Source organism: Rosa chinensis, chromosome 3 (assembly GCF_002994745.2).
Source record: "Rosa chinensis cultivar Old Blush chromosome 3, RchiOBHm-V2, whole genome shotgun sequence".
Lineage (NCBI taxonomy): Eukaryota > Viridiplantae > Streptophyta > Magnoliopsida > Rosales > Rosaceae > Rosa > Rosa chinensis.
Genome location: NC_037090.1, coordinates 39,136,661 through 39,208,749, shown reverse-complemented (window position 1 = coordinate 39,208,749; position 72,089 = coordinate 39,136,661). Strand labels below are relative to the sequence as shown.

Below are 72,089 nucleotides of genomic sequence, written 5' to 3'. Positions count from 1 at the left end.
TGTCCTAATCACCGATGCCATAGCCATAATTCTTCAACTTGATTAGTAACCCCAGTCGAAATCAAAGCTGCTTGGACTGCCTTCTCAGGCGAACATGTAATCCAGATGAAATAGTCGACCCCTTAGATAACCCCTGCCGATTATTTCCCCCGTGAGGAGGTCCTGAAAAATCACATACAACAGAAAAAATGTTACAGAACACCGAGATTGAGTATTAAGCTGAGGCACAGATATAAGATGATGAGAGAGATCAGGGACATAAAGAACATCATGTAGTGTCAAAGAAGGGGTGAGACGAATACACCCTATTCCTAAAACAGGAAAAGAATCACCATTGGCATTGACAACAGAGGAAATAGAGGGTGGATTGAGAAAAAGAAAGAAACTACGATCATAGGTCATATGGTCAGATGCTCCAGAATCAATTATCCAAGTATTGCCACCAGTAAAGCTAGAAAATTTTAAAGCAGCTCCAACCTTACCATTACCACCGTGACTTACGGATGCGGTATCCTTACCAGCAAAGTTGGTGTGATCTGGTTTTGTCACCGCAGAGTAATCTTGGTCTTGAACAAGATGAACAACAGCCTTTCCCTTGGGTTTGTTGTCCTGACGTCGGGGCCTATCAAAGTAGCCTGCTGGAAAACCAACCAACCTGTAACAATTTTCTTTGATGTGGCCTGGATTCTTGCAGTAGTTGCAAGTCAGATTTGAGGAGAACCTGGTGATCTTTCACCATGGTGAATACGCAACGGAAGGAAAAAAAACAACAAACTACTTGGAAATATAAGAAGGCAACGGTGATGAAAGGATCAAAGGACAAGGAACAAATTCAAGCACAAAGAACAAGGGTCAAGGATCAAAGAACAATGAGTCAGAGTCCAGGACCGGATCTCTGCTCTGATACCAAGTCAAATATAATGAAAAGCAAGAGATAATTTTGACTGAATAACTCATATATCTCATTCACCTTACAAGAAGGAATTATATACAAATTACAATTGCGCCTAATAAGACAAGTACTGCTCCTAAGGTAAGTAGTAAACTTAATAATACTACAGATATTACATAATATTACAGATCACGGAATATTACATAATATCTACATAAATAAGGTAAGTATGACTCACGCCAACACCTGCTACATAATCCTACTTGGTAATGGTTTCTATGTCTATTGGGAATAGGTTTCCAATGTCTTATAGGTTCGGGTTAGATATCTGTAAATAGGGGCATAGGTTGTAATAGTAGATCAAGTCTTGAAGCATTAAATAGAGAGAGCAAGTGAGGTCTTGAGAAGTTGGTGAGAACTTGTTGTGAGAGATTCTTGAATTCTTGTTTGTGTATTCTTCTTCTTCTATAATGAAACCCAAGCAGCTCGAGAACGTAGGCAAAGTTCTTTGTTGAACCTCGTTAACAAGTTCGTGTGTTCGTATTTGTTTTCTCGATCATTTATCTATATTGTTTTGCACTTGTCTGCTTCCACAAGAGGAATTCTAGGTTGAATTCCTAACAATAATAAGTGGTCTGTTTGTTCATGTTCTGCAGATATCAGGAACAGTGTGCTATCAAAATTTGCTAGTATTTTGAATTCAGATACAAATGTTTAGCTGATGTTGTTAATGAAATTTAAAGAGTGGTGCTGAGTATTATTGAATGAGTTTGTTCATAGAATTGCAAGTATTAATCTTTATGTAAATAAACCTTAGTTTTATGCGAAGTTCATATCATTCTTAATAGTATTCAGTTTATTGTTGATTTGGCCAAAAGTCGAAATTATTACATTGTTAGGTTGGAGAAGGGGTTAATTAACAAGTTGTTTTTAGTCTGTTTCTTCATATCTCAAATTGAACTAATGCTATGAGTTGCTAAGGATTTTGTGATTGCAGTTTGTTTATTTTTTTTCTCTTCTTGATTTATTTTTCTGTCTTTGCTAATGGAATAAGTGTTTTTTTTCAGTTTAAATTTGATAATTGTTTTTCAGTGGAGCTGAATAGATGTTATGCTTGATTGTAAATAGATGCTTTATTTAGGCACTGTTGTTTTCCATATTGATTGGATAATGCAATGCATGTGTTTGGCACTTTGATTTACAAATTATCATTATCAAGGATAACTAATGATCTAAAATTTTAACTGGATTATATATTTGAATACAGTGATGGCACCAAAAACTATGACGAGAGGAACAGAAAGATTGTTAAAACAGTGTGCTGCTGAAAGAAGAGAGAATTGAGCAAAGAAGAACTAAATCTAATCGTGTTTTTTTTCTGTGGAGATGAATATGATCAAGTTAAAATGTTAAATCAGAGAGATGGAAAACAAGTGGGTATATTTATGTGCTCTGAAACGTTGATCTATGTAAATAGTCTTGGCAAAAATTGTTGTTTGTTTACAAATATAAACTAATTGATATTGTTTGATTTTTGGTTATAGTGTCTCATCCACAAATCGCTGAAGCATCAAATCAATGTCAGAATGTCAATGGATTTGAACAAGAAATGATTTAGAGGCGACAACCAAAATACTGCTCCAGTTGTAAATGAAGATCCCTTTTTTTTTTCATTTTTTTTTTTCAAAAGGGGCAATTAGCCCGGAAAGAAAACAACAAAAAGGAAACTAGCTCTAGGAGCTCCAACAATATCATCAAGGAGAGCTTCATTGACTAAAGCAGGAGGATCATGGAGGGTGCAGACCCCTTTAGCATGAAGAGTGCCGTTCTTAGCTAAGAGATCAGCAACTGAATTGCGCTCACAATGATGGATAGGCTTGACCTGAATTTAGACAAATTCATTCATTAGATTCTTGCAGTTCATGATTAGGGTCCCCAGAGGATGTAAATCAACATTGTCCTTTTGAATGAGGTTGATCAAAATTGCAGAGTCCGATTCGACTTCCAACTTGGATATTTTTAAGCTCAAAGCAAGATGTAGACCATGGAATAGACCCCAGGCTTCAGCTTGGAGAACTTCACCAACACCAATATTAATCATAAAACCACCACACTAGCAACCAGTATTGTCCCTTATAACACCCCCTGCTCCAATAGAACCATTGGTTGTTCTTGACCCATCAATATTGAGTTTATGGACTCCAACCGCAGGCTTAATCCAAGAAAGCAGCTCAACATGGCTTCTTTTCTTCAAACTAGCCTTATCACTGGCCCTAGTCCACTTATCCGCATAGTTAAACACTACATCAGTAGGATTGTGAGGATAGCGGAATTTAGGATCAAAGACGCATTTACATCTCCATTTCCATAAGAACCAACAGCAAAAGATAAAGAAGATGTTCCAATTCAGGTTCCTCATATAATAGCCTTTCTGTAGGAGATTGGCCAAAATCCAATCATTCCAGCATAAACTAAATGTAGTCAACATATTTGGAGGGATATTAAAACATTGCCACACCTGTTTCGCTTTGGGGCAGCCCTAAACATCAGACCCTTTCTTAGCAGATTAGCACCATACACAACACCAGTCCAAGTACTAGAACAATTGGGAGGTTTCCTATAGTTCTCATGGAGCAAGGATTCCGAGTGAAGATATTTTGCCTTATAAATTTTGCTTCACAATCCCTGGTCATTCTGAGACATTCTCCAGCCAGCCTTTGCAAGCATTTCTTTGTTCATATCAGTTGTCTTTTTAATCCCCAGACCACCATTACATTTAGGTCTGCAAACAAGATCCCAGCTAGAAAGATAGACCTTCCTCTTCTGTTCAGTATCACCCCATAAGAAATCCCTATTTAATTTGTCAAGCTTGTCACATAATTGCATAGGAAGCTTAGCAGTCTGCATAGCATATATAGGAATAGAAGAATTTACAAATTGAATGAGGGTCAACGTCCAGCCATGTTTAAAGCCTTTCCTTTCCAGCTAGCCAGTCTAGAATGAACTTTATCAACAAGGCCAGCATAGGTATTTTTTGTGACTCGAGTGAATCAAAGGCATACCAAGATAGACACCCAAGTCCTCAATGAGGGGAGAGCCACAGATCATGCTGATTGCTTTCGCATGATCCCTTTACGATTACAGAAAGAAGATTTTTTTAATTAATTTAATATACAAACTTAATTTTACCAATAGTTTTGTTATATTGTATCTGAGATCAATATTGGCTGTTCCTGCCCTTCACTTTCGCTATATTAATAGGTTTATATTTACTTCAATTTTGTTCTCAAATCAATCAAGTAACTAACTATTTATTGACTCCATCCCTTGGGTACTCTGCTTTCTAATTGTAAGATTATGCTTACCTCTTTTAAATCTAATTCTATTCAACATATTCATCGTGAGCAAAATATGGTTGTGGATGGTTTAGCCAAGAGAAGTACTGATGAGGAGTTGGGGCTTTGCAGATGTCCTTCCATTCCTCCCTTTGTCTATCAAGCTGTGATGGATGATATTGATGGCATTCCTAGGCCTAGAACCTTTAGAGCATCTTTAGCAGACTCTCTATTTTAACTTCTTAGCTATTTTGGAAAGTATGTTTAGCTTTTTATCTATTTTAATAGCTGCAGTGCCTCTCTATTATAACTTTTAGCTATCTCGCTCCTAAATATAGAGAGCGAGATGAGACTCTATAATTTAATACATTCATTTTAAGTTATTTTATGTAATTTATAAATACATTTAAACTATTTAATCTTCATTTAAAAAATAATATAAATTCAAAACAAGCTAAAATAAAGAGCACTAATGCAGAGACGTATTTCTAAAGTAGCTAACTAAAATGACTTTTTAGGTACTTTGGCTAAAATTTGACTCAAAAATAACTAACATTGCTAAAGATGCTCTTATGTCTTCTAAGATAAACTAGTTTTTTTTTTTTTTTCTGTTTTCTGTTTTCTTCCTTGCTTCTGGGCCTAGTGCCCCCATTGTACCCAAAAAAAAAAACTAACTATTTATTGAAAACTAGATGACGCAAATAGGAAGGAAGATGAATGGTACTGCAAAATATGCTGCTTTTGGGACTCCAAAATTTTTCGAGGACAAATGTGCCAAAGCAGATGAGAAAAAAGCTTAAATCTGAGGAACCGCAAAACCAATCTCAATGAGTAACAAAAATCACTTCTCAGAAAATAATTGCTTTGAAATGAGTTCCAACATGATTAACAAAAACTACAATCCTCAAATTGGAAGAGTATTCCAAGTAACCATTCAACTCATTCTCCCCCTTTTAGCTGTTTCTTCCTCTTTCTGCGGTCATCTCTCAACCCTGGCAGGAATAACAATATCAACAACTATGCACTTCTCCAAAACAATTCATAGGAAGCATAACACCCCCACCCCAAAGAGAAATAAAGATAAATAAAAACAAAGGAATGAAAAGCATACGTTTTTTCTCCTCTTTTCTTTTCCTCCTTAGGTTCTCCATATTCCTTCGTTTTTGTGCCGCCTCTTTCACATCTATGTGCACCTGCAAGAGAGAGTATGAACTATGAGAACTTCAAGATTCTACATTGAAAACGATCAACAAGATAAGTTCTTCTAAAAAGGAAGTAAGATTCTCTCGGTTTCATGGTTTTTAACATTGCAATTGCGAAAAAGATGAGTTGTTCAGCAGTACCATTCTACTATTATTGTCAGAAAAAGACTGAGTTGTACAGCATTACCATTCTACAATATTTCACCAAATACAAACCGTTTTACTATTATGAAAAATCTCTGAAACACTTGAAGAATAGGATTATCTGAATGGTTATATAAAGATACTTGCAAGTTTAACCATACAGCACAGAAGTATCAGGATCTTGATTCATGCATTCTTCTTGTTTTAGGTGTTGCTTATAGGCAAGTGAAAAGTTGAGACTGAAAACATAGGGAAAGGGTAGAGCTTAATACTACCTCATGCCCAGAACTCCGAAGTGCTTGGAGTGGTTCCACACAATTCTGACCAATAACTAACAATTTACTTCTTTTTCCTGAGTTGCTGCTATCGCCTAGTTTTTGCTTAGCCAATTCTTCAAATTGATGTTGCACCAGAGGTGTGATACCAGACTGAAAAAACAATAACAGAAATGAGTCACGCAGTAATGTCAGTAATGTGAATAGGGCATATAACATGCCTAACATTGCTGGAGCCTCTTACAAAGTAACATTTCCATCAAATGAAATAAAAGGAAAAGTAAAAAAATAAAGAGTGAAACATTATTCTACCATGAAATACCGAACAAAACATGCTCCAAAGTATCCAACTTACAAGCCATAGTTCGTTATTATTTGTTGAAAACTTATAAGCATGATATGCCTATTGAAATTGTTTTCCTCTAAGTTAACTAATGTGGCTTCTAGAAAGAATATCAATGAGAAGAAGACTGTGAAATGATTACCCCAGTCAAGTAACGATGTGAAAATGACTTTGGTTGTAATGGATGTGAAAGCAACATCTTCAGTTCCTGGTTTTCAACACAAAGTTAGATCAACTCATAAATGCATATCTGCCAATCATAAGATGCACTTCACCATTAAGAGAAAGAATATCCAACCTGCTGCAAGCTTTTTAAATTCATGGAGCTGGCTTTCTTTTGCTTATAATTCTTAACTCTATCCTCTTCATCCTCATCACTGTCCACAACCAATTCAACCAATTCTGCATTTCTTTCATACCAGCTTTTCTTTGCTTTGTCCTGCAAAAGGAAAGAAAACCATGCATACTTCTACAGTAAAAAAAATATATATGCAAGTTTACAAAAGGAAAGTGAAATATACTCCAGCTCATCATTTGAAAACCTTATAAGACACAAGTGAGGAATCAATGAATCACCACAACAAACCTACTAATATATGCATGTCTTATACACTAGTAAGGTGTAAATCAAGTATAATTTAGGAGGCAAAAAGAGACTTGTAATATGAAACACCATAATTTTATTTCATAATCAAAGATATAAGAAAATATAAGAAGAGATTAAGAACTTCCCATTGAAGTTAGAATTATAGAAAAAGAAAATAAAAACAACACACATATAGCAAACTCTAATGAGTTACAATGAAACTCAAGACTTTCTGCCATTAACACAACTAATGAACAAGATCTAACATTTTAGAAGGGGTAACTCAAGAGCCCACAGAGTTCATTTGGATAGAGCAATCGGTGCACTTGATTTGCATAAATAAGGTCTATTTGCGGAAGGCCCCCAAATAGACCTATCCAAACGCACAGACTCATATCTATATAATGTAGAATATTCAATTATATAACTGAATAATATGATGAATAACTAAGCACATTTAGTTATATTTTATAATGAAGATAGGGCCAAGCTAGCTCAATTCCAGGCCTAGGGCTCATTTCAATTCTTTGGGTCCTATCTGGATGAGGCAATCTCAACAACCAAAATGAAATCAAGCCTAATTGGGCCTCAGCTGGTCTGGTCTAGCCTTCAAAACATCAGGTGAAGTAAGCTCTGGTCCTTTTCATTTCACAGCCCTACGGTTTACCCACTTTATGCACCACTAGCATTGCACTCTAATATTCTAAATTGATTGAATACCTGGGAATCCTTCCGCAGAATCTTGTCTATTTGGCGCGCAAGAGATAATCGTCTCATAACCTCTGGGAAGTATGAGTTCTCCAAAGGAAATCGTTGAAAACTTACCTAAAGTATGAAAGCGAGACAAATTATTAAGGACAAAGTGTGAGCACCAGAACTGAAAATATTTTAAGTTCTGCAGTTGAAATATTCAAAGTATGACCACAATCTCAAAGTAGCGTTTAAAAGAAAGCTTTTTTTATGACTGTGACCTTAGAAAATGATTTGCACAAAGAAGCAAATTTGGATGTCTCATTTGGCGCAATTAGTGCAATGCTACACCCATCAGCAGTGGCTCTAGCAGTTCTACCACTTCTGTGAACATAAACCTAGTAAAAAGAGATAAAACATGTTAGGTCGGAAAAGGTCATGGCCTCAGAACAAAACATGATAATAGAATCCAAATGTTTACTTCTGCTGAATGGGGAAGCTGGTAGTGAATAACTGTTCGAACACCAGGAATATCCAGGCCTCTTGCTGCAACATCAGTAGCCACAAGTTTACCATGTTCACTCCCCCTAAAACGGTCAATTGCCTACATACAGTACAATGAAGATGGTAAGGATAATAAAAAAGTAATTAAAACATATGTATAACATATACATACACAAACACACACAAATACAACCAAAAGTCGAAAGGACTTTTTTTTTTCTAGGACGAAAACTTCCAAAGGAATAACAAATAGATTGTGGAGAAGAAGTGCTCTATTATCCATCTAATACATCCAAGTTAACAACCAGGGATCTGGAGGTAGTAACTGTTACAATAACGTAACCATATCTGCACCTCTCTGGGACCGCAAGCACAGTACACAAATAGAAAGCTGCGCAATCCTAAGCCTATCAGAATTTCATCCTCTTAATCAAACCTTTCCATCAAGATAGGCCAATACATTCAAGCCAACACACACTCAGACAGAACTTGTGGTTCCAAGACATGTTAAGGTACCATTCTATAAAAATTTCAGACTGAACTTAAGGCACAAACTTTAAAGAGCTTGCAAAAAGAGAAAGTGCTACTAAAAAGAAAAAGAAAACAGCAAGAGACACCTTTTCATTCCACATCATTGGTATCATAATTCTCTTGAAATATGTTTTTTTTTTTTTTTTTTTACTTCAATTGCTCTCTTATATGATACACTTGCTCCCCTCAGGTCAACCAAATTTTAATAGAAAGGTGGATTTTAACTCTTCTTTGCGAATAACCTTTCAACTATTACTGAATAAAAATTCACCTCAGCAAAATATTACACTTCAAATATCATTGTGTCAATGCTTCATATAAAATGAATTAGGTATAACAGAATATATGAGGTTTAGTCATAACTGACTTCTGTAGGCATGCAATACAATTACAACTTATAGATTGTTTGCTTTAATTGGAAAATGAAAAGCAAACCTTCAAACGGGCTCGCTGATGCATCTGAGCATGAAGTGTCAAAACATCTGTGCCAAGGATGCGCAAGAGTGATGTTATATGTCGCAAAGCTGCAATGGACGTACAGAATATGATTGTGCGACCTTGCCCATGAACACTTAATATATAATACAAATAGGCATCTTTGTCTTCTTCCCTGCATCTGCAAACCTACCATGATTAAGCATTTCATTGGAAAGAGCATTACCGTAATATGAGTTATGTACAGCGAGATGACTCAACAACATTAGAGTACAAGTAATTTGGAATGATTCATACAGCTGAACGCATTTATGTTTTCAGTTACACAACTTGAAAGGGTTGACTGTAGTAAAAAGAAAAAAAGAAAAAAAACAGACTAACAGACAGTTCACTCTAACTTCAATTCAAAGCAGATTGACCTTCTCATGAATCCTACCAGTCACTGAACAAAAAGATATTACTTATGTAAGGCCTAATAAGTGACCCTTGAGTAAGAGAGTTGGGATCTCAAGCATCAGGCCAGCCAAGGAAAAGTATTACTTGGGCATGTTTCAAACTTCAAAATTGCATGCTTAAAGAAGATGAGGACACAACCAAAATATAGATCCAGATAACTCAAAATTTTCAGATGCACGGTGGGATAAGTATGTAACATCTATACTGAATCTATATGTATGTCAGGTTATTCCTGCATACACTCAAAACACCTAAAACTAATACATATGTCAGGTTATTTCACGTGATCTAAGTCTAAATAGCCACTATTCCTTAACTTGGTTTCTTATTAAATAGCCATTAAACGTATCTATGTCTGTCTCACACACACAAACACACACACACACACACACACAGAGTTCGGTACTCGCAACTAAATGGGGAATTTTAAAACTCAAGACAGGTCAAGTTGGTAAAGTGAATTGAATCCTCATGAAAAAAAAATGTTTCAAATGCCAGATAATAGATTAATAGAGGAAAAGCACGTACTCAATAAATGACTCTTCGAGCTTATTCGCCAAAATGGATGTATTTGTCAGATCAATGATGGCAACATTGTCTCTCATCCCTGCTCGCTCAGAAAGAGCTTCTATAGAATTCACCCCATCAGACGTTGAATGCTTTGGTTTTAGAGAACTACGCTTCAGCTTTTTCCGGAAATCAGCAGAAAGTGCTATTGTTGCAGATAAAACAAATGTTTGTCTCTTCTTCCTCTGGAAGTTGGTCATGGTAACAGAATCTTGTGCATTTCCGGAATGTACAGCAGAACTATTCCTTAAAGGAAGCATGTCAATAATAGACTGCAATTCATGGAAATGGCCGTTTTCTATCATTCGATCAGCCTCATCCAGCACAAAGAAAGACAATGAATGCAACTGCAAAAGCAGAGAGGGAGTCCAAGAATAAAGGTCAAGCACCTTGCATAGTATTTGTTGCATGTGAAAATAAGCCTAAAATCTCACACTTGGGACCAAGATCACCACCATATTTCTTATGTTTGGCCCACTTACACGGGAATAACAGGGACACCCTCTGCCAAGGAAGACAACTACTTTCATACATATAAGAATACATATATGGCATGCCCTGTTAGCATCGCAAAATGAAACAAATGAAAGTTCAAGTTGTGCAGGCTTTGATGGAGTGAGTATTCCATTCTGATTATTGGCTTGTCTCTAATTAACTTTCCTCCGAATCTTTGGTAGTGACAAAATTATAAGCACATAAACTCTGGTCTAGACCTTATCATATGCAGAATAAAATAAGCATGCACATGTGAACTTAGGTAGCTAACTAGGAACTACTACATCTAACATTTAAGAGTCCAACTCATAATGAAAAGCCATCTACTAATCCAACATAAAAAGGCAGTTACTCCACAGGCATCATTATACAACAACAGCAAAGAAGAATATAAAGTGCACTGCACAAAATCTACATCAATGAAAGCAAATCTGATGGCATGCATATAGAAATGGAGAGAAAACAATATCGAAAAGCGAAATTTCTTATTATAAGTAGTCTCAGGTTATCCAATCTCCATCTACTAGTACTGAGTACTGACCTCAACTAGATGCTTTTCTCCTCCAGACATAAGTTCCCATAATCTTCCTGGGGTTCCAACAACAATCTCGGGTCTTGATCTAAGAAGTCTCTCCTGCTTGTCCGTTGACATGCCTCCAACTATTGGAACCACTCTAATATCAGTATCCTTAGCAACTGCCTTAAGATGATCAGAGACCTGAAAAAGGAAAAATTGAAATCCCGACAAGATCTGGAATCAGACAAGTGTTACAAAAGAAGTGTAGAATCCACATGCCCTCCTTATTCAAAAAGAAGTTCAGCCATTTATGTTGAGATACATGGCAAGAAATCAGTAAACTGTTGGTTCATGATAAATGCAATAGTATACATGAGAAATTTCTTGAGATCTTTTAGAAACTCGTTGGAACCTGATAATACTGCCCTAACCATGCACAGCTGTAATTATATTGTGTTCAAGCTCATATAATAAATGTACACATGTGACGAACATATGCAACTGAGAACTGCCTGAATAGAAGCAACTCAGAATGCTATTAAATTACCTGAAGTGAAAGTTCTCTTGTAGGAGTAATAACAAGGGCCCGTAAAAAGCCTTTTGAAGTGACTTTTTCTGCTTCCTCTCCCTTTTCTTCAAACATCTTCGCAGCCTTTTCTCTTTCGTCCAACAGGCGTTGCAAAATCGGCAGACCAAAAGCTAACGTTTTGCCAGATCCTGTTTCCGCAGCACCAACAACATCCTGTCACGTAAATGAATTAATTAACAATCAAACAGAATATTTGTCACCTGTCCAATACTTTATACAATAACCTTAACCAACCTTCCCTTGATGAGCAGCAGCAGGAATACAAGCTTTCTGGATGGCCGTTGGTTCTTTGAACCCAAGCCTGTATATCGATCTCATAATCAGGGGATGAAGTCTCAACTCATTCCATGCATAGTATTCATCCTCATCAACTTGCTCTTCTACTTCATCCTTCTCATCTATAATAATATGCACCCATGCAGAAAGTTACATTAATTTTTTTATATATGATCCTAGATATATGTATTGGAATGAGTTCACTCTAACACAAGTCCAGAGAACTAAGAGAAATATGCGTATCATAAGCATCACCAGTAGTAAGAGTGTAACCTACTTGACTACACCAGTGCAGAAACAAAATTGAGAAATTAGATAAATCAGGGACTGAAACTGAAAATAAAATACGAACCAACTGTGGATTCCTCATTTTTCTGGCTTTCCTCGGCCACCTTCTTCTTCTTCTTCTTTGAACCGACATCCCCATCATTGTCTTTCTCTTCAACTTCACTGCCACCATTATCATCACTGTCCCCAATTTTCTGAGGTTCCTCCAGCTTCTTCTTCTTCTTCGTTTTCTCCTTCTTAGTCATGTGTTTCTCATCCTTGTCCAATCTCTCTTCAGCAATAACCTCCTCAACCAAGGTATCACTTGCATCAAGTAGGTCATGCTTTCGTTTCTTGGACTTTTTAGTTGGCTTAGACCTATCGTTTCGATTTCTATTTTCTACTTCTAGTGCAGGAATTTCTAAGCCATAATCAGCCTCATCAATCTCTTCAAGCATAAGAAAACCTGCAGTGATTGAAACTAAAATAAACTCTTATAGCAAACTACAAACCCTAAGAGCATGCACTGAAAATTCATCATATTAATTTCAAAGTAGAAGAAATAAGAGATAAAAATGAATGGGAATAGAGTTGGGAACCTCCTTCGAGGCCATTGACATGGGAGAAAGGGTCAGCATCGTCATTGTCATTAGGGAGAGGGACAGAGGAGGGGTTCCATGGGAGAGAATCCAAACGCTCCAGCTCTGCGTGTTGCTGTTGAATTTGTTTCTTCTTCGCTTTCCTCGTCGCTCCACGTGACAGAGGCGGTGGCAACGGCGTCGCCGTCATTGCGATTTTCGGTGGGCACCTAATTTGAGTTGGAACTTGTTTCTGGGCTTAGCTACACTAGAACCAAGGATGAAACCGAAAACGTATATCTGAGACAGAGAGTCTGAGGGAGGCGCGCCGTTGGTAAAGACGCTTTTCCTTCTTTTTTTTTGGTGTAAAAAAACCAAGACGCTTCTCTTTACTGTAGGAGGAGAAGCGAAAATTGATAACTCATTCGCCCGCTTACAATTTTTTTTTTCTTTCTTTTCTTTCTATGATCGCATACAACTTAATTTTTTGGTTGAATATTAATTTTTTTTTTTTTTTGGAGTTAAAATCATTTTACCACCCTGAACTTTACACTTGAAATCGCTCATGTGGAGTCATTTTTGTTGGGTTATTTGTTGAAAAACTTTTTATCAGAAATCGCTCTTCACATGCGACCCGGAGTTTATCGGTTTCGTTTTAGAGCGAGTCGTACTGGCTCCAGGTGAGTAAAGCGAAGCGAACACCGTCTCTGACTGTGAGGAAAGGCACGCTAGAGCCAGGGAAGGCTTCGACGCCGGCGAGGCTGGATCAAAGCGAGAATTCCGGGCCGATGGAGCAATACCGGTGGTCGGAGAGGTTAAGATTGGACACTTGTATGACCAGGGGCTTGGATTGTACGATGGAGAGGAAGAAAGTGAATGGATCTAGCTCCAATGTGGTTAGGGAATTGCCGGCAACGGAAGGGAGATGAAGGCGGAGATTGTGGCCGTGTGGGAAGAGATGAGTGCCCAAATCGATTTTTATTTTTAAGTAATGGGACAGAAGGAAAGAAAAAAAAGTTTTTAATGTCTATTGGGTTATAGAGGTCTATTGGAGTGCAATAAACGTTTTAAAATTGATATAATCTCTTCATTTTTTCTTTAATCAAAGTTTTATTTGTCTTGAAACGTCTATTAGAGGGCAATAGAGGTCTATTGTCCTTCTATTGGGGGGCAATAGACATCTATTAGGGGGCAATAAATGTCTATTGGTTGGAAATAGACCTCTACTGCCCCTTTATTAGGGGCAATAGAGATTTTCAGAAAAATCCGGTGGGCGGCAGCCGGTGACTGAATTTCTACGAAAGTTGGGAATCCGGCGACCGGTGATGAGCTCTAGCGAATTCTCCTATGGTTTCTCTCTCTTCCAATTTCTCTCTCTATCTCTAAATAACAAAGGAGTGAGGGTAAAATGGTATTAAAAACACAAAAAAAAAAACTTAATGGAGTATTAGGGAAGACTTCTTTAGAGTGTTTTGGGTAAGAGAGAATTAAAAAAACTTAATGGGGTAAGTGGGAAAAAAAAATCTAAAAATGGGGCAAATAGACAAAAACCATTTTAATTGATAGATTTCTAAAAGTGGGACCCACTCCTAAGCTGACTATATGTGGAACCCACATCATAAAACATAAGCTTATATGAGCCACGTTAGCAAGTTAACGGACTCACTTAATGGAAAACTAACTGATTGGACCTATTAGATCAAAATTAAGAGTGCAGGAATGTTTTTGATGAAATTAGAAGTTCAGGGACTGAACTAATTTTAGACTCAAACTATAGGGTAGTAATCAGTATTTAGCCGTTTGATTTATCTTATTGATTACCAGTTCCAGAAAAATTGTTTTTCATGAATTTTTTATTAAAATTTTTTCTACTAAATTGATTTGCATGCCTCGTTTTTAATGAAAGAACAATTTGGGAAAGCATTAAGTTTCATTTTTATTTTCTCTTAATGCATTTTTTTGTGTGCAAGTTGCAAATTATTTGACGTAAAGACTCAAGCGTTCCAGGAGTCGACTCATAGTCGTCTTTATCTCTGTCTTTTAATTGTACGGATTTATGTTTATCTTACTGTTGTACTATTTGTATAACTTCAGTTGAACTACTACATTTGCTTTGGTAACCAACCTCTTCTTTATTGTATTTCTTTAAAGGGAAAATGATCCATACGGTACTTGACATTTTGCTCCTTATAAATTTTGGTACCTCACGTTTTGAAAATATCAATACTGTACCTAAGGTTCTCAACCCGACCAAAAATAGGTACCTAGAGCCGTTAGCTCCGTTAATGAGGCTGCCAGCTGACATATTTTGATCATAAAATGACCAATTTACTCTCTCTCTCTTTTTTCCCTCAGTTCTTCTTCCTTAGTTGCTCTGTTGAGGCTTTGATTAATTTGAGAATCTAAGATGAGATTGACAAGAATGAGCTCACATCTCTTGACAAATTCCTAACAGAGATGGTCCTTCAAACCAAACCTCCTTGTCAGGTAATTAAGAAATGAGATTGGGGACACCGGATTCATCTATCCTCCACCTAATCGAATCGGGAAACAAACCCAAATTGATTTACCAACCACAGCACGACGATCTCTGGTTGTTTGGAGAACAATAACAGTTTCAACACATTGATGAAATCCCCAAGATTGTTGAGGTTGATACCTGAATTAAATGGTGAGCACTCAGTCTTTCAAGGCCAAGTTTAGGTCTCACAGTGCTCCAAGACAGAGGCCGGAGCCGGGGATGAAGAAGAGGAGAGTTGAGAATGGAAGTGAGGAAAATGCCAACACAAATCACAGAGAGTCATTCGTTGTGGCGTTTCAACAACACTCAATGTATTCCTCAACAACTTCATATGTTTCTTCTTCTTCATCTTCTTCCTTTTCATTTAGTTCAAGTGGGTTCTCACAGTCACAATTTCTCAAAAGGAGTATCAGTGCAAATTCTGAGATTGAGAGCTTGATTTTAGGAGCCATTGCTCACTGTAAACAGTTACAATAGATTGTGGGTGTGAAGAGACCGTTTGTGGGGGGTCAAGAGACACCAGAATTTGCCCGATGCCACATCCAAAGCCATGCGGGAAACACACATAATTGCACTATAGGATTGAGGACTTGGGATGATTCCCACTACCATGTTTCATACTTAATTTTTGAATTTGGGCTTCATTTAGTGAAATATGATGTACATGCAGTACTCTTAACTAAAATCTTCAATCATTAGAGGATGTACAGTTCAAAATAGAGAGTCTAAACCCTCTTTCTCTGGTTTTAGATTTTGTAGCTATTTGAGTTTCAATCAAGTTCTTCTCCCCATAAGCATCTTGTAATACCCCGGATATTCATTATTATTTTTCGACGATTTTTCGGAATTAATTCAGTGATTGTTGGCATAAGTACATAGTTCGAGGACAAGGTGGAACTAGTTTGGGTGAATAATTACTTGAAACGTTTTATTTTCGGGGGGTCAAAGGGTTGACTTTTATTCATTGAGTTTCTCTGAAAACTTCCCTCACGAAAGTCATAGAGAGCATTGAAATGAGTTCGTGCATATGCGGAACACAAAAATAAGAGTTCGTATGAAGAAGTTATGGCTTTTGGAAAAAGTTTCTATTTTTGAATAAGGACGGAATTTTGCAAAAATTGCAGAGGACAGATTTCCAATTTTGGAAATCCGTCCCTCTTTCTCTCTCCCCGATCCAGAATCGGCCCCCTCCCTTTGTCCGGCGATTTCTTCACCGTCAAGCCACCGTTGGCCATGCCACCAGTCGCAATCTCTTCGTCTCTCCTCCCTCAACAAGTCTGTGGTACGATTGTAGCATGAATTAAGCTGTGGAGGGTACATCAAGGTTAGGAAGCTCCGTGACCGCGCTGCATTGGGGGTTTGATGAAACTCTCAACTCCGGCCACCATAGGCAACGTTTCTTTAGGGCTTTTGGAGCCCAAATGACATAGATGTTTTTCCTCAAAGTGGCTTACAATGATTCAAAGCGTGGAGATCGAATTTTGGAATTGAAATTCTAGTGTTTCAATCGGCCCTCTTCCTTCCAAGGTAAATTCCGGCCAATTGGCTTACAATTTGACTTCAGTGTAGTTGTGAAAGTTGTTGTACATGTTGTGAGGAAGATTTTGGCATAGGTATTGTGGCCCAATTTTGAAGTTGGCCAGCGGCAGCGCCGCTGACTGTGGCTGTGCTTGGCGGCGGTTCTAGACATGTCAGGGGCAGTTTCTATTTCTGTATACGTTTTATTTGTCGATACGAGCATTTCGATATACAATACATAATTTTTGGAGATTGTATGAATTTGTTAGGATTTTTACCATTTTCGATTGTCTCGATTTTCAATCCGTGAGGATCCAGCCATCCGATCAACTTGTAGTTTTGATATATAGAGCGTAGAAGTATTCTGGAGACTTTGGGTGGTCTGGGATGAAGTTCCGCCTCGATTGGCGTTACTTTCAGGGTTTTAGTTCAAACAGGGGTTCGAACTTTAATCGCTTTGTGTTTCGTGTACTGAGTTGGGACCATATGTGATTAGGTACCTGACGAAGTTGTCTTGGACGAGTATTTTGTGATTGTGTTATCTCGGTTCTGTACAGAAGATGCAACAAGATTCTAAGGTGAGTAAATCTCGCGTGGTTCATTTACATTTACGAACGGAGCTACTTTATTTATTCGGAAGTAATTGATAAATTGTGAAATCGTTTTCGGAAATGAATATTTGTTTTAAATTATATGAACTTGATCGACTACAGTTCATGGGTAAATAAAATGAGATTTGAAGTATAAAATGATTTTCTCGAATTTTGCGACTGTGAACTATAGTTTGTATTAGTGGCATTCTTGAGTGGATAACTGCGTGTGTGTGTGTGTAAATATATATATATTTACATGAAATATTTATCTAGATGGTGTGGCGTTGGGTGAAGTAATAATTGTGATATTATGTGGATTATTATTTCAAGCATTCACTCTTTGCGGGAATACAACATGTCATGTAATTGTTGATGTTATTGTGTGAAAGAGTATTTGAGTTTTTGGTAACATTTGGAGTCATGTGTGACTTCTAAATGTTTCGGTCTAGTGTCACAGTAATGACAGAGACAAGTATATTGGCTGCCATAACCCTGGTCGGGTGACAGACTACGACTAAGGCAAGGATATCGGATGTCATAAACTTGGTCGGGTGATCGACGGGCTACGATTCAGTTAGAGCTCTAGTCTGTCTGCCAACATGTCCAGGTTGAACCGGATTTTCATATTGATTTGTTATGTTAACATTTCCTATGATTTTGTCACAGGGTGACTTGTAATTGTCTTTTTGGGAAAAGGTGTTGAGTTTTGGAAGGATTTATTAGCGTGAGTTGTTGATTTCTTTAATTAATTTCCTTTTTCATTTATATTATCTGATTTCCTTATTTATCTTTCATTTTCATTTTTATTGTTTGATTTCTTTATTTATCTTTCTTTTTCCACTTCTATTGTTGATTTTTAAGTAATCTTCTTAACTAAGCTATATGCAGGGATTATTATAATTTCTATTTATTGATTTTAATTTAGTCTCCTGAACTAAACTATATACAGGGGTTACTATGATTTCTATTTTGAATTGTGTGCTTTTGGGGTGATCTCCTGAACTAAATTTCTATGCCGGGATAACTCGTATTTATTTGGATTGATTTGTAAGTGCAGTTGTGGTCGAGACTCTAGTGGGTTGAGTAATGTTTTATCATGTCGTTGTGGTGATAAAGCTTCATTCGAGAGGAAAGAAAAGTGATTTCTTGGTTTGTTGTTGAAATTTCAAATGATTTGATTTGTCGCGGTGGTGACATGTGTTTTCCTTAATAAGAAAGGATTTGATGTTAGAATTAATCATTATGTTGATTTGTTATCCTTGGGTTGGAAATATGTTTTAGTGGTTTTCTAGGTTTACTCATACGAGCTTGCAAAAGCTTACCGAGTTTGTTGGTTCAACCCGGTGCACTATTTCATGGTATAGGGGTTATATTGTGCAGGTTAGAATATCGAGTGATCGTCGTCGAAGCTGAGGTGTACATTCGGTAGCGTAGACGTCGAAGGGTACTCTTAGTTTTGATCTTCCGCTATGTAGTGAGAGTGGTGGATGTGTTTACTTATTAAATTGTTATTTAGTTTAATTTGTAAACTTTTTGTAATGTAATATGTGACTTTAAAGAACGAGTCGGTATTGACATTGGTGAGCTTGGTTTATGTGTTACTTAGTTTAAATGAAAAATCTTCTAAGTGTTTTTTTGTGTTTGTTAAGTTTTCGCGTTTCGGATTTGAATTTATTTATTCAAAATTCGGGTCGTGACACATCTTCACACAACCACAGACATACAAAACAAACAGAGAGAGAGATGCTTAGAGAAAAAAAAAAAGTTTAAAATATGAAAGGACGAAAATACCCTTAAAAAATTGTCAGATGGAAACTTCCTTTATAGAGCTACCGGTTCTAGGTACCAAAATTTATAAGGTGCAAAAGGTCAAGTATCGTACGGCCCATTTTATCTTCTTTAAATTTAGAAACTTCACCTTATGGATTAGAGATCATCTTATTATTGAAGATTTGTGGTACGTAATTTTGTAGATTTATCTAAATTAGATTGACTTTGATATATGTGGTACCTAATTTTGTAGATTTGCTTGTGGTTTATTTATATGGACCATTTGAAGTTGAAATTCATGATGTTAGAGATGAAATGGAAGCGAAAATCGGTAAAGGAAGAAGAAGAAGGGAAGAATACGAAAGGGAAGAGGTCTGGAATTACTGAGTTTCTCATATTTGGGTTTGGGTATGGGCACAGATAAGAGAATTGCTACTGTGGGCTAGAAGTTTGGGTCCAACTGGATTTTTTTTTTTTTTTTTAATCCAGAACCGAGATCGAATCGGTATGAGCCTGTTTGAACCCCAACCAAGCCGTTTTGATTAAAAAAAAAAGTAAAAGAAACCCACACCAAATCGATCGATCTGGGCAGGTTTTTGGGCTCCCTCCCTCCCCCCTGGTTTTCTCATCCAAACACACCGTTATCATTCATAAAATCAAACGGATATTTACTATTCCCAATAGAGCAACGCCTCCAGAAGCATATATAAATGTGACTTAATTATCTTAGTTTCTTATATTTATTTTTAGTTTTTTATTTTCCGAGTAGTTTACTTGATTTTATGTTTTATAGGTTCTACGGTGCAAAGAAGAGAAAAAGAGATAAGATTGAGAAAAATGCGCAATTTTCGAGAAATTTTCAGGACATAAGGATTGCTACACAACTAGCAATCCCAAATGCGAAATCTTGAAGTGTCATGAGTAGGAAACCTTAACAGTCAGTTCGATTCCAATTCTTTTATGTTTTTTGGTTTTCCCAAATTCAGGAAGACTTCTTGCTTTTCAATCACGATGTGTAACTAAATTCTATAGTTATTATTACTTTTTCTTAATGACACATTTACTTACTTGGAATAAAAAAAAGTCATCAATCGGAGACAACTGGAATGGATTAAGTCATGAATTGGAGACAACTAGAATGGGAGAAGAAAAGAATTGGTATGGGAATGATTCCTATACCCATGTCCCCCCCTGGTTATCAAACTCCCCCATATTTAGAAATCAATTCCTGATAATGAAGTGGGTCGACCCACACCCATTCTAATACCTATATATATGTTAGTAAACGCAGGGATTCATATATTGGAATCATTCTCAGACTTATATATATTTGTAAACGTAGGAAATCTCATGCACCGAAATCATTTCCTTCATTTTCATTCCCATTATAGGTAAGTAAACGTTCCATAAATTTCATTTGTTTTGACGAAAGTTTGGTTTACTTTTTCTTTTATATGATTTCTATGAGCGCATGCATAAGGGTATGTATTAGGGTTTAACGTCTTAAATAAGTAGATGACCACCTAATCATTGCATGTTTTAGAAAGGCAACCAAATAATGTGAAACTTACTTGTGTCAACCAACTTTTAGATGACATAGTATAGACACCCGTATTTTTTCTTATTTATTTTATTTTGTCGTACAACGTATGGGACTACGTATTCATAAGGTACAAAAGTATTTGTGCTTAGGTAAGACTATGAGGCTATTTTAAAGGATTAAGAATTTAGAGAAAATCCTATTTTAGTCTGGGAAACTTTTTTTGAAGTACCGAGGCTTAGGAAAAGCCCGGAAATTTTTCTCGAAAAGATTCGGTGAAGTATCAGAGAAATAAGGATGTTTGGAGTGGTATTTTTGAAGTGGGCTTAAGAGAAATTAAGAGAAAAAGGAAATGGAAGCAGCCAAGCCCACTTGGCCCAAAAGGAAGGGCATGCTAGACTTTTTACACTAATAAAAGAGGGAAGTATTTAAGGCGTCATATCCCCAAACCCTAGCCTCCAAACCTTATTTTCCTCACTTCACTCTCTCTCTCTCTTCAGCTCTCCCTCTCTGTTTGCGTCGCCAGCAGTTGCGCCGCCGCCACATCACCGCCACCTCCGGTACTCCACTCACCACCAAAATTTTCAGATTTTCTCCTCATTATTCCCTCTATCCATTTCTCAAACCAAAATTGTTAGATTTAGCCATTCAATCATCCAAAAACCCTAGAACCCGAAATCAATTTGGGGGGTTTTTGTGATTTCTTCATTCTAAGTTCAAATCAAGGTAATCTCTCTCATAATCTAACCTCTATTCATCCGATCTATACTTATTTTGTGATATTGGTGCATGAACCAACCATGAGGGGCAAGGATTTGTGGTAAGGATCTATCCCATGCAACCTTATTTCGAGTTTTTGGTTGTGGTGTTGATTTTGGACGGATTTGTAGGTGAAGAAGACTAAGGAGGAGGAGAGGCCATGAGTTTTTGGAGAACAAAGGGTAAGGTTTGGGTTTTGGACAAACCCTTGAATTTTTGGACTTTGTTTTGTTGATTTTGAATTTTATTGAGTTATTTTATTAGTGGAAAATTGTGAAAAATGGGATCTTTGAGGAGGATTTAATTAGTAGGATTTATTAGTCTAGTTTTCAAAGTGTTGGGAAATTGTGTTGAAGATTTTGGTGGTTTTTGATGTGTAATTTTGACCAAAAGAAAAAGAAAGGGAAGAAGAAAAGAAAAGTCTTTATTTTTTTGGAAGGAAAAAAAAATAAAGAAATGAGTAAAAGTTGAATAAAAGGGGTTTTACCATGGTAAAGTGGTAAAAAGTGAAAAGGGTGAAAGTAAAGATAAAATCGGTGAAAGGAGGTAAAAGGTAAAAGTAAAAATGTGAAAGTCACGGTAAAAGTAAAAAAGCGAAAAAGGAGGAGTAAAAGGGTAAGAGTAGAAGTAAAACTTTATATATAATTATTTACTTATTTATTTTTAAAATAAATAAGAAATAATGGTAAATAAAGGGGTATTTGGTCAAAAGTCAACTCGAGGGTTGACAAAGGTTGACCGACCTCATAAAACGCGAGGATCGACTGGACTTTGATCGCTCGGATTGGCGATAGTCTAATGGAGCGATAAAGATATTTTCCTTTTTAAGAAAGAAGTTAGTTTCCTAAATTGGTAAAAGTTAAAAGGAATAATAAATAACCTCATTAAAATAAAAATGATTTAGTATGCGCGATTACTTAAAGTTAGTCACGATGTTTACCTGGATAATTACTGACAAACTAAGTAATGATTCAGGAAACATAATCGTTAAGGAACTTTAGACTAAAAACACCAGAGTGTGGAATATGCAGACATTTCCAGGTAGGGTGAGCTATCCCTTCCTTGTTAAAGGTTTTTCTATATATGTGGAATGTTCTAGTATAATAGTATGTTGCCTGTAAGTACGTTTTTGGTTGTTCATTAGTCGATGTCTCGTGATAGCTGTGTTTTCATAACTGATAATTGTTTACTGCGAAAACCAAGGCTAGACTTGCGTGTTAAGATATTGTACCCTACTGTATGTTTGTACTTGTGACCTGAAAGTGAATGGGACCTAAACACGTTGATTCCTAGTCATCCCACGGTGTCGATAACCGTGAATCTCCGGAGGGGCTGTGCTCCTATGTGAGTCGAGGAAAGGTAAGTACCGACGGTGAACCGGTCATACAACACTCAGGGCAGAGAAATAGACACTTTCGCTACTTGTAGTCACAAGGACTACAGAGTAGTTGACCGGTTCTCGAAGGATGACGAATTGGTCGATCACTGATTGTTTTAGATTAGCCGGCAGGTGTTAATTGCATTAAAACATAAATAGGATTGTTAGTGGTTTATTCTGAAACCCTAGGTTTTATCATCTTTGCTTTTCTACTTATCAACTTACATTTTTCTTTCCTTAATTTTCACATTATTTCTTTATTTGAAAATCTAAAAAAACAATATCTTCTTTCTCTTGATTGTTCATTGTGTTTCTGTGATTTTGTGTTTGGATTAATTGAGTTAGGGTTTAAATTAATTATCAATCCTCAGTTGGAACGACCTCGTACTTGCACACTATACTAACGACGATTCGTGCGCTTGCGAGTTTTAATTAAAATTTCACAACAAGTTTTTGGCGCCGTTGCTGGGGATCGATGATTGATTTTGATTCTAACTTGATTACCAATCTGATTTTATATTTTGTTTATTTAGTTTCTATAATTTTTAGTTTTAAGTTTGCTAACATTTATCTTTTTGTGTTTCAGGTTCTGTACCTTTTTTTTGACGTAGATTCTGGATATCTTCCTGGAAGTTTTAATAGGCTTATTGCATATCACCGGAAAGCTACGCGAGTCTAGTTTCCAACGGAAAAAGCAGATCAACATTCGAAGCTGTGAGCTAAGAGATATTTGAGAAATACCGAACAGTACTCAATTTGCGCGGAAATTTTTCCTGATGACTTCTGCGATCTTTTTGACTTCAACATCGGTTTCATGCTATTCTTCAATAAATCTCAGGGAGCTCTAAACTCTTCTCTTTACTTTCTTGGTCTTTTTTTTCACTTATTTTCTTTCCATGCTTTTATGTGCATTGCATGCTTTAATTCTTTCAACATTGAGGACAATGTTAGATTTAAGTGTGGAGAAAGGGATTTCAATTTTTTTTTTATTATTAGGTTGTTAGTATAAACAAAAACAAAATAAAAAAATTAGAAAAACTGAAATTGAGAAAAATTGTGTTTTCTTTGTTATTTGTGTGTCATTATTTTTGTTTTTTTTCTTAAGTCTTAAGATGCCTTTCAACAAAATTCTCAAAAAGAAAAAAAGATGCCTTTCAACAACTATGATGAGTATTTATTTCAGAAATTATAGCTTAAGAGGATCATAAAATTGAGATGATGTTTGACTTTATTCTTTGGTTAATAAGAATGTATGATTGTCATATGTATGTGTAGTGGATGTGGCTTTGCTTACATGGTACAGAAAAGAGCATGTTAGGATAAGTTTTTGATTCATACATAACGTATATGAGATATTTGAGCTTATTTGCTTTTCTTTGTCGAGTGTTAAATGAAAAAAATATATGTCATCTTATCGACGATTCGTGCGCTTGCGAGTACAATCAAGAGAAAGAAGATATTGTTTTTTTAGATTTTCAAATAAAGATATAATGTGAAAATTAAGGAAAGAAAAATGTAAGTTGATAAGTAGAAAAGCAAAGACGATAAAAACCTAGGGTTTCGGAATAAACCACTAACAATCTTATTTATGTTTCAATGCAATTAACAGATTCTTTTGTTTCATTAGATGATAATTCCCGTATCTAAGTCCTTCTCAGGTACGGCACTTAGACCATAGTTTTCCTTAAGTGTATGATTCTCTCCTGGTACGGCAGATGTCGTATATCCTAACTATACAGTTTATCCCTCTCAGGTATAAATTTAACATGCAAGACTCATTACGCTTTAGAAAACAAGGGAATCAAGCAAACCATTAGTCTTTCTCAAGTAATAATGTAATTTACCACACTTAATCACAAGAAGCTAATCAAATTATATTGCATCTCTGCTTCAAATTTGTATTCCAATTACTATATGCAAAGCCCTAAGGTGATCAATCAAAGAACTTAAACATAAAGCATAAAGTCAAATAGTGATTAAGCATTCATCATAAAGAAACTATAAATCCATCAATAAAACATCAAAATACATAAACAATCATAATAGGGCATCATCCTAACCCTAGAAAAGGTTTAACAAAAGATAACCAAGTAAAACATAGGAAAAACATAAAAAGAATGGAAAGGGAAAAGAAGGGGAAGGATGGATGAGTCGTCTCCGCTCCTTAGGCATCTACATTGTGCTCCCGAGACTCCTCTCTCATGTGAAATTTGTGCTCCCTATATAGGGAAGATTCTGCTCATGTTTGGCTTCATGTTTCCTTGTAAAACTTGGGTTTAGATTCATTTCTTCATTTGGAATGGGAAAACCTTGAAATATCTCTTGTAGAAGTAGGAATAAGCTCATCATTGAATCCTCATCTGAATTAACTTGCTTGAAACATTATAATTGACGATCTTGTGCCACGAAACTTGAGTTCTCCACGAATGGTTGTAAATTCCCAAACAGATTTCTTGTCCGACCTATCTTCACTCAAATAATCATAACTTTCTCCAGAAGTATCGAAATTGAGATTTGTAAAATTATACAGAAAGTAGACATCCGTAGCTTTCCAATGATATAAGGTTCATTGTCTCATTCGATCTGAGTAATTCCCAGTAATTAGGCGAATTTAGATGTTCTGCACAGACAGATTCTGGGACTTGGGCGTCTTTCAATCCTAGTTAACTCATTTTAGCTTCTTTTCTTCTCTTTATGAGACAAACCTACAAAAACACTATAACAACATAAATGACTAGAAATAAGGAGGGCTAATCATAAATACTAAGATTAAGAGGCAAATAATATAGGAAAATATGAGCACATCAGCAGGTAAGTATCTCAGAGCTCCAAGTTGTGTGAAGCATGCTGCATATGATTTCCTGAAAAAGACAACAACGATTGTTTTTGTTTGCATTTGTTTTACTCGACTTTACAAATGCGCACAGTCTATACCCTAGTAGCTATGGTTTACTCATTAGTTTTCAAACCTAACTAAGGTTGGGTCGGCCCCTATTGGGCTAGCGAGAACGAAATGCTCACCCTTACATTTCAGGTTACAATGAGGTCACTCCGGACGATCTAGATTAGAAGTGGATTGTTGGTCGAGTCCGTGTGTTGCTGTCTTGAAGTCCTTCCCTTTGGGTACTTTATCAATTTACTCGCTTTCCTTTCAAAGTTGAACTTAGTTGAATTATGTGAGGTCCGCCTACTTAGGAGCGCGCCTCACTCTATGTTTTATTGTTGCTGTTGAACTCTTTTTATTTCGGTTATGATGTAAGCCCTAAGGCGTCACAGTGCACTTGCCTACCTTATTTTGAAGTATTTCCGTTAATTTGAATATTGGGTTGTTGATTGAAAGTCATTTCTTAAAAGTATTATTTGTTTCTTATTTTCTAAAACTCGTATTTCAAATGGAATAGTCAACCTAGCTGTGAGAGCTCATCTAGAGAATCAGAGAGCGAAGAAATGATATCAATGATCTCGTCTGATGGTGAGCGACGGTGGCGATGGTGCTTGCCTAGTTACCACTGTTTGCTGTCGAATAGGAATTGTGATTTTGCTCCTGTCTTGTTGGGATAGATAGACTTGGAGGCAACAGTGAATGGCATAGCTCGGGTTCTAGTTTGAAACTTCTAGGAGGCTTTTGTGGTGTCGGTGTAAGGGATGACGGCTGGCGGCATGGCTGGGGTTGGTTTCCAGTTTTTCCAGGTGGCGGCGGCAGCGATAATGGTATCATGGAAATAGTTGGCAGTCCGATGATTAGGCATATTCGTTTGGTTTTTGGAATTGTTGCACAGGTTTAATCACCAGATTGAGGTGGCATCTTCTTGCGTAGTCATGGGAGCGGTGGAGTCGTGACGATAGCAGTGCATGCGGTGACTCTTGGCATAGGGGAATGGAGGTTGGGATTGGATTAAGACAGACTTGTTGGGCTTGGGGCTCTATCTTTCCCATTGGGCTTTGTGGGCTATTGTTTATTTTACCCGAGTTTGCTTTTGTTTCGATAATCCCATTTTTTGGGGGGTAGTGAGCTCCGGCTCAGCCTAGGCAATTTATTATGTTTGTTTCTTTTTCTAGTTGTTAGTTAGGTGATAAATCACGTTCAGCTCGATCGGGTTGTCTTGTCTATGCTAGTTGAAACTCATTTAGAAGTATGTGGTTTCAACGTACCACAATGATTTGCTTGATGTTTGGAGTCAGGTAGAATAAATTGTCTACGAAGCGAGGAGATTTTATTAGCATAAACTACTCTGCTACCAATGTCTTAATAAAATAGTTTTCTTTGTAGTATTCTTTACCCATGAACTAGAATGATATTAATGTACTAGCGCTTTACATCAAAAGATCAAATCAGATTTCTGTTTTCATTTTTTATTTTTTTATTTCTGTTTTCGTTTTTATTAATTTTTATTAAAATACTAATTCACCTCAAAAAAATCTCAAATTTTACGTGGGACAGTCTAGTACATCTGTGTATATTTCATAATTTTTTTAGTAGTTTAAATCAAATAAATAGAATTTTATTTCACAAAGACTTTTTGTTACATCTAACTAATTTTCTACGGGAATACCCTTATTTCCTTGTGCAACAAACGACATTCTTAAGAGTGAATAAAGAAATGAGCCTTTGCCATGTAGCTCTTTTTTTCTGTTTTTTTTTTTTTTTTTTTTAAAAAAATTTATAACTTTTTTATGGGATGAGTGCCATGACACGCTCTTTGAGAAAAAGTTTGAAGTCACTCTAAATTGGAATTTTGACTCGGGCATCTAACTTTTTAGCTCTACACTGCAAATATTTAAGGACTTCCAACTCTTGCCTTGCTTCTCAAGGATTCAAGCGGGTAAGCCACAAAAACTTTTTAAGTTCAGGAAATCCACAAAACACCAGTCAAGTTTAACTTGCTGGACTCTCGTAAGAAATACCAACGAAGATGTCAAAAGGAAAGGACATTTTGCTTCTCGAGAATTGAGAACCTATTCCTATTTGATACAAACCTCTAAAACAAGTGATAAATATCCGAAAACATCGAGGGGCTATTAAGGCTAAAACACGGCAGTTTGAACAAATTGTACACAGAAACAGTACAAGCAACCAGAATGAACATACCAAATCACCATTACAATCATTTACAGCTACTTCTTATCTACCTCCCATCTGCAGATGTGAAAGACTCGGCAAAGCCATAGGGGCGAGTGGGGATGCTAGTCTGGGTATTGTCCAAGCTTGGAAGAAGTGATGACGAAGAGGATTCCATATTGCTCCTACCTTCATAAGCCTGCCATTTCTTAAGTGCTTGTGGCAATGACATTTCAAGATCGATACCATATATGTCTTCAGAGCTTTGATCACTTGGTTTCCAAAGCTCCACCAGAGAAGATAGAACATTAACAGCATGGCTCATGTCAGGCCTTTGATAGGGCTCTCTTGCAGAGCAGTGACCTGCTAGCTCTGCAACAGTGCTCACACTGGCAAGTGTTCCCTCGTCAAGATCAATTGTTGGATCAATGGCCTTGCGGAACGAGTCCTTATTAATAAAAATCCTCCGAAACCATGTGACAAGGTGCATGCTCTCCTCAGGCTGGCTCTCGTCAAGTGCTTTTCTCCCTGTGATTAGCTCCATCAAAATCACCCCGAAGCTGAATACATCTACTTTAGTTGTCACACGACCAGTCACTGTGAAAGAAATGTTTTATGATCAATATCAATATCGTTTAACAAGACCAAATGGAAGTTGAATCTATTTTCTGAAATAATTATATGAATTTATAAATGGAAGCAAACATATTCTGCTGTACAGATGGGTAAAGTTATGAGAGGCAGAGGGAACAGAAACAGCAGGACCGCAAGGAAAAAGGCATAAATAGCCTTGTCGTCAATTTGCATAATCTAGTATTTAAGTTCCAAAAGGCTGAAACCAGCTGGCAACAACTGATATATGGGACAGTTTCAATGAGAACAATCCAATATAAGCACAATATTCTACCATTGTATCATATTAAGGACAAACAGAAAATAGCTCAGAAAACCTAGCACTGCTGTCCCAAAAGGCCATAATCATAGCTGGCAGAGAACATAATTCAGCTCTTTGGATTATTATTGAAACATGCAATTTGGTGAACTCTAGATTATGCCCATCATCATTCATATAATGGGCCTCTTGTCTCTGTACCCAACACACAAATTCGAAAGGAAAAGTGATGACTTCAAGTTTTCCCAATCTGCTTTCTTAACAATGCCAGTAACCCCATCCAACATAAACCCTACCGGATTGCAATCGATTGCTCCAGAGTCATGACATTGCAGAAAATTGACTGGCAATTTCACCAGTTTCTTATGAATCAGTTAACAAAACATATCCAAGCCAAACAACTTGAAAGATTCAGTTTTGCATCTTTTCTTTTTCTTTGTGGAAAATAAGTTTCTGTGGCCTAGATAAAACACTATCCTCATTCACATAATGTTTAAGTGGATGAGCTAGCTAGTGGCAGAAAAGGGATGAATAGTGAGATCCTAAGTTGACTTCATGTTTAAGCCAAAAAAGACAAAAATTGTAAAAAAGAGAGGAAAAACCAGAAAAGATTAGATATATGTGGTATGGCATTTCTTTTGGTGAGCAATTCAGAAAATGGAGTCAAAGAACTAAAATTTCTTTGTAGTTTTTGCCTATTATGCAAGCATTGCCATTGAAAAACGTAGCGATAATGTCTCAACTTTATTTTCTTCAATAGCTGGTATACCACTCCTATAGCTTTCTTATTTACTTTTTTTTTTTTTAATACCTTTCTATCACTTACTTTGAAGTAAATACAGTTATTTGAAACATCTTAGAACAAATGAAGTGATAAATAAACAAGAACAAGAATTACCTGCATATTCTGGTGCCAAGTATCCAAAAGTCCCTGCAATTCTTGTTTCAATTGAACCTTTACCCTCTGGAGCAAGCCGCACAAGACCAAAATCTGCAACCTTAGCCCTCATATCATCTCCAAGGAGAATGTTTGAAGGCTTTAGGTCTCTATGTATAAAACTCTGATGGGCTAAACCATGAAGATACTCAACTCCCCTTGCTACATCTAACGCAATGGTCAACCTTTTTGTCCATTCAAGTGGCTTCAGTCCTTCTTCAGGCCAGTTGAAGATGAACCTACTGAGTGTCCCTTGAGGCATATACTCATATACAAGAAGCCTTTCATTGCCATCCAAACAATACCCCAGAAGAGCAACTAGATGCCTGTGCCGAACCTTGGTCAAAACTGCAATCTCAGACTTAAATTCTGCAAGCCCCTTTCCTGCTATTACCCCAGCCTCCATTCTCTTAACAGCAATCTTTGTTCCATCATGCAGTTCTCCTTTATACACTGTCCCGAAGCCTCCTCTTCCCAATATATTTTCTTCACTGAAATTGTTGGTCACACTCCGTAGCACTTGAATAGATATCACCATGTTTCCTGCTTCAACCATTTGGATGTCGCTTGGCTCACTACTAGGAAGAGTGTGAGCTTCACTAATTGCACCAACGCTAACACTAGAGCCTGCAACTGTTATCTTCATGCTCTCATTATCAGATCCAGAATGGCGAGGATGGATTACCATTGCATTTGGGCTCTGAACTCTGGTCAATCGCTTTTGTTTTGTTCTATACAAACAGATGACCAACAGTGCAATTAAGAACATCACAAAAACACCACCGATAACAGAGAACACAATAGCTCCTACTAAATTTGAAGATTTCTTCCCATGAGGTCCAGAACTGTTACCATTTCCAGAAATACTTGTAGAAGGGTTAGTTGAATTCTGATACGGCCCATTGGTACTCTTTTCCTTCCCTATATCAGGGTTGCCATCAGTTTTTACAATCACATTAGCCTTGGTAAAAGCTGGGATTTTGCCATAAAGCAGATTGTTTGACACATCTAATTGAGTAAGTGCAGGCAGAGTGGCAAGCTCCTCTGGAATAGATCCTGTCAAATTGTTATCAGCAAGAACCAGTCTTTGGAGCGACTTAAGTGAGGCAAAAGCCGGAGAAATGGTTCCAGTGAGACCCATTTTCTGAAAATTGATGACTGTAATGTTGCCATTTCTACAAGTGACTCCGATCCAATCTGCACAGGGATCATTCCCCTTCCAATTCTCTGCAAACTTTTGAGGATAAGACATTGAGCTAACAATCAAAAGCAAAGTATCCACTCGAGGATCGCATGGGCCGGGACTTGGCAGGCAAAAGTTATTTGAATCCTTAGTCATATCTACTGAAACCCCTTGGGAAAATCTGGCATTGGTCCTTGGAGCAAGTTGTTTGTCAAATTCAGAGACTCTAATGACTTGAGGTTCAACAATGACACCGGAACAGGTCCGGTGAACAAATTATCTCTTACACTTAAGCTCCTCAAATCTGTCAACCCCGAAAAGTCGGGCAACGGGCCTGAAAACCCATTTGAATGCAACCAAACCTCAGTCAGCGTAGTCATGTTGCGTAAAACATCAATGCTGCCAACAAGCTTACCTACACTTTGCTGCCCATTAAGCCAAAGAGACTGCATTTCTGACCCCGAAAAGCTCTCCGGCAATTGGCCCTCCAGGTAATTGAAAGCCAAGTGCAAGTTAACCAGCCCGGGAAACGCATCGGCGTTGAAAAAACCCGGTATCTTTCCGGTAATGTTGGCGGAATTGGCTGAGAAATTTTGAAGTGACGATGCGTTCTGGAGGGTTTGGGGGATTTCCCAAGCCGTAAATGGGTTGTTGTCAATCTCAACAGACTGAAGTGAAGTCATGCCAGCAAAGAAATCACTAGGAATTGAAGTAAACAAGTTGTTACCAAGTAACAAGACTTGTAACGAGCCCAACCCACTTAGGCTTGGAAGAGGCCCCGAAATCTTGTTCCACTGAACCTCTAATCGCTGTAGCTGAGTGAGGTTTTGGAGGCTTGTAGGGAGCGTACCTTGAAGGTTTTGGTGACCAATCTGGATCCGGGTCACCCTATTGTCACCTGAGCAGCCTACATGGCTCCACTTGCACGGGTCCGGGTCGGACCATCCGAATGAACTAGACGGGCTGAGGCTCTTCTTGAGGGCTAGCATTACTGCAGCATCGTTGCTTGCGCTTGGTTGAGAGTTGGCACAGAGCAACAGGGAAGAAAACCCAGCAGCCAGAAAAGCCAAGAGCTTGTAGTAGTACCCAACATGTTGGGGTTTCTTCTTCTCCATGTTTGATAAACACACCAGTGTTAGGTTTGTTGTTTTCTACAAAATATTGCACAGAGTTAGAAAGAAGTTGGTTTTGCATGCACTATGCATCAATGAGCTGCTATACTGGTAGTCAATGGGGCAGTTATCACATTGAAGAAAGCTGGAAGCTTTAGGTAAAAAGGAGCAGAGGAGAGAAAAGGGTATCAACTCTAAACTCAATGATTCAATGAACACAGGGACGGAGAGAGAGGAGGGTTTTTGTTTGTTTCTTTTTTGGAGGAGTAATGTTGTTTTTGGGAGGTGAGAGATGAAGCACATGGGGGGTGGGGGGTTTGGAAGAGTGGGCCACAGATCTGGTTTGACAGTGCTAAAACGGCTGGAAATGAGTCATAAGTGGTTTTGATTCCTGGTCCATCACCCTCAAGTTGCCTCATGTACTCTCAACTTTTTTTTAGTGTTTGAAGCATATCTTTGTATTTTGTTATTTGGTTTTGGTTCTGCTGGAGCATAGTTGCATGTCTCCGGAAGCTAAGAGTAAGTTCATTTGTTGAGTTACAGGGTCACTCATTATTCACTATTACCTTTTGGGTCACTATCGTGACTTGCAAATTGATCCGAATCACCAAAATTATTTTTTGGGTCACTTTTGTGACTTGCAAACTGACCCGGTGACCTAAATCAATTTGAAACCTGTGCCGGTAGCTTAAAAGATATAAATAAACACTAAAAAAGTACAAAACGAGATGAACTTGCTCTAAGTTTCTGTACCCCCAAAAAAAAAAAAGTGTGGGGAAGTAGCTAGCGTAGTTAAGCAAAAATAGAATAGGGAGAGTATGAAGGCGCAGCACGTGTTGAGGGCCACAATGATTTGTCATCAGATGCTTGTGGAAATGAACAATCGAGAAACTTGCACATGGCGTGTTTTCTGTGGCCACTATCTTTTATAAAAAAATAACAAAAAAAAACTAATTTTTTTATAAAGAATAGTTATATTCAAACCTCTAATACACCCTGATAAATAAGAAAAAAGCCTCTAATTTAACGTTCCCTTTGGGTTTCTCAAAAAACATCTAATTTAACATCTCAACTGGTATATATAATTCTAGGGACTAAAATATCGGATTTTGATAATATATCGATGATTTAAAAAACAGAAATTTTAATAAAAATATTGGGAAAATTTTGATATCGGTAAATATTTGAAAGAAACAACAGAAATCTATATAAAATTATAAAAATTTGAAAGGAAGTTTTAAGAAATGCTTATTTGATCAATTATCTCTTGTATTTATATCAATAAAATGTTAATCAAACTCATTACATATGGATTTGTAGTGAAATAAAATAACTTCATATGCGTTGACAAAATAAAGATTCTTGACATTTAACTTAATACATCTCAACTTTTGACGTTGTATGGATTGGAACACAATTTGAGTTGAAAATAATTTGCTTTTTATTACGTCTATTTACTGAAACATCTACTTAAATTGACAATACTTAATGGATATGTATAAAACCCTAAGGCCCCGTTTGGTTAGCAGGAATATCAAAATAGGAAAATGATTTATTTTCCTTTCCAGACCAATATGGAATGTAATATATTTTGCTATTTCCATTTCGGTGTTTGGAACATTAATAAAAATTAAATTCTGGAATTAATTTTTCATTCCTATTATAGTGTTTGGTAAGTCATAAGAATGAAATATAGAATTAAAATTTTCAATAACGCCCTTTTACTAATTAAAATACATATATGACATCAACTTATAAGGAATATCGGTGAGGGAATATAAATTTTTTAAATGGATAATTAATGTAATTTTTCCTTTGACAGTAGGAAATGGAAATAGAATACCACCCCTGATTGGATAGTTCTATTCAGGCTTTATGAGGGAGTCAATTTCCAGTCAAATCTCATTTTTTTATTATCTTTCCTATATCTAATTTACTAATTACAATCAAACGAAACATTTAATTGGAAAATGAAATTATTTCATATTCCATACCATGATTTCCTGCCATCCAAACGGGGCCTAAGCGTGCACTCTAAACCGCGCCTCCAAGCTTCTAAAGCCACCACTGACAATGCCTTGTGCACCACCCCACAGCCGTCTCAGGGGCCTTCTCCTCATCTCCTTCATCTTTGTTCCCAAATGGCTTCTCTTGAGGAAGTTACTGCAAGCTACCAAGCGTCTCTTGCACTTGCAGGAGATGATGTGATTGATATCACGATGCTGTCACGTGGGAAAACTCGACGAAATTCTCAAGCCTACTTGTTGGGAAGATCCCTCTCACCCAAGCCAGTGGAGATCAATGACCTTCGTTGTCACTTTCATAGGATTTGGGTGATGGAAAAAAACTTTAAAATCCAGGAAAGAACAAACTCCCTTTTCCTCTTCTCTTTTGATCACCGTGGCGACCTGCTCAAAGTGATTAGAGGAGGGCCTTGGAATTATGCTCGAGCTCCAATGGTGTTGATGGAGTATGATGGTGTGACACCAATTGAAAAGATCCCTCTGAACCTACTATATTATTGGGTATGTATCACTCATATCCCTCCTGCTTATGAGAAAAAAAGAAACTATCATGGATATTGCTACTGTGACTGGCCATCCCCTTGAACTGGATGAAAAGCTCTTTAACAACAAAGGGGAGATTAAGGGTTAGCCATGATATCCTGAAACCAATTTTTTTTTGGAAAAAAAAGTGAAAATTGATGATGGGGTTGAAGAGGTAATTCACTACCACTTTGACAACCTCTTTGGACGTTGTGAGGATTGCTTGCTGGTCTTCCATCCTACAGGTTTGTGTACTGCTGTCGGAAAAAATAAAAACAAGACTGTGGTGCAAACTCATGTATCAAAAATTGAATAGGAATTTTTTGGTTGATGGCATGCCATTTACTTTTAAATCCTCTATTTCCAACTGCTGTTACTGTATCACCCTTTGTGAATCTGAAAGACATAGGGGTTCGTAAGGCCAAAAAGTCTATTGTGCTTCGTGAGCCTGAAGAAAGAAAAGATAATGGTTTGGTTATTGTGCCTGTTGAAGAATAGATGCGCAGCAAGAGAGGTAGACGCACTCCTACCCCTTCACCTCAAAAAGTCCAAACCCTAATTATGATTGATGAAAACATAGGACAAATGGCTAAACCAAAGAAGCTCAAGATACCTAAATTCACCACCAAATTTACTGCAAAGTCTTTAGGGCTTCAGGAAACTCCAGGAGGTATAATGGTGCCAGTTGTAGCTACAGAGACAAGAAGAAAAGGGGGAGTCCTCTTGGAGCCCGAAATAAAAATCCACCAAAGACAAAGAATGACAAGGGGAAATTGCTTAAAAAAATGCTGATATCAAATAAACTAAAAGCCTTTGCCAATGCAACCAAATTGACTCTCAATATAAGCTTGGATTATATTTAAACTCTATCAAAGCAAAATTAAATTAGTTAAAGCTTCTAACAATTAACAAAACCCAAGTTTCTTGATCAAATTTTGACCAAAGAATAACAACCATATTAGCCAAACAATAATTTCTCTCTGTAAACTAAATGAAAATGTGTGATTAAACTTGCCTCTCATTCTAATTAGAATGGTTTTACATTAAGATGTTTTGGTAAATTTTTTTTTTTTTTTTTACTTCAAATAAATTCCATTGATAAAACGGCACATACAAACAGTCCATAGAGACACCCGGTACCATTCACTATTACAAATCTTGCTCAATTATTCAAAGAGCTTGCTAAAACTAAACATAAAAACTAGGTTTACAAAAACTACTTTTGACTTGAGCCTCCCTTTGCAATGCACGCAATTGTGGTGCCAGAAGGTTCAAATATTTAGTGCAAAAACATAGCAAAGTTTAGTGTGCAAGCCAAAACCCAACTTACAAATTACTCAATCTCTTTCCCCTTCTCCTTGCCCTTACCTGAAGGGCTAGAGGAACATGGTGAATAGGTGAGACTCAATATTGGAGAAGCAGTTTCCTTGTCATTCTTGGTCTTTGGTGGATTTTTATTTTAGGCTCCAAAAGGACTCCCCCTTTTCTCTGTAGCTACAACTGGCACCATTATAGGTTACAGAGGACATCCCTGCTTTACGTTTTGATTTTTTACAATTAGGTTTGTTTTAGAGGGTTTGTTTTGTAATCTTCAAGAATTAAAATATCTATGATATTTCTGATATATTCTCTCATATCATACTTTATGGAGAGATCGATATATCATAGGGGAAAATATTTTATATTCCATCATTTCCGCCAAATTTCTTCGATGTCGTCAAATATCCTCGATATATAAGATATTTAAGATATATATATCCTAATAAAATAAAGAAATATCTGTAAAATCTAATGGAAAAAACATAACATAAAAGAAAAAAAAACTTAGTTATTCACAGAAAAATATACATTATGGAATATGGAGGTTATGTCAGGGTGTAAAATTTTACTAACGGTTTCTAGTCAGGATATGGCCTAATAAAAAGGCAAATTAACTTGTTTGGGAAAAATACCTTGAAGTTCAACCTCTGAAGGCAGGATTAAGCGAAGCGAAATCCCCTCACGGCGAATCTGGTTAAGGAGAAATTCTCTCAATGTAAATCTAGGTGTTTCCCTAAATGCAAATATGTGGGAGGAGAGATCGTCTCAAGATGAATATGGGTGAGGAGAAATCTCCTCAAAGCAAATCTGGGTGAGCAGTATTCCATTCGAGGGAAATTCAAGTAAAGAGTGGAATCCAAGTGAGAAAAAATTCCTTCAAGACAAATCTGGGTGAGGACAATTCATGAAGGAGCAATTTCAGCAAAAGAAAACAAACTTGATGGGTGCTTAGCATCATCAATATTCGATGGGATAAAACATTAAGTCAACCATTGCATGCAGCATGTATTATTTCTCTATCTCAAAATACGTTTATATCTTAATAATTGCTTAGTTAAATTTATACTAGATAACTTTTTGGTTCCTTATTTGTAGAACATTTCTTTCTTGAACCTAAATTTTCAATATCAACCTGGGGTTGGTCATAGCAAACATTTCTCAATATCGCTTGGGAAATTTTTCAAACACTTGAACACAAATAGAGACATCGCTGTGGAAAAGTTTGTGGATGAGGTAACATCTTATTGATGACAATCTTGAAAAAATATGGGAGTACAAATGATCAATTTTCAAATAGTTAATGTAGACTGTATACTTTAGAGATACAAAGGTATCATTTAGCTCAACCATAACAATTAAAACACGAGAAATTAGAAAATCAGGTTTGTGGTTTATATATATAGAAGTAACTCATTGTAGTTCATTTATAGCTGATTGGTGGGCACAGTATGGGTATTCCGCACCAAACATACAGAGAATTGCAATGTGTATTTGAGCACAAACAGCTTCTTCTTCTGCATGTGAGAGAAATTGGAGCACATTTGCTCTTATTCATACCAAGCAAAGGAACCATTAGGCATATCAGAAGTTGAAAAAGCTTGCATACTACTATTACAACATGAAGCTGCGGTTGCGCGATAGACATGCAATGAAAAATATGGTCAATACAACTATATCAATCTTCATGTTGCAAGTGAACCACTTAATAATAGCATTGATCTACTTCATGATTGGATTATGCCTGCACACCTCAATGATGAAGTTTGGCAACCCTCATCCACTAGTTGTAGAAACTGCAACTAGTGATGGAATCAATGTAGAGAGGGCTTTATTGAAGAAATTGTTAAATACCTAGGAGATAATTCAGATAGTGATAATGTGTGGGTGGTACAACAACTCCGGATAGTTCTGATGATGATGAAGATGGTGGAAGTGGAACAGGTCATGGAGGTAAAAAATATGAAGATGGACAATCTTGTATGGGTGGAGGATTGATCAATTTACCTATGAAGGTACTTTTGATCATGCCACCCAAGATGAAGACAATGGAGCTAGAACAGCTAGTCATGGTGCTCAAGAGAAGATTGTTTATGGGAGGAGGACTAGAGTTGCAACTAATGATCAAATTACCCCATCTGATGTTTCTATCAGTTTAGGCCGGCATAGAGCGTAGTGAGACCTCAAATGAATCTCATGAAAGCAACAATCAATTTGACTATGATGCTTATGCATATAATCGATATGGAGACTCACATGATCAGTCATCTAGTTGGATTCATGTTTATTATCCCCTTATAAGGGAAACCGTTGGCAGCTCCAAAGAAATGTATAATTATCATGTTAATCACTACAATGAGTACTATATAGATCATATGTCTTGGTCTGATTATTATATTTTCGTAGACTAGCGAGCGACTTTTCAACCATCTAGAGTTTTGTTTTGGATGTAGATGAGGTTGACATTCATACACACACACACACACACACACACACACACACACATATTGAATAAAATCAAGACGATTTCTCATTAGAAACTCAAGTTAGAGCAGTACATTACATACCTTTCCGCTGCCTTGAATACAGAGAGCGAATAAGAAAAAGTGGTGTGTGTGTGTATATATATATATATATATATATCTAGTACTCTTTAAGGAAAACTGATATTAGGAGAGAATTGAGTCGTACTTTCATTGAAAATAGGGGCCTCTTTATATAGAGGATTACAATACATAGAATAAGAGTTGTACAAGGAAACATAATATTACATTGATTGGATATCTCCAAGATTCTCCGATATTATCTCTAATTCCAACCCTATTACCACTAGGTCAAGTAACCTAGAGTTTGGGTGATAGGAGCATAAAATGCAACGTTTATAATGTTTAAACCCTATATTTTGCTATGTTATTTCCTTTAACTTGATCAATTTAACTTAGTTAGTGTTTTTACAGGTAAAATGGAGTCTCAGAGTCCAAAAATGACTAAGGATGGCACAAGTGGCGCAAAAATTGAAAGAAATGAAGACATTGAAGTTCTTCCAGTTTGACTAGGAAAAGGAATCCCAGTTGGAGTAGGAGTCTGAAGCTGACTTGGACTAGGAGTTCTACTTGGACAAGGAAACCCAATTCTACTAAGATAAGGAATCCTAGTGTGACAAGGAGTCCCTGTTGAATAAAGATTACTCAAGAAGGTTCCAGAAGAGTGTAGAAGCATCTCGGAAAAGAAGTTTGTATTCAACTAGGAAACCTACTTGCATATGGAGTTCTACTCATACTAGAAGACCTGTGGAAGTGAGGAGGAGCCTATGGAACGTCCAAGAACTGTCTAGAAGTCTCAAGAATGATCATATGTCGTGTACATGGAAGAGGAGTACACTTTGGATTCGGTTTTGAGAGAAATATGGAGTTGGAGTTCGAAGTGGAAAATGATTGGATTTTCCGTGACATTCTTGAAGGTTCTTGAAGTTTCTTGACATTTCAATCTTCAATAAGGCGTGGAAGACATGTGAGAGGTATGTGATGGCAAGGAAAATTGAATTGGATTCAAGTTATGCGTTAAAAGTCAAATCCATTATATATTCGGAAATCTGCCTGTGCAGATCAGTCAACTTCAATGGAGTGTCAAAAATATCTCAGAGCTCAGAAAATTATGATCTTTATATGGTTGGAAAGCTACAGATGTATAGTTTCCATATATTTTTACGGTTTGTCGATATCTATTTTCTAGAGGAAGTTATGGGTGTTTTAGTACACTGAGGTCAATTCTGCCGGAAATTTGTTTTGTGCCAAAGAAGTCCTAAAACAACACGAACTGAGAGAATCAAGTAGAAACGAATTGGGAGAGCCTTGAGACGTCCTCCTATATATACCTAATGTATTTGAAGTTCCAAGGTTACAACTTTTCTCCACAATTTCGATTCTCACTTGTGTGCTCTTGAGTTTTCAGGTTTTCACATCTTCAAGTTCCTAGCCGTGCCATCTTCCATTCTTGCCGTGAATTCCACCTTATGCCACCACCTCGAAGCTGCTTTGGATCTTTGGGATGTGACTAAGGGTTGTTCATACCATCTTCCCTATGTTCTTTTTACGGTTTAGTGTTCTTGTAGTTAGAAATTCTGTTTTTGATTTTCTTTGTATAAAACCGAAACCATGGGTGTATAATCTGATTTTTGGATGCGATTTTGATGTTCTTTTCAAGGTTTGGTTTTTTTATGCGTCTTTGATCTTTGTTGATTGCCGAAATATGGAATGATAATCTGATTTTGTTTGATTGAAAATTTTTATGTGTTCTTGTTCTTTGGTTCGAAACTTAGAATGATTGCATGTAATTGGAGCTAGTAATTAGGTGAATGATTGATGACCCTAATTCAATATGGTAGTAAAGGCTTAGGACATAAGTCGAAATCAAATTATGCATGTAACGAAAAGACTTTCTTTGAGTACTTGAATTTGCATGTTTATTGACTAAACTTTCACTTGTTCTTAATGATTCGAAAACATGAGATCATGAGTTGCTTTGATTGTGTGATACTTGCTTTCGAAGTATGTTGTTTAGGCACTTGTTCTAATCAATTGTGTAAAGAAAAGTCGAATAAGGGACATTGGTTGCTTATATCTTTGTTTCTTGGGTTGATAACGTTCCATGGTGATTAAAAAGATTAAAGATTGCATGAATGAATTGATCTTGATGAGTTCTTGATAAATTGTTTTCCAAAAGTTCTTCTTCTCTTTTCCCACCTATGTAATTAAAACATTTTTATTCTTTATTTGTTTTCTGAAAATTTATACTTTGATCTTCAAAACCCCCCTTGTTCCTGCTTTTTCTTGTTTGTGTAAATAAATAAAATCGATTCAGGTTTTTAGTATGCATGTAAATCGTAAATAACTTGTTAATAATCTGAAAATATATTTTAATTGAGTGAATAGTTTTTTCTTGAATAGTATTTTAGGATTTGTAATTGTTAACTTGTTAGAATTTGTGTAGTTAGAGTTTAATTAAGATATGTTGTTTGTATTTGTGTTGTATATGTCTATATATATCTTTTATTTTCGTGAACATTGTATATCATTTTCTCTTATTTTTGTTTCACATGTAAGTACCCTTAATCCCCGGCTAGCTTGAACGATCCCTGCTTATTCTATACTAACAACTACATTTTTCAGGGTTTAAATTGGCTATTGCTTTTGTACGTACGTATCATTGGACTAGACACATATTCTGGATTTACTTGAACACTCTCCCTTGTGTTGCCCAAATGTGGTGCTCCTCTTGTTGCCTCATTAAAAACTTTGCTGACTAACAAAAATTCAGTGAGACAAAAATAACCTCGCTCGAAGGGGAAAAAGAGTACAACACACCCTTCACTTTTTGAGATCATACATGTAGACATTTTCCCCTGATGTCTACATCTCCCCCTAATGATTACTGTCATGGGAGTTCGGATAACTTCGGCAAACGATGTTACCTACATGTTTCTCGAAAGTAGGATTTAGGCAATGACTTAGTGAGCAAGTCTGCCACACTGTCCTCAGATCCGAACCTAGTTCACTTTGATCTTGAGGAGAGTCTGTTCTTGCTGATTATGCTTGGTGTTGTCGCATTTGTTGTAGCCTTGCTTCATTCGTTCAAAACAGGCAGCATTATCCTAAATACTCGTAGGCTCATCTATGGTAGACTACAAACCACAATTGTTCGAACATGCGTAATTATGGATCCAATCCATATACATTCATGAACCACTTTGTGAAGAGCAATAATGACAAGACCCGCCCGGATTTCACCCTGAAATTCGAAGAGGCCCTGCGGGGCCCACCTTAGAAGAAATTCTACCAAAAATTTGACAGAACTTCCCCTAAAAATGGACAACCCAAAACCTGTAGAAAAACATTTACACATCTAAATCATCCATCCTTATTCTCCTGGAGACACCCTGCTCCCTATATCACAACATCTCCCATATCACAAAACAATTCTGAAACTTAAGAATATTAATCTCATAGGTTATCAGAGCAATCTAATGTACAGGCGTACAAGAGAATAGAAAACAAGATAAATGACCGATACTTTTATAATGCGGAAGCTTTGACAGCTATGCCTCAACCCCATATACGCTCGACCTCAAGCTAAACTGGCCTACAAACTGGGCATTTAAAACCAAAGGGCCCAGGGGAAAACATTTAAAAACTGTTAGAGTGAGTGGACGAAAAATAAGTAATTTCGAATGTATAAGTAAAACTTAATGCTTTCCCAAGTTATTCTCTAAAATCTCGCATGCAATAACAATCTTGAAAACACTCTTAATCATCCTCTTTACTGAATTCTCAATCATGTAACAAGAACATCTTGAAACCTCTTAAAATCTCATCCTCAATCCTTATAAAAACATCATTTTCATGAGGCTCGTTTGATGACTAGAAAGGACTGCTATCTAGTCATCTCAGGCCATCTAGGAGGGACTGCCACCCAGATGACGCATCGGAAGGGACTGCCAACCTGAATAGGAGGCGGTGGATAGAAGGAACTGCCAACTAGCCACAGGTAGTAGACGGGACTGCCGACTAACCACAGGTAGTAGACGGGACTGCCGACTAACTACCTCATGTCATCTGGAAGGGACTGCCAACCAGGTGACGCATCGGATGGGACTGCCAACCGGGCTGTAGTCTGGAAGGGACTGCCAACCAGACTATTACCTAAAAGGGACTGCCAACTAGGTAAGATACGCATGCGCCAAAACTGGCCTCCTTAATAAACTGAATAGCCTCCTCAAGAAACTGAAAATAACCTCAAAATCTCGAAAGCATCCTCGAAAGCATAAAATCAAATACTTTGTAAATCAATAAATGCTTTCGGAAATAAACTCAATCTAACTTCAAGGCTGAGATGTACGGAGCTCAAAGCTCAATAAATCTCGATAATTCAATCATGCTCAAAAATTCGATGAAACATTCGTACTCGTGAATCCTCATAAAAACAGATATTCGAAATCCATAATTCTCATAATATTTTCTGAATCAGTCACTTCCCGAAAATCATTCCTCAACTCAATAACTCATGAATGACTATCTCAAAAATCTACTAAAAGCCCTCGGGAAGGAATTTCAATACTAATCTCGTAATTCATAAATAAATCTCGATAAACTAAATCTCATAAAACTATAAAACTCAATAATTCAAATTATAAATTAAATCTCAATCGGAAAATGCTAATATACTGCATGCACAGTTAATTTTAAAATAAAAGTCCACTCACAGTACTATTTAGGCGACCACGCTACAGGTTTCCTACGTCGAGCAGTAGCTCGGCACGTCGCCCTGTACACAATTATAATTCGCGAATAACAATCCGGAAATTAAATACAATTCCCACATCAAATCCTCATAAATCAACATTTTCATTTCTTCTCCAATTTAACCCAAACTTCACCATTAGTACCAATTCATTAATTGAAGGTTTCTAGGGCAAAACTGAGAGAAATCCGATAGTGGAATTTCTCATAAACCAATAACCAAACTATTGAACTTCGGAAATTCTGATTAATATCCAAACCTCCTCCAATTTCCACCAAACACATATCCATAAATTCATAACAATATATACTAGTCAATAGACCAAAACAACTCACTAGGATCGGCCGGACGCGCCCTCACGCGCCGCCACAGGCAGCTGCGCCTGGCCCACGCGCCGCCGGTCAACCACCATATCTGGCTACCAAATTTTACCCGCATCAACAACTCAATATTCTAAGAATCTTTCATAACTGTGGCCAAGTCAGAAAATACCTCTAAGTGGCCGAACAATTAAGCAAACCGAAGTAGAGTAAAATTTTCTAATTATGCTTTCTTCCTCCACGCTGCAAATCGCTTCAAGATGTTTGGGGAGCTTCAAGTACGCCTCAAGACGCTTCTAAAAAGCCTGGCTTTGTCGCCGGAGGTGGCCGGAATTGAGGTCAACGGTCACTTGCTACAGTAAACTTCTCGGCCTTGGTGCGCCATTTTCCGGCCAAGACGTCGTGATCTACCACCGTGGGGAGGTTGGGTACGGGCAGAGGAGTCCAACGGTGCCCGCCTCACATTCCCAGGTGGCCGGAGGAGGAAGTTGCAGAGCTGAGGCCGAAGAGAGAGAGTGATGCGAGAGAAGAGAGAGAAAACGCGGGGAAGGAGAGAGAGAAAGAAAAAGAAAAGTTACCGGCCAACAGTAGAAATTCAAATATATACTACTTACTGTGAACAGTAACTTTCACATTTCCGCGTATAACTTTCGCATACGAACTCCGATTTTTACGTACCACATATGAACACGCTCGGTTTAACGTCCACTACAACTTTCATCAAGGAAATTTTCTCAAATTTTGACCCGAACAAAAAGTCAACTTTTAGGGCCCCCTAAAATGTCAAAACGGAGCCAAAAATTAAATGTAAATGTCGTTTACCCATCAAAAAACTTGTAAACTGGTAAATTTAGGTTCGGGACATCACAAATAATCTTTGCATGGTTCGAAGATATAGCGACGAGGGTCTATTCTGTAGACTTCCAAGATATTGCGGTCTTACCCATGGTAAATACTTAACCAGTTTAGGAATGACCTTTGTGTGGGTCAAAGAGATACCCCACATCAGAAAAGCATTCCAAAACACTTGTGTCGTTTTGGGATGCGGAGAGGGAACGCAGACCACTATTGGTGGCGTTCTTGACATATGATGGGTCTGAATCCATCGTCTCTCTATAGGAATAGAATAAGCCCATATCAATTGTACATCTCAACTACCGAAAGATATCTTTTACACCAATCTAATGGCGTCGCATTGGCACAAAGTTATATCTAGCTAACAAGTTCATGGAAAATGAGATGTCTGGTCTTGTGCATTGAGCTAAGTATAATAATGCGCATATTGTACTTAAGTAAGACACTTCTGCCTCTAGCACATCCTTGCCATCATCCTTTGGACAAAGATGATCATTTTTAGGATCAAGACTATAGACGATCATGGGGGTGCTTGAAGCCTTGACCTTGTAAGTATCTATCACCACGATGCTCAAGTTCCAAACCGAGACATAATCGTGTTCTCCCAAAATCTTTCATCTCAAAATCAGATTTCAAGTGTTCAACGGTTTCCCTTAACTCTTTAAGAGCTTCCAATGAAGATCATGTCCAACATGAACAACGATAGAGTCCGAAATTTGTTATGGAAACGCACCGGCATATCCTTTCCCAATCAAGTAGTCGCTTTAGTGAGCGTTTCAACCTCATTGTAAACGCGCTCTGTAGTCTAGAGCCACTTGACTTGGATAAATGAAGTTCATCATGAACCTTCATGTATATTCCATACCTAGATCTCCATTGAGATACGCAGTGACCACATTTGTAAGCTGCATGTTCAGTTATCTGGAAACTACCAAACTGACAAGGTAATGGAGTGCAATGACATCCATTACGAGAGAATATGTCTCATCATAGTCGATTCTAGGGCGTTTTGTGAGAAGACTTGCGCCATAAGGCGAGATTCCATCTCTTTTTCTCATCATGCTTTCTAACGAAGGCCTATTGATAGGAGCATTTTAATGCGACGTTTTACTTGCTTTTTCCTACATTTCTTGCGTCATTTCCTTAGTAAAACTCTGTTTAGGAAAGTTTCCATTCTTCGATTGGGAAAGTTCCTATTTGTAGAAAGTTTCTATTTTTGTAGTTTCTATTTTTCATTTTTAGAAAGTTTCCCATTTTCAGTTTAGGAAAGTTGCCATTTTTCATTTTAGGAAAGTTTATATTTTTCTTACTAGTTTCTATTTTCAGGTCCTTGTCACAAATGAGCTGAAATGAGCTCACAAATGGAGAGAGAAGCTAGCCAACGTTGGAGTGAGACAAGGTGAAGTACAAAGGGAAGCACAAATGAGCAGAAATGAAGAAATGAAGCTTTCCTGGTCCAACCAGGAAACCCTGTCCAGAAAGGAAAGCTTGCCAAAACAAGACTTTTGAGCCAACCAAGAGTGGAGATCGAATTAATGAAGTGACATGGCATGAGAGAAGCTTCTTGAAGACTCTAGATGATGACATGGCATAAAGGTGGCGCATGGAGGCCCAAGAATTCTCAAGAGACATTGAATTTTCGGCAAAAATGGATAAAAGCCCAAGGGAGCTAGGGTTTTGTGACGTTATGAGATATTTTTGGGATGCCTTATGTGTCTTGCCGTGATGTGTAATGAGAGAAACAAGGAGTGGCGTCAAAATCAATCAAGATAAAGGTGATTGACGCCATGCAAGGAAGGATATGTCTTGGAGATTTTCTTGGGAGATTTTTATGGAAAGAAATATTCTTGGAGGAGAAATTTTATGTGTTTGCCGTGCAAAGGGAGAGAGATAAAGAGGTAATCAACGTGAAAATCAAGAAACCCTAGGGTGATTGACGCAAAGAGATATTCAAGGGAGAAATAAAAGGAAAGAGAAAAAGGTGGAGACCAAGAAAAGCTCAAAAGAAGTCTAGATACATTCCTATATTCCCTAAAGGAGTTTTGGCCGAATTTAAAGTATAAAATCAGAATATTATCAAGGGAATTTCGGCCAAGATTATTAGGGAATTAAATAGAATTTTGTGATTGGTTGAACCACCTCATAGGGCTTATTTGGCAAGATATTATTGGAGGAAATTATGTAGAATTTTCAGATTAATTCCATGAGGTTTACACGGCTTGGAGAGCAAGGAGGCCGTGCCCCTATATATACTCCCCCTTTCTCAACGTCAAGGGTTCCTCTTCTTTTACAATTTACACTTTAGAAAAAAATCAGAAAATCTTCTTAGCATAGCCGTGAGTTTCTCCATCCTTTAGTCATCTCCACGAGTTCAAGCAAGGCCAAGGGAGAAGAAGCACAGCCGTGAGCATCCATCATCCATCTCCAACCTTGAAGCTTGCTTTCGAGATTCAAGAGACCACCACATCAATCGTTCATCACCATGACACCATCTCCATCTCACGGTGTAATCCGATTCTCCTTTGTAACCTTTGCTTTGAATTTCGTTGGTTTTGTTCTAGTTGACATATGTGTTTGAACAATTGTTAAATTCTGGAATTTTTATGATTAATTGAGAATTTTCATATTCATATTATTGTTCTTCGAAGGTTGCTTATGTGGGTTTGTTTAATTAAATTTGCGTTATAGATAACTTTTGTATTTTAATCTTATGTGGTTGCAAACACTTAGGGTTTCGATATAATTGGTGCTAGGTTTAAGAACATGAAATCGACTTTTCGTTTTGTGTAAACTTGAATCAAAGTAGTAAAGGTTTTGGACAAAGATCGAATTTAATTAAAGAGGATTGCAATTAGGTGGATTTTTCCATAACTAAGTTGTACACTTGAGTTGATAGCCTTTCTTTATGCGTAATGCGTTAAACATGACATGATTGACTAGCTTTCTAGGGTTTGATTGCATGTTTGATAGGATTAATCTAGGTGCTTTCGCTTAGGTTAATTAGCATTGAAAAGTAAAATATAGGAAATCATTTGCTTTCGAATGTTTCACATGATCAACTCTTTTCTCCTGACTTAGATGAACAATATTAGGGTTTGAGTCAATTTTAATCATATGTTTCGGTTTTCATCTTTGTTCTCTCATTCCATTTGTATTTTTATGTTTTTGCATTTTAATTGTTTTGTTAACTTAGTTTTATTTTCGAAAAACCAAAAACAAAATCCCCCCTTTTCGTAAATATGTATATATTTTGTTATATTTTTGTAAATATTATACTTTGTTTTAATTTTAATTGTTTAATTGTTTGATAATGACAAGTGTACCCTCAATCCCCGAAATAGAACGATCCCTACTTACTTTTACTACTAATGACATTTCAGGGTTAAATTATGCGCTTGCTTTTAGCTGCATCAATTTTTGCACCCATTAGTCAACATGTTTTATGTTTAGGAGGTGTTGGCATCATTGGCTCTAAAACCTTCCTCTTCGTTAGAGAATCCAACTTATTCTGGATCGCATCTTTTCATTAGGCCAATTTTATCTAAGTTGGCATTCATTCATCAATGGAGTGTGGTTCGATATCATCTGACTCAACAAACTCATGTGCTATGAAATGCGCGAATACATCATCAATCTTGATGGAGTTTCTATCCCACGTCTCATGTACACTAGTGTAATTTTCATAGAGCTCTGTATTCTCAAAAATATGTTCTGACGTTGTGGCGTCCCCCAATGATAACCATAATCTAAAAAATTCTCATGAGATGGATTTTGAGTGTCGATAATCCAAGGATTGGTTTGTTCCAAAGTATCCTTCGAACCCACAGACTTCCTACGCATCCTAACTAGGGTCATGGCCTATAACGCCATAATGCCACTCTCTATGGCCATGCCTACCTCCGTGTAGGGTGGTGCTTACGTCCTCTCGTAGGGACGTCCATCCTTGCAGACATATTTACAGCAGATATGTGTGATCTCGTCACTTTAATAGGAATCGAGATGAGACATAATGGGGACAGACCATGACAATTTTTGTCATTCCTGTTGAACATTTGTATTCTTATCTCCCCCTAACGACTGGAAGACTGTCTCAAATCTAGTGGTAAGGAGATCGCCTTGTAAGGGTATTAAGTGGCGGACAGTTGTTGGAGTCTCAAATCCAACGTAGTTACCCATTCATTTGTAAGGACCCATCATAGTGCACTGTGGCAGCACAATTAGCACATAAATGACACACTCAATTATGCGTAAGTACGATACTGGTACCCAGTTACTAGCTGTAACGTAGAGGTAGATTGAGTGGCAGTGGGTCGTAGACGAATTAGCATAGCTACATGTGATATTGCATCACCCCAAGCGGATATAAGAAGAATGGTGCACATTACCAAGTCCGGACTACTGTCGTAGTCATTTCCACTAGACCATTTGGGTGTGTACATGGGAATATGATGTCCAACATTAGTCCCATTGCAATAACCATCGAAAGTCTTCAATGTAAACTCTCTAGCATTATCAATTCCAATTAACTGAATATGATGATATGGGGAGTGTGCTCGTTGTCATATGATATGTACTAGGAGTGTAGTATAAGCAGCATTTACAGGTGGACAATGGCACAACACGTGACCAGCGTGTTTGCGTGTCAACCAACATTATGAGATATTTAAACGTTCGCAAGTTGGTTGAATCAGTCCATAGAATCCCCACTGATTCTATGTAAGAACAGAATGAGTATTTTCATATCTTTTGCATAGGACGGTCTTAGTCCTAATTTCCCTAAGGAACAGGTTTTGAAAAACGAGCGAGAGGCCCTAAAAGCAACCAATAAGGATTTTGGTTGGGCTTGAGTGTCTGAAACTCTATTTGAAGCAAAGTTGGTGATTGCAGCATCACCTAGGGCGCCATGACCATGATGGATGCCATCCATGGCATCATGGATATGGACTGTGCCAGCCCTAGGCTGGTGGTGCACGACGACGACGCCAGAGGCAGCAGCGAAATCACACTTAGTCCAGGAATCAACTTTTGATTCATGCTTCATTTCGCTCGAGAAGTCTTTAGTAGATGGATCATCATATCATGACCAGGATGACCTATCATGTCATGACATAGCCAATATGTGTCTAAATCCAAGAGATTTTATCTCATGAATTTATTGGATTTAATAGCTCGAATAGTGACATAGAGTCCACCAGAGGGACACATAAACTTCTCTAAGATGCGCCTTTGTTCGCAATCATTAGAGGTATTGCAAAGGAACTCATTTCCATTCACTATATGCGTTCTCGCATGGAATCCGTTGGCTATTCATAGGGTGTATTTTACCCTAGGAGCGTAGAGAGTTTCTGTGACAGTAATCAAGTTGCCATTTGGCAAGGGGAACTTGGGCTATATATTCCATGTCCTTGAACTAATACTGATGGTCCAGCCATCGTAGTCACAAAGTAATATGCGCAAAATCAAAATGGAGTCATAATGAAAAGAGCTCGAAATTTTATTCATAAGCCAACGATGTTACATCATTGTCTCTTTTGACCAAAGAAAATCTAATCCAAAATGCTTGCTAATGCAAAACAATGGTAGTCGTCTAACTTCTTTCGGTAACTCCAAAATAAATGTGACCAGGTGAGTAGAGAGATGTCGTTGGAGCAAGACTAGCTTAAGTACCACAAATCTCAAAACCTTCCTAGACATCACACTTACTTTGGGTGAGCCTACTTTGAAGAAAGACTAAACCATTGGCATCTACTACAAAAATACATGGCAATTGCCAATTACATCTCTTGGAAAATAAAAAGACTTAATCAAAATCGCCAATCTGTGGATCTTGGCCTTTGAAGTCTTCAACCCTTAAAGCGAGATCATCATCTTGATCTTCTTGCTTCATGTAATTGGCTTCCCTTGCTTCAAGATACGTCATGTATGCTTTAGCAACATTCTGGGGTGCATTACATGCTTTGGCCCAATGTCCGGACACTCCACACTGAAGACAAGCATTATTATGGTCAGGCTCCCTTGATCGAGGCGCGCTTGGGGCGCGTTGGGGACGACTATGATCCTTGGTGGCACCACCACCATAGCCGGAGGCTCTGCCTCTTTCTCTCTTCACACGGTTACCTCCACGGTTCCGTACACTCCTATCTTGGGGGTTTCCTTCTTCTTTGGGGCGAGATTATGGACCAAAACATCCAGAATTATACATTTCCTTAGGGTTTCACTCCTTGAGCCCACCGTTAGGGGAGCGACAATAATTAGACTCTGGAATAGACTTGGTTCCCACGGGTCTAGAGTTATAGTTCTTCACAAGTATGTTGTCGTGCTTTTCAACTACATTCATGGCTCCAACAAGCTCATGAAATCTTGTGATGTGTTTAGCATTGACATCAATCCAATAATTCTTTGCAATCATCAATATTGAGACCGGGAAGCTAGAGAGAGTCTTCTCGATCAACATCGTATCAGTGATGTTTAGTGCACATAATTCTATCAAAGACTTGATACTAAGGGCTTCCAAGTTGTATTCAACTACAGACTTGAAATCACAGAAGTGGAGGCTATGCCATCTCACTTCTAAATCAGGAAACAGAGAGCCACAAACATCACCAAATCGCTGCTCGAGTTCTACTCATAGCTTTCTAGGGTCTTCCTTATTAAGGTACTCATTATGGAGCGCGTCATTCATGTGCCTTGTCATGAGAATTATGACTTTAGCTTCATTCGCCTCTTTCGTAGATCTATTCACTTCAAAAGTGGCAGCTTGTTGAGGAGTAAGCACGTTCTGACTTGGCTCTCGGATCGTATCTAGGATCCCATCAGCCTTAAGATGCTGGCACACATCACGAACCCATTTGTGGTATCTTGCGCCTGTTGTCTCTAGTGGAGCGAAGCTCAACTTGTTCAGGTTACTCATGCTGAAAAACAACAAAAGATTAAGGTTAGTTTCGCAGTGAAAAAGGTTACCGTGAAAATAATAGAATTTTTGAGCGTAGTCGCTTCCAAGAAATCTGATTCCAAGAGGTATTAGATTAGATCGAAACAATGATGTGTTTGTGGTCGATCATAATTTCTCAACAAACTCTAAGTTTGGAGGACTCTACAAGCTCCAAGCTTGGAGTGAGCACGAATCCCCACAGTTTGGCTTTTAGTCTCCCCTATAAAGAAGAAAGAGGGGGTAGAAGAAAGGAGTTTGCAAGTCCCCGAGAAAAAGAAGAGAAAAAAAATAGAAAACTTCAAAAAAGGGGAACTAAAAGAACCTTGAAAACATACCTAAAAAAGTATCAAAAATTTGCCGGAAAAAGTCGCCGGAAATTGATGGTCGACGGTGGCCGGAGCTTGGTTGACGGTGGTTGCAGGTAAGGCTAGCAAGGCTATGCAGGGTTGCGCAAGGGGGTTGGCGAGGCTACTGTAGGGTGCGAGGGGTAGGCGAGGGCTTGCGTGGCTGGTGCGCAAGCTATCGGCAGAGGGTCGGTAGGTGCTCGGCAGATGTCTGCAGGCGTGGGCAGGGCTCTCAGTCGGACTCAGCAGGTGCGCGCAGGCTCTCGGCAGGTGTTTGTGGGGCTGTCGGCAGTGTCTCGACAGGTGCTTGAGGGGCTGTCGACAGGTCTCGGCAGCTTCTAAGCAAGACTCGGCAGGGCTAGAGAGGCTAGCGATTACTGCTCAGTCACTTCTGACGGCTGGTTCAGTGCTTTTTCGGCCGATTCGGGTGATTCTGCCGCCGGTTCTGGACTCCTGGGATCAAGGACTTCGACATGTGCAGCGATAATTTCTGGAATTTGAAGGCTATGAAATTAAGGTTTCAGGGTTAGGGCTTCGTGCTGATAACGTGTTTAAGGAAAACTGATATTGGGAGAGAATTGAGTCGTACTTTCATTGATAATAGAGGCCTCTTTATATAGAGGATTACCAAGCATAGAATCAGAGGTGTCAAGGAAATGTATTATTACATTGATTGGATATCTCCAAGATTCTCCGATATTATCTCTAATTCTAACTCTATTACCACTAGGTCAAGTAAACTACAGTTTGGGCCAGACACATATTCTGGATTTACTTGAACAAGTACCACTTATTAAAGAACATCCATGCTAACTTATTGTAAAGCAAGCCTATGAACTATGAAAAGACATAGTAAATAGCAAGTCTAAAAAAAGACATAGGTACACAAAAGTGCATAGCTTTCCCTTAAAAAACTAGAAAATTATTAAAAAGTAAGAAAACTGACTATTAGGAAAAAACCCAAGAAGGCAGGCCAAAGAAAAGCCACAACTCCAGTCCAGCAAGCTTGATTAGACTCAAGCCTAGTTCCAAACTTGACCATGCCATTGCACACACAACAGCCAGGCATCCCGACCTCGTTGATATGCCTACGCTTTTACCGTGTGCTCCGCACCATCAAACCTCTTTGTCGCCACGACCGCGCTGCCAGACTCGAAGCGCCACCACAGTACGCCGCACCCATCATGCAACAGAGGTTACGCAACCAGGTCTGCCTTAATCATCTTGCAAAAACTTAAAGCAGCAACCTTCCAAGCACATTCCGAGCAATAGCCTCAAGAAAAAAAAAACCCCGGTCGGCCGGACACCACACCCCGACTAGGCCAAATGCCTGCCCCGAGAGAGAGCCACCAGACGAGACACTGAGATTAGAAATGGAAAAAACCTAGGTCTTTCGAGTTTTTTGGAGCACCTAGTTTGTTAGTTTATGTACATTCATATATATATATATATATATATATATATTGATTCTTTCAAGAAAAATATATGGGCTAAATACTGTTTAGTACCCTGTGGTTTGGATCTAAAATCAATTCAGTCCCTGCACTTTCAATTTCATCAAAAACAACCCTGCGTTATCAAATCTCGTCTAATAGGTTATTCCGTTACACTTCCGTTAAATGGCACCGTTAAACCGCTGACTTGGCCTGCTAACTCAACTTAGGTGGGGCCCACATGAAAAGAAAATTCCAAAAATAACCCTGCCTCTCTTTGAACCTTGGCTACATTTTTTGGCTGTGCAGTGCTCAAATCTCACATTCACAATCTTCTCAAAGAAGAAAGTTGCCCCTGTTGTCGTCTCTTCAATCTCCTTCTAGAACTTCTCATCCTCCTCCTTACTCATTGCATCTTCCTCATTCTTCAAAATCTTAGGATGCCTCTACTGGAAATATACAAATTATAAGCTTAAACTCAAATTATTAGCAACTATTAAACACTGATTCGAGTGTGTGTGTGTGTCTATATATATATATATATATATATATATATATATCAAACAAAGAACCACCTAAACAGAAACAAAGTTGGTTTACTTCTTATTAGTTTAAGCTAATTGCAGAAAACAAAAAACCCCAACTTTAGATCAGGAGATAAACAAGAAGTTGGTATAGTTCTTATTGCTTTAAGCTAATTGCAGAAATAGAAACCAAAATTGGAAATCGATGTCATATATAAACTCTTATCTTAAGCTCAGTTTCTCATACATTAGATCAACACAAAGAGAAATCAACCATCTGAGTTAGACAAATAAAGAGAGAGGAGAAAAGGGACCTGGAGTCTTGAAGCTTAGCAGTGGACTTCTTGTCGACGCCAAGTGTTGCGTACATCATTGAGTATAAAATAAGTGCAAATTTGGTGTATGATGTCTCCTACTCACAAGATTAGAAGGTCAAGTTTTAGTAAAGGGAAAAAAAGTAAGAGTATTGTACCCAAGGGATTGAGTAACTCTACCCTAGCTAGATCACCGTGAAAATAAACCTAGAAAACACATGTAAAGTCTACATTTTTACAAGTTCACAACCTTAGCCCTTTGGAAGCTAAAGATCATGAGGATGGTATTAACAATTGCGGTAGTGAGCGGCTTAGTTGATTTTAATTTGGATAAAGAAAATTAAATGCATAAAATAAAATAAACAAATAAAAATGTAGAGACTAAATCAATGAGAAGAATAGAGACTTAGGCATCGCACCTAACCTTACTCATGCACAAAGTTACATGTAATAACATGCTTTGATAAATTTCCCCTTAGTGCTTTGATGAAGCTACCAAGAAACCAACTAGTCATGCAATTTAACAATCTCTTCCGAAGCAAAGTTAAATTACACAACTTTTATACCATTCAAATCTTCTGGATCCTAAATGGCCTATGGTGCCACGAGCCTAAATTCTTCCGGAACCTAAACTCACAACATCATGCTTTAATTTCAAGGTAAGAAATTCAAACAACTTAGTTCTTCCCGTAGGAATAAGCTAAGCCACCATCTATTTACCTACACATGCTCACGGAATCAAGAGTTTATCAAGTTTATGTTTCCGATTCATTAATTTCCTAAAACATGCTTCTAGGTGATAAATCTATAAACATACTTAGGATACATGAAAGTATAGTAGCCAAAAGATTCAAAACATGCATAAACATCAAATCACATGGAAATTTACATTATTTGCAAATAAGTTTGGCTAGAGCTAGCCCTAGCCTCAAATCCAACTATTCACAACACATATTATTACAAATACAAGCCATGAACATCATATTAAAGAGAGAAGGAAGAGAAAAGAGAAGAACTACCCGACCTTCCACCGAGCTCTCAAAGATGTCAAATGATGAGAGAATTGCTTCAAGGTATGATATTTTCGGTTTTACAACCCAAAACACCATACACATCCACAAAACTCAAGAACAAAGAAGAACAAAGGCTTGGATGTGTGAAACCAAGTGTTGTGATTGATTTAGAGTGTGTAGTAACTTCGGTTTTGGTGAAACCCAAGTGCCTACACACCTATTTCTCACACAAAATCAAAGAACTATGTACAAGGTATGAAAAACTAACCTAAAACTAGAGAAAAAAGAGATTTTGATGCTCTAAAATGAGGGAGCCAAGGGGGTGCACGGTTTTGGGGAGAGAGGAAAGACTATTTAAAGGCCAAGGCAATTCAAATCAAGAGTGGAGATCAAAAGAAATGAAGGGCTAGATGTGATTGACAAATGTGTAAGCACAAAATGTGGATCTAGTTTTTGACTCCACATAGAAATGACCTAGAAAGCCCATAGATATTTTGGTGGAGGAGAAAAAGTAAGGGTAGAAGGGTCATTATGTAGGAAACAAGGTAATAAATGGGAGACAAATGTGTAAGGTGTAAGAATGGGACCACTTGTTCTCTTTCAAATTTTGAATTTCAAAATAACTTAGACCTAAAGTCTTCCACCTAAAGTCTCTAACCATAGTTAGCTCTTCCTTATCCTCCACACATGTTCTCGGCCGGCCAACTCAGCCGGAAATGTCTGGAATCCGGCGTTGACCACCGTTGACCCATTTTTTGTCTTTTTGCGCACTTTCTTCTCCTTTCTTCCTTCAATTGAATCTCCACCGAGAGTTCGGAATTGGCCTTTGACTTCTTCATACAAAATTTTTCTCCATGAGTGTAGATCATCTTGGTAAAATTTCAGAGCTTAGTTCACCATGACGTGACCGGAAATGCTGCCGGAATCAGTACAGGTCCGGTTTTGCAGTTTTCGTCTTTTAGTCAAAATATTGGACCTATCTTTTGATGGCCTTCCACTCCGAACTAGCTCTTACACTCTTGATATAAAATGATCCTTAAGATATCTAAAATATATCTGGAAAGTTTTAATTCATTTGGAGTTCATTTGATCAGTCTGCCACTCTTCCTTCCTTGCTTAGCTCAGTTTCTCCTAGCCGGAGTAGGAAAATGTGCTAAAGTTGAGTTTTAGTGCATTTCCATGCTTCTCCATCATTTCCTAGCATGATAAGGAAAACACAATAAATATATATAAATAAACACAAAGGTTAAGCAAAAGTGTAAGATTAGGGGATTAATCACTAGGTAATTTTGGACTTAACACCGAGAATGATGGTGTCGGTGCCTCGGATGCCGACGACGGTGTTACCCTATGTGTCGGACCCGTGCCGGAGAGGACGTGCTGGCACTTAAAGAAAATGGTGTCGTTAATTCAATTGGAATCTTAGAAACCTCTTCTCCGTCGTTGATGCTCCCCGGGGTCCCCCACCGCCAACCGTTCAATGTAGCCACTTTCGACTTTGAGTTCTCCGCTAATGGCTAGCTGGAGCAGTTGGGTCGATCAGCAGATTTCGCGATTTAGGTCTGCCGGACCCTCAAACTGGGGGGGTTCTTCGTGGCCCAGATCTTCGCTAAAGACAATTACAGCTTCAATTCCTTTATGATTTGTTCAATTGCTGCAGACTCATCCGCACCCACGACGTCGACAGCGTTGATATAATGTCGGTTCACGAGGTCGTGCTGAGAAAAGAAATGCAATTTCTCAACCCCGTCCAGCTATGGAGGACAGCTCTGGATATGGAGGTGCAATAGTGGTAGGGCTATTTTTGGAATTTCATTTTTGTGTGGGCCCCACCTGAGCTGAGTTGGCAGGCCAAGTCAGCGGTTTAACGGTGCCATTTAATGAAAGCGTAACAGAATGACCTATTGGACGAGATTTGATAACGCATGGGTGTTTTTGATGAAATTGAAAGTACAGAGATTGAATTGATTTTGGACCCAAATCATAGGGTACTAAACAATATTTAGCCCAAAATATATTTTTCAACATATCCCGAATATTTTCAATCTCTCATTTTTTTCAAAATTTCGATAAACATGTAAAAATCAATAATTTAATCCTTGATAATCTCTCTATTTTTCTATCGAACAACGAGGAGTCTTCCATAAAACTTCATATCACATGCTTGAATAGGACTTGACTTCCGTTAGGGCAACTCTAACAATAGGTTTTATTTGGGGGGTGCTATTTTCATTTTAGCACCCCTTATTGCACTATTCATATATGACTTAATTCTCATCTCCAATAATGAGGTGCTATATGAGGGTGCTATTTCACTATTCTTGATTAAAATATAATATGAGTATAATGTTGATGAATATTATATTAAAAGTATATTAATATAGTTAAATACGGTAAAAAATTTAATTTTAATTTTATCATAATATTTAAAAATTATTCTTTTCATTTAATTAATTTTTTATTAAATGAATGGAGGATACTTGGTGTGAAGGAGATGGGTGAATGAATGAAAAATTGTAAAGGAGATGGAGGATATTTGGTGTGAGGAAATAGAAAAGAATGAGTTGATATTTATAGAATTTCCCACAATTTACTATTCCAACATGTATATTTTTTTTCCCTCAATTTTCTGGTAATTTTTTTTAAAAAATTTGGAATAAAATAGAAATAATAGTCCTTGATTTAATAAGAGCCATTAAACACATTTTTTTCCTTCAAATCTGAGCCGTCAGATTAAATAGGACCAATTTGAGTAAAAGCAAATAATAACCCATTTGTTGTGCAGCATGAACAGTATCCGAGTCTTCGTCTTGGAAAAGTCTTAAATATGAGACTTGAAATGAACCAAAGTCCTATAATTTTAGGACTAACTCCCCCTAAAAAACAGAAAAGTCCAATAATTCAACAAAATCTCGGATTGTTGGAGTTAGATCGTATCTTTCCCTGATATACTTGAGCCTCTGAAGAGGACGACTGTAGCCCATAGGAACCAAAATAGGGACACAGCAGAGGTCTCCGTCCTTGACTAAATCAAGTAAAAGTGCCAATCTGGATGTGGGTGTTCTAGGGCCTTAGAATGATAGAATCCCAAGTTTCTTCCAACTTTGAATTGAAAATTTTAAAGTCGTTTACTAGGGCCTTTTGACTTCCGGGTTGTGCTTTCAGCCCCAGAAGAACATTGGCAGGTTAGTGATAATACCCATTTGTGAATTTTGTTAATTACTCTCTGTTCAGATAGCTACTTTTGACTTTCAACCGAGTAGACTGCTTTGGGGCCTGGGCAGCTGAGAGTGTGATTGTTTTTTCTTGTAAGAGGGAGGTTGACGAAATTTGACAGATTGTGATGCTGGTTTTGGATTTGGTCGTCATTATCTGTGTGTAATTTTATTTGTCTTTGTTTTTTCCTATTCAGAATTTACTCTTGTTTTAACAGAATAGAAAAGGAATTACCATAATAAATAAATTTAATAATCCGAACACGAAAAGAAATGCTACTTATAGTTAATTGAATGAGTTTTTGATGTTCATCACTGTTTCACAGTGTTGCTATTATGATTTTCCTTACTCAAGTGGTTGCAGAAAAGTGGCAAAGCACTAACCTTTATGTTGTTCATTTTCTCCTAATACATATGTTTATCACCAACAGGGGTGTTGTATAATTAAAGTTGTGGGTTCAGGTAAATTAGTAGGAGAGGGTCCTGTCTTTTTGTAGACACGCTTGTGGTGGGATTAGCTTACTTCAATTAAAACCTTCTCACACACTTAAGCATGTGAATGGTGGGCTGCTGTTTCATGATATATATGATTCCTCTCCATGCATACTTTAAGATAGAAAAGAAATGTAGTTGATTAAGTCACTGAGTCGGGAGATAATTATATACGTATACTATGGAATCAGAAGTTTACTATCGGTTATTTTTAGCATTTTCAGTTTTGAGTGTGAGTCCTTTTATTCTGGATTTTTGTGGTGTTTGATTTTATCATTTCTGATTGGGATATTGTCTACCTGTGTTTTAATGTCCAAACAATGCCTCTCCGGAAAGTAAATTAAGGTTTCTTGTGCCTCTATCTCCTGAAACTTTCTACCATTTGATTTTGCCATTTTAATCGGAAATTTGGAACATTGTGCGCACAACTGTTCAATACAATGCCCTGAGAAAGTCGGAAACACTTTTACAGAAATTTAGGATCTCCAGTAGTTCCCTGAAGTGTATCCATTGTAAATCACCTCTTCCACTTATATTATCATCGTTTCCATCTACTTCCATGAGTATTCAATTTCACACTACCACTAGCAGGAGGAATCCAATCAATCTATCATAAGGAAGTAGGCTCACAAGGGACTTTAGATTGGGTGACAGAGTTGGCAGAAGGCCAAGAATTAGCAAAATCACTAGGTGGCCAAACTGGGGATTACATATCAGTATCAAGAACAACTTTGCACCATCACTTTCCAGATAAACCACAAAGAAACAGTTTGTATAAGGTTCCAAGGAGTGACAGAATGATCTTGGACTCTATTTTCAAGTTGACAGCTATCCAGTACCTCAAAGGAAAGAGAAATACAGCTAGAGAAGGAAGAGTTATACCCCAAACTATCCCAGACTTTCAAGGAAAGAGCATCTGAGGATGCAATGCGAAACTTAAACTGGGGACAAATGTGATCACCGAAAGAGCATCTTTTGATATTAGTTAATATTTTTCCATGAAGGACAATCCAGAAAATAGTTTTCAGTTTAGGAGATAGTTTGAAACTTCACCTCCAGGATAGTTTGAAGCTTCACTTCCAGGTACTCATCTTAAACAAAGAACATGAGCTGGAGCTGCTTGACTGACAGAAAACTTACCATTGGAACAAGGCCTCTAAAGTCCAAATGCATCTATCTTGACACTTCTAGGAAATGGTGCATGAGTACGGACCATCTATATTTTCAGGAAGCAAAGAGAGAATCAGAAATATCCCATCTAGACATGAAGGAAAGCTTGGACTTGTAGATGCTCATCGGACAAAGACACCTTGATAAAATCCCCAAAAGGGCCACCAAAGAAAGACATTGACCCCATGGCCAATCCTCCATGGTAATCCTTTAAGTTGAGCACCATCTGTAGAGCAAGTGAATGAATCATTCTTAACTCGCAGGATACTCTTTTTCTTTAAGTACTAAGCAGAGGGAACTTGGTCATCTTATTGTAGAATCCTACATCCATTTTAGAAACAAGTGCTTAATTCCTAGAAGCAGTCTTTTTAATCCTAATCTGCTTTGTGTAGGTATGGATAGATGAGGTTAAGTCCAAGGCATCTTGCACCTCTTCAGTGAACAGAGTCAAATCATGAGCAAAGAAAAGATGAGAACCATAGGACCATCCTGAGTAGTCTTCACAGGTTTCCAAACCTCAGCTAGTCCACCTGATATAATATGGGAGCAGTGAGAGTTCTCAAATTATATTTCAATTGAAGAACGCTGAAGAATGCGTTGTATTAAGCTGTGAGCTAGAACGATCTGAAGTGTCAACACAGAGCCTTTCGGACTTTAGGACACCTCCAAGTCTAGCCAGAATATTTCTCTTTTTCTGAGTGACATCCAAAAACCTCTCCATTTCAAATTTGCAAATAAGCAGTGAAAGTGGGAAGCTTAGATAAGATAGAACTACCACTTGTGAAAGTAAAAGTAGGACCTCTTGTGCCACTAGTGATTTCATACTGTCTGAAACCAAGAACAAGTGTCTGCAGGACTTTTGTAAAGCACCTAGAGAGTACATCAGAAGAATCAGACTCCAGAGCTTTCTTGATGCGCAGGGTGGCTGATTTTCATAAGATGGATTATTCCCCGAGCCTCTATGTCAATAGGTTGGCAACAGCAAAGATTGGCGATGAAGCCATGCGGTTATAAATCTTATTAGCTCTTTTACTCAACATTAATTGCTGCAATTGAAATTCCTATTACCAATAGTAATTCTTTGTTTTAGGTATCACATCGTTGGTAACGTTTTGGTAATCAAGTGGAATGTATCCTTCTATGATTGATCATTTGTAAGAATACTCTCATATGATGTAATTATTAGTACTGTCTTATTATAGTCCATGGTTAATTCGCACACCAACTACAACATGTCATAATATGATAAAAAAATGTCCAACATTGTTGATCGGATATTTAACTTCTTGATACTAGCTACAATGAATGCAGAGTTAACATCTAACTTAGCTACACAGCTGCCTTTTGTTAACTTCTTCTGTGTTTCTGCTGATGAAGGTGGCCTATTACATCTTTGAACAATAATAGTTTGCATGTTTTTGTACTTTTGAATCATTCTCACTGTATTCATTGCTGTATCACTGATCCTTAATTAATTACTGCATCCTCAGTCAGAACATCAGTTATATTTGTGGAATCATCTCTTAACCCTGAAGCCTCCTAAATTAACCATGTATTCATGATTTCAACACTTTCTTCCACATGCTACATTCCACAATCTTGTTAATACAGCCCTGGGTACGGTAATCAAATTTCTGGTTCAGCTAGTCACCAATTTCTTACACTGGTTCTCTTGAAGCTCTTGCTAAATCTTGGAATGTATCTGTATTTGGTGATATTTCATTATTTTTCCATAGAATTCTATTGTTTCATGATCAGTTAGAAGAATGTCATCATTACATCTCTTCAAATCCCTACCAGGCTACTATTGTTCACACGCAAACTGAAACTATTGAATCCCTCAAGAACTTGATATTGTTTATCAAGCTGAGGAAGTAGTGGCCAGAGATCTTTCTACTGTCTTAGGAGATAGAAGAATCAAGTATTACCAATTCGAATAAAAAGAAATCAAGCTTTGAAAGTTGAATAACACTTGGGATTATGGCACACTTCCGATATTTCTGTTGCTCACATTTCTGTGTCTACTTTCCAGAGGAGAATGATTTTTGAGAAAGAACAATAGTATATTTCACTATAAACTAGAGTTTGGAAATAATTTCCAGCACACAAAGAATCAATAGGAAAGGCACAAATCAGTCCCAAAATCAATTACTCAATACTCATACAAGTGATAACACAACTGTTAAGCTTCTAAGGTTGTCAAAATTATTTTGGGCTAAATGCTAGTTACTACCCTATAGTTTGGGTCCAAAATCAATTCAGTCCTTAGACTTCTATTTTCATCAAAAACATCACTGTACTTTCAATTTTAATCTAATAGGTCAAATTCGTTAATTTTCTGTTGTGGGTTCCAGTTATAGTTTGAGTTATTTGTTTAAAAACTTTTTATTTGATAGATTTCTAATAGTGAGATCCACTCCTAAACTGACTATGCATTAATGCATACCACCTCAACACTGCATCATAAAACATAGGCCTCATATGAGCCACGTCAGCAAGTTAACAAAATCAATTAATAGAAAACTAACATATTGGACCTATTAGATTAAAATTGAAAATGCAGGGGTGTTTTTGATGAAATTAGAAGTTCAAGGACTGAATTGATTTTAGACTTACACTATAGGGTAGTAATCAGTATTTAGCCCAATTATTTTATGTACATGTCATAGCCTGTAATGGTTCTGCACCATGAAAGAGTTGTAGTCACTCTTTGATTAAAACCCAATTGGTTTCGGCCAACTACAAACTGCACACAGGGCCCTGTGAAGAAAATTACCCTCTAATTCACACCATGCAAGTAGTGGTCCTTAACTCCCTCCTAGTTTGCTTTACACACACGCACACACATTCATCAACAGAGATAAGGATGATGACCAAGAAAATATTTCGACCGAGACCATAGCCTGCTGTTGGACTTATATCTATGACTAATATGAATGAATAATACAGTTGCACAATATGACAATGAAAACAGAACGCGTACTTCAAGCAAAGCGAAAGACTTAACTTCGAATTCCAATACAAGCTTGCAAATTCTATTAGACAGAACATCGCCCCTACTCATGGTTTTTGAGATTTTCTTAAGTTTTCCAAGGCGTAAAATTCTATCTCTACCCTCATATAGAGTCAATTTTGTTTTTTTTTTTTTTTGACTTTTTCAAGGGGACCCAAAGGCTTCCTAGGCTTAAGATAAACCCCTTCTTTTTGAGGAAATTGATACTTTCATTAAATATATCCTTGGCCAGAAGACACGTACATCAGATGTTGTCTCATACCAAAATCATAAATGATATGAACTAACTAACAAAAGACAGGTACCCTCATTAGAAACACATTTGCTCACTTATTGAGCCTAAAAACAAGAAACAAAACCCTCTCTACCAACCTCTCAGGAAGCAGTAATCTAGTCGCCTAGAGATCTCAATTGGTGTACAACTAGAAAACAAATATGAAAGTAGTAGAAGACCCCCACTTCTAGCATTAGGCAAAAAGGAAAACCATGAAATCAAAGTTTTACTTTGCCCTTATCTCTAGGGCTGGAAGCAGAACCAGTAGTTGGAGGATAGGTGAGCATCAGAAGACTACCCTTAGTCTTCTTACAAGTGCGATGAATCTTATTCTTGCTGCCAAGAGGCCTGCTGGTCTTCTTCTTCTTCAAAGTTAGCAAAGCAACATCACTGTCATCCTCAATCAATCCCAATGCATCAGCCTGTAGGGTTGGAACTTTTCCACCCAATATAGTTTTGAATTTCTTGGGGGAAGGGTTACCAACACTGGTTTTTCGTTTCTTAGAAGACAAATCAGCTTCGTGAAGCATCTACATACCAAATCACAAGTCTCTATGGGAGGTTCTAACGTGGGACTCTGGTCATTCTCCAACTCGTGCTCCAAAGAAGTCGCAGTCCCAGCTAGAGTCTCTGCAGGGACCGAAGGAGAAGTAGGGGAAATTGGCCGCTCCAATCGACGAATAACTGGTTTCCTCTTCAAAGGGATGGAAGAAGAGGCAGTGAAAAGATCATTCTTGTCCTTTGCCGAGAAAGAGAACGAACCTCCAGATGCTGATGGTCCAGGAAAATGCAAAACCTTAGGACTCTAGGGGTAGGGTTTACCATACCCTAGGAGTGAAAAGATAATTCCTGACCTTCTTATTTCTTGGCGTATTTAATGTAAGTAATCTTCGTATCTTTACAGTGATGAACTAAATTATAGGGACCACGAGCCTTTCACCAAAATATAAAACGAAAATGTCCATTGGGACAACCGGACAACCCAGGCAGTCACCAACTGTTACGCCCACGTAACCAACTAATCAATTTGACTACAGCGAAGAACAGCTGGTCAATCTTCTGCCTACTCTAAAATAAATACAAGTTAGAGGGGTTAAGACGTCGACCATGCATGTTCAAAATTTGAAACTTTCAACGGTCAACATTCACATACCAGCTTTGACCCGCGTACGAGTTGAACACGTCCAACTGCAACATATATATACACTTTCACAACCCACAACTCTTACAGATATCATAACCAAAACAAACACAAAAGCTAAATCAATCTCAATCTCTCTGTGTTCTTCGTAAGCAACGATGATTTTGTCGTGGAGGAGAAGAAGGGCGAGCAAGTATGCCAACAGGAAGGAGTTTACCGGCGAGACTCTAGACATGGGGATGGAGGAGATCGTGATTCCATCCCACTTCCGGTGCCCTATTACTCTGGACCTCATGAAAGATCCGGTCACTTTGTCGACTGGGATGACCTACGACAGGTCCAGCATCGACGCCTGGATCGAGAAAGGGAACAAGACCTGCCCGGTAACCAATCAAGTTCTGGCAACGTTCGACCAAATCCCCAACCACGCGCTACGTAAGATGATCCAAGACTGGTGCGTCGAGAACCGCTCTCACGGCGTGGAACGCATCCCCACGCCTCGGATTCCGGTGTCTGCGTACGAGGTTACTAGGGTTTATCAGAGAATCATGGCCGCGACTCAACGCGGCGATTACAACAAGTGTTTAGAGTTGGTGGCCAAGGTCAGAGCTTGGGGAAAAGACAGCGAGCGTAACAAGAAGTGTATGATGGAGAACAGAATGGGCTGCTGCTTGTCGGCCACTTTCGAGTTCTTCGCCGGAAATGAGGAAACAACGTTGTTGGAGGAGATCTTGGCCGTGCTGCCATGGATGTTTCCCATTGGTGAAGAAGGCCAATCAAAGCTTGGATCTGCAAAATCGTTGAGATGTTTGGTGTGGTTTTTGGAGGGAAAAGATCTCTCTTCAAGGCAAAACGCAGTTTCGGTACTGAGAAAGTTGGTTTCTTTGGATCAAAAACATGTGGATGCGATTATGGAGATTGAAGGAGCCATTGAAGCATTGGTGAAGATAATTAGGGAGGGCCCTAGTGTCTGTCCTACAGCAACTAAAGCTTCTCTATCCTGTGTCTTCTACATGATTTCAGGAGCAAGTAATGAAATCAAATCAAGATTTGTGGAATTGGGTTTGGTTTCTTTGTTGCTAGAGATGCTTGTTGATGCAGAGAAGAGCCTATGTGAGAGGGCTTTGGGGGTTTTGGAAGGCCTTTGTGATTGCAAGCAAGGGAGAGAAAAGGCCTACGAGAATGCTCTAACCATGCCTCTTTTGGTTAAGAAGATGCTAAGGGTATCAGTCTTGGCGAATGAGTTTTCGGTTTCTATAATTTGGAAGCTCTGCAGGAACCAAAATGGTGATGGTGATGGTGATGACGAGGAAGAAATTAAGATTTTGATGGAGGCACTTCAAGTGGGCGCATTTCAGAAGTTCTTGGTTCTGTTGCAGGTGGGGTGTGGTGATGGAATCAAGGACAAGGTTACTGAGTTGTTGAAGTTGTTCAATCTTCACATCAGTAAAGTAGACTGTGTTGATTCATCCATGGATTTTAAGTATCTGAAGAAAGGCCAATTTTGATTAATTAGGGGACAAATACCACAATTACAAATTTTTTTCCTTAGATTGAGAAATTAGAAAGAGAGTTGTACAAAATACAAAGATTTGTAAAGAGACTACCATTCAATTATTCAATTATAGTTGGAAGATGGAACATTCATTTCATGACTTGTGAATGACTTAGATCTATCTGCTACTGTATGCCTTGCCTATCTTTTTTCTTTTAAACATTAGCATAGCGTTTTTCCAGAGTTTTAGCAACTGCCTTATCAACATCTGTAATAGCCTTTTGAATACACACATAACCTGTAGGAATTAGTCATTGTAATTTTAGGTTCAGAGAGTAAAACAGAAAAAAATGCTAGAAAAATAAAATTGACTGAAAGAAGACAGACTTGCAAAGTGAATTGCACATTCATTCTCCAAAGCAGATGAATATATGGGCAAGTGAGAACTGATGATCTCAGATTCATGGAGTGTCTCCATCAGTTGGTTGTAAATGGCGTGAATTAAAGGAGTTGTTTCATTCTGTGTTTCTTTATCAGACCAATTTTCATGAGCATGTGATACCAGGAAACTCTGTGCATTTGATTGTATTCTTGTAAACTACTAATTGAAAAGAAACATCTATGAGAGGAAGTTGGGTGATCACTTGTGCGATACTGTATAGACCATATCTTGTTTGCACCTGTCAAGCAAAGTACAATGCTTGTTTCGAATCCATGAAACTATAAGCAAGTGAAACCATTCTTTAGCATTAACTCCACAACTACAGGACTGTAAACAGAGTTTCTAATGAGAACAGATACAAAAGGCAATGTAATAAAAGACTAAGATTCCAAAAAAAATATGTACTTGATGTTCCACAAGGAAAGATCTCTCAGAAATTCGGCTGTTGAGAGGAGTATACAACCCTCCCGTTTTAACATATATGTACCTTAAGATGATGATTTTCATCTGGATTTGTGGAATACTCCATGCAAAACTGAATTCTGCCAACATGTTCGAGCTCTAGATCGGTATATAGCCACCGTTGAAACTTATCACCCTGGATTTAACATTAAGATTAAATCTCTTCAGCATAACTGTCAACCATAGTTATCAATGAAACGGAAATTACTGTATTCTGAAAATCATACTGGCTTCTCAGCAATAACAGACACTTGAGCTCGGGCATGACCATAATGCTGTCCTTTTGAATCTTGAAAAGAAGTCCTCAAGTTCACCACCATCAGAGTGTATTAAAACATTTAGAGAGCAAAGTAGTTCATGATCACCTTGCAATTTTATTTTCCAGAAGCTTTCACAGGATTTGGAGCAGCTGATTCACTTGAGAGCTTCCAAGACCCTTTTGCCAAAAGTTCTGCTTCTGATTGTAATAATACATTCTGTAGACTGAAATTTTAGGTGCAAGTTGAGGAATATCATCTGTACATTTCACAACATTTCTTTGGCATGCTCAAAGTAAGTCACAAAAGTTTACTTCCTGCTTTACTAGAACAATAAACTTTTCTATTCAGAGAAGTAGGAACTCATTCTGTACAGAAAACTGTAACCTTAACTATAATTAGGTTCCCTAGTTTTTTTTCTTTCTTTTTTTCGTTTTTTCTTTTTTTTCAATGATCCAATTTTCTTGATCAATTAAAATCACAAACTTGGAAACTTAGCTTATTTCTAGACCAAGAAAACAATGGATTCTCAGAATTTGCAACATTTTTTCTAGCTTACTACAAAATTCTGCCAGCAAAATTATTACACTAGTTACATATATACATACAAAATGACCATTCAAATCCACTACTTCTAAACTGGGAGAGCTTTACGGAAGGCCTCATGACCGGAAACAGAGATGGTCTGTAACTTGCAGTCAGTTGTAATTAACTGAGCAGCAGCATTCTGTTCAATGGCGATTGTGTTGATCAAATTGAGCAAAATGTGCTCAAACTCTTCTCCATCAGTCCACTCATGAATCTCAGCCTTCAGAGCCAGAGGGTTCTGGCAAATCTTATCAAAAAGGGGGAAATTCTTCCTTGGCATCACAAAATCTCCTTCCCTCAGCTTCAAGCTTGGGCAATAATCACCGACTCCATCACCCAAGTATATCATTCTTTTCCTTGCTTCAATTGAAGCTTGGATTCTCTCAATTATCACACTCTTGCACATGTTAGGAGGGCAGAGGCTACACCCATGAGGGGAACTGGTGAAGTCACAGAAAGGTGAAATCCTAACCCTTCCTTCTTCATCAACGTAACCTGGATTAGTGTTGATTTCTGAGAAACATTCCTCCAGACCAAGATGCTTCAAAATCGTCTCGATGAAAAACACATTCGCATCACTCACAATCCTCAAATCACATCCTAAAGCATGAGCTGCTTTAATAGCTGCCACAATTCTGTGATGAATAGGAGTCGTTCTGAGCACCTCCACAATGTCCTCGATTGTTTTTCCTCGTGAATGAAGCTCCTTCATCATCCTAGCCATGAGTGAGTTCCATGGCATGGTGGGGAGGAGCTCATTGAACAAGTCGGTGGCACCCAACCCGTCGACGACAAAGTTGTCGCTGTCGCAGTCGATGATGGTATTGTCGAAGTCGAAAACTACCACAATTCCGGCCATTTTTCAAGAACAAGCACTCTTGGTACTCTGTTTAATATATGAAGTGCTAGAGACCAATGCAAATAGATCAAGGTTGGTTGGTTGCTGTTTTGGTCAATGCAGGAGGAAGAACAGGGCAGTATTTATGGGAGGCGAAAGCAAGTCCAAGTCTAAAGGGATTAGGATTCCAATGGAGGAATATTACGTGAATAAACGAGGGTTTATGAACAGTGTTGTCTAATTTTCCGGTGCATTGGATGACTCTGATTAGAAGAAACGGCGGGAATAAGGAATATTCGAGAGGAATTGAATAAGCAATATACCTCTGGCTTTAATTTCTTTTTCTTTTAATTTTATGAGTTTTGATTTTATCATTTTGGGATATAATTTGAATTTTTTGATAATTTGCTACAGAATTAATAAACTTTGATTTAATAGAAACCATAGATTTTTTTTGATAAATCTCGACCGTCAGATTTCAAATATTTTTTTTTTAAGAGAATCAAAAGATTTTACGCCTAACCCTATAGTTACTCGAACCCATGACCTCGATCTTAAGTAAAAAAATATAATCATTGGGGATTTAAATAAAAAAAAAATTAATTCAATCTACACGCCCAATTTTGAATTGAATGCATCACAACTGTCCATTTTTGGACCTTTGCAATGCTCAAACGTCAGAAACAAACAACAGTTGCTGCAACAAGGCCCACATGTACTGACTTCCCCTGGGTCTGTTCCTAGTGCTTTTGAGGGTGGTCTTAAAATTAGATCAAATTTGACAATGATGAGAATTCCAAGACAAACTCCCCTTAAAAAACTTTGTTGGAGAGCTCATGAGACCTGAACATAAATAGGACCAGCCTCCTTGTTGGAGTTGTACTTAAGAAAGGAAGACTATCACCTAACTACCATGGTTAATTTAGGTGATCCAAGTCCTCCACTCACTAGGTTGAGAGCGTCTCTCTCTAGAATAGAGCAACCCCCACCCTTAACAGTGGAATCCCCAGATCTTTTCTTCTGATCTCCCCCTTCAATGCTTCAGACCGGTGAAACCCACCCTGTCTTGTCAATCACCTCATCTCCGCCGCCTCCCTCCTACTACCACCCACCCAAGTCAAATCATAGAACCCATTACTTCACACTACCATCTGCGTCTTCTCCAGATCTCAAACAGACCACCTGCTTCAATACAACAATTTCCGCCGCGTCGTATTTACTCAAACCAACCCGAGTCATATCAACATCTCCAGATTCTCTTCACCTAGCCTTTACTTCCCCTGCAAGAGCTTGTACTTTCAGACCACCAGTCTTCATCCTACAACCCTTGTCTCACCTAGCTAACGGCAACCACATACCTTCTGTCCCTTGTAACCTTATTCAAAAACCCCTAATCCTCGGAAAATACACCTCTCTCACCCCTTTCGAAACCCAACCAAACATCCCATCCTAGAGTTCATCCTTTATGACTCCCATTTATTATCCCACCTATTAATTTGCCATTTTCGGCCCAGTTACAATCACAATCACCACCTAGACACAGCCAATTCACTTCCCCAGAAAACTTATTCCATCTATCACCTTTTAAGCCCACCTTTTTGCCACATTCCACCATGGATCTCGATCAAAATGCACATCCTGATCTGGGAATCCCAAATCCTGAGGACCATGTCCTGGATCTGAACTAGCCTGATCCTTAACCCGATCAACCCTTAACTCTCCTTGGCTTCCTCTTAGCTGACAAATTCCTCAATGTGGCGGCTGTGATCAGGATCTTCACTATGGCTTGGGCTGACTTTGGGGAGGTCCACATTGAAGCTATCTGTGATCATCAGACTTTTACAATCACCACTATGGAGGGGGAAACTGGACAGCAGATCCTGGACAAAGGTCCTTGGTCGGTCATGGGTCACACCATCAGTATAAACACTTGGCTGCTTGATGCCAGACTTGAGGATGTCCCGGTTCACCTCCTCGCTATTTGGATCCAGGCTCACGGCCTACCTCGGGGCCAAATGACTAAGGAAAATGCTCAACTTCTAGGCGCGGTTGCTGGGTCAGTTCTCACTATTGAGAATCCCAATACCACAAATGGGTGGAGAGGCTTCCTGCGAGTCCGGGTGAACATCAACACTCAAATGCCCCTCGTTCCAGGGGTGTGGATCAGAGGTGGATCAACTCCCCCTGTATGGGTGGAATTTAGGTACGAAAGGATTTCTAGGAGTGGGCATAACAAACCGGAAATTCGGTAACCGACCCGACCACACCGGATTTTCTGGCTCGGTAACCGAACCGACTGAAAACGGTGTCATTTTGACATCTCACCGAACCGAACCGGTTCATAACGGTTCGGAATCGGTTCCAGGTGTTAAACCGACCGAGTTAAACCGCCCGAACCGCATTTTTATTTAATTTAATTTTTGAATTAATTTTATTACTTGTCTAATTATGATTGGTCATAAACCAAGCTTACATAGGCTTGTATGCACTCGATCTGCAGAAACCCTAATACCTGGCCGCACGACCTCATTTGCCAAAACACTCTCTCAGTCTCTCTTCAGAACTCTCTCGACCTCTCCCAACTCTCTCGATCTCTCTCGATCTCTCCCAACTTTCTCGACCTCTCTTGACTCTCTCAATCTCTCTCGTCCTATCTGCTCCGATCTGCTCCGATCCCATCTTCTCTCTCGGCCGAGAGCCTGCGAGGGTAAGCTCTCTAAATCTCCGATATGCTTCGTCTCTAAATCTCTGAAGATCCATGTTTAGATGTTTAGAGTTTAGATTGTTCTTCTAGAAAACTTATCACAATCAAAAATTCAAAATCAAATGAGGGTTTCGAAATGCGATTTGGGGCTTTTTATTAAAACTCGGGTTTTGATATTCTTACTAAGGTTTTGGGTTTCAATATTGATTTGGGGCTTTATGATATAAATGGAAATTTGAAATTAGGGTTTTTGAGCTTCATTGTTGTTCTGGGTTTACGAGTCTCATTGGGGCTTCTGTTTTGTATATGCAGATTATGGAAGGGATTAGAGCAACTCTGACTCCTACAGGGACAGAAACTCCAACTGCAGATTCTAGTATTGGAACTACTCCCACACCAACTCCTCAGCCTACAGTTGATCAAGGTGCAGCACCAGTTCCAGCAGTTCCAGGACTTCCACCAATACCACCAGTTCCAGGTGACCCTGATGGGAGTTCAAGCAAAGTCAAGAGGAAGAACACTTCAGTCGTGTGGGCGCATTTTGAGAAGTGCAAGAATCCAGATGGGAGTATCATGAAGCCAGCTCATTCAAAGTGCAAGTACTGCCCCCAGACATATGCCAGCGACACTAGAAGCAATGGCACATCAGCAATGAGGAACCATTTGCTCCACCAGTGTCGAAAGTGTCCCATTTATGTCCCCAACAAGAAGCAGAAGTTCTTGACCTTTGATAGCGCAGAAAGTGGAGGTAATTTAATTTCTGTGAGTTATGAAAAGCATGTTTCTAGGCTAGCTTGTGCGAAAATGGTGGTTCATGATGAACTGCCATTTTCTTTTGTTGAGAATGAAGGTTTTAAAGAATTCATGAAGGTGACTCAGCCTCTATTTAATCCACCTTCTAGGAGAACACTAGCTAGGGATGTTTTGAAGTTGTATGGGGCAGAGAGGGAGAGGATTAGGGGATTTCTTGTTGCTAATGAGCAGAGAGTGTCGCTGACTACGGATACTTGGACAAGTATCCAAAACATCAACTACATGGTGTTGACAGAGCACTTTATTGATTCAAAATGGAGGATGCATAAGAGGATTTTGAATTTCTGTGTGATTCCAAATCACAAGGGGAAAACCATAGGAAAGCTAGTTGAATCGTGTTTGATAAAG

At 38.1% G+C, this 72,089-nt stretch overlaps 4 protein-coding genes and 1 long non-coding RNA gene across 5 annotated transcripts; 2 read left to right on the top strand and 3 right to left on the bottom strand.

The window, feature by feature from the left end:
- Positions 1–4,948: 4,948 nt before the first annotated feature.
- LOC112193330 (DEAD-box ATP-dependent RNA helicase 13) lies at positions 4,949–13,048 on the bottom strand. The gene is made up of 15 exons (XM_024333431.2): positions 12,704–13,048; positions 12,190–12,570; positions 11,796–11,959; positions 11,520–11,714; positions 10,997–11,173; positions 9,922–10,307; positions 8,938–9,118; positions 7,949–8,071; positions 7,749–7,865; positions 7,498–7,602; positions 6,490–6,630; positions 6,334–6,399; positions 5,849–6,001; positions 5,339–5,420; positions 4,949–5,219 (listed from the first exon to the last, which is right to left on the bottom strand). Exons 1-15 carry the CDS (start codon positions 12,891–12,893, stop codon positions 5,167–5,169), a joined length of 2,514 nt encoding a protein of 837 aa, XP_024189199.1. The 5' UTR covers positions 12,894–13,048; the 3' UTR covers positions 4,949–5,166.
- An 8,054-nt stretch (positions 13,049–21,102) lies between these two features.
- Positions 21,103–24,631, top strand: LOC121052385. Its single transcript, XR_005808899.1, has 3 exons — positions 21,103–21,350; positions 21,515–21,565; positions 23,348–24,631. It is a non-coding gene; the product is annotated as an uncharacterized LOC121052385 (long non-coding RNA).
- A 3,062-nt stretch (positions 24,632–27,693) lies between these two features.
- LOC112192973 (receptor protein kinase TMK1-like) lies at positions 27,694–32,221 on the bottom strand. The gene is given in 3 exon segments (XM_024332940.2): positions 27,694–28,417; positions 29,611–31,006; positions 31,009–32,221. Coding segments are annotated over 3 exon segments (2,865 nt in total). The 5' UTR covers positions 31,948–32,221; the 3' UTR covers positions 27,694–27,887.
- A 31,995-nt stretch (positions 32,222–64,216) lies between these two features.
- LOC112192659 (U-box domain-containing protein 21) lies at positions 64,217–65,799 on the top strand. The gene has a single exon (XM_024332492.2). The coding sequence runs from the start codon at positions 64,301–64,303 to the stop codon at positions 65,648–65,650; it is 1,350 nt and encodes a 449-aa protein (XP_024188260.1). The 5' UTR covers positions 64,217–64,300; the 3' UTR covers positions 65,651–65,799.
- A 1,380-nt stretch (positions 65,800–67,179) lies between these two features.
- On the bottom strand, positions 67,180–68,342 carry LOC112192660 (inorganic pyrophosphatase 1). The gene has a single exon (XM_024332493.2). The coding sequence runs from the start codon at positions 68,243–68,245 to the stop codon at positions 67,433–67,435; it is 813 nt and encodes a 270-aa protein (XP_024188261.1). The 5' UTR covers positions 68,246–68,342; the 3' UTR covers positions 67,180–67,432.
- Between the last annotated feature and the right edge of the window lie 3,747 nt (positions 68,343–72,089).

Bases quoted from the DNA above. Each gene is read 5' to 3' on its own strand.
- LOC112193330 (XM_024333431.2), bottom strand. From the start codon at position 12,893: ATGACGGCGACGCCGTTGCCACCGCCTCTGTCACGTGGAGCGACGAGG. The intron at 9,119-9,921 runs GTACGTGCTTTT...GTAGGTTTGCAG, and splicing joins CTCGAAGAGTCATTTATTGA to ATGCAGGGAAGAAGACAAAG. The intron at 5,220-5,338 runs GTATGCTTTTCA...TATTCCTGCCAG, and splicing joins AAGAAAAGAGGAGAAAAAAC to GGTTGAGAGATGACCGCAGA.
- LOC112192659 (XM_024332492.2), top strand. From the start codon at position 64,301: ATGATTTTGTCGTGGAGGAGAAGAAGGGCGAGCAAGTATGCCAACAGG.
- LOC112192660 (XM_024332493.2), bottom strand. From the start codon at position 68,245: ATGGCCGGAATTGTGGTAGTTTTCGACTTCGACAATACCATCATCGAC.